This window comes from Engystomops pustulosus, chromosome 2, assembly GCF_040894005.1.
Source record: "Engystomops pustulosus chromosome 2, aEngPut4.maternal, whole genome shotgun sequence".
NCBI lineage: Eukaryota > Metazoa > Chordata > Amphibia > Anura > Leptodactylidae > Engystomops > Engystomops pustulosus.
The window spans coordinates 1,598,450-1,670,538 of record NC_092412.1 but is presented as its reverse complement, the minus strand read 5'-3'; the positions used below and the strand labels follow the sequence as shown (position 1 = coordinate 1,670,538).

The 72,089-nt window shown below is 44.6% G+C and overlaps 2 protein-coding genes across 2 annotated transcripts in view; both read left to right on the top strand.

Annotated features, from left to right (window-relative positions):
* Window positions 1-9,560, top strand: part of LOC140116346 (vomeronasal type-2 receptor 1-like) — an 18,096-nt gene extending 8,536 nt beyond the window's left edge. Inside the window, exons 2-4 of the mRNA XM_072132873.1 lie at window positions 4,801-5,092; window positions 8,310-9,092; window positions 9,546-9,560. Coding sequence (XP_071988974.1) covers window positions 4,835-5,092; window positions 8,310-9,092; window positions 9,546-9,560 — 1,056 coding nt within the window. The 5' untranslated portion in view covers window positions 4,801-4,834. The remainder of the gene's footprint in view (window positions 1-4,800; window positions 5,093-8,309; window positions 9,093-9,545) is intronic.
* Window positions 9,561-15,488: 5,928 nt separating this feature from the next.
* Window positions 15,489-44,389, top strand: LOC140116345 (vomeronasal type-2 receptor 26-like). The gene is made up of 4 exons (XM_072132872.1): window positions 15,489-15,662; window positions 19,031-19,288; window positions 42,669-42,789; window positions 43,491-44,389. Exons 1-4 carry the CDS (start codon window positions 15,489-15,491, stop codon window positions 44,387-44,389), a joined length of 1,452 nt encoding a protein of 483 aa, XP_071988973.1.
* The last annotated feature ends 27,700 nt before the right edge of the window (window positions 44,390-72,089 follow it).

The window sequence follows — 72,089 nt, the reverse complement described above, 5'->3', positions numbered from 1 at the left end:
CAGTATATCTCATAGTACAGATAATGCAGCAGCTGCTCCCTGCAGTCCTATGTAACAGGTAGACTCTGACCTGTCCCCTACAGTATATCTCATAGTACAGATAATACAGCAGCAGCTCCCTGCAGTCCTATGTAACAGGTAGACTCTGACCTGTCCCCTACAGTATATCTCATAGTACAGATAATACAGCAGCTGCTCCCTGCAGTCCTATGTAACAGGTAGACTCTGACCTCTCCTCTACAATATATCTCATAGTACAGATAATACAGCAGTTGCTCCCTGCAGTCCTATGTAACAGGTAGACTCTGACCTGTCCACTACAGTATATCTCATAGTACAGATAATGCAGCAGCTGCTCCCTGCAGTCCTATGTAACAGGTAGACTCTGACCTGTCCTCTACAGTATATCTCATAGTACAGATAATGCAGCAGCTCCCTGCAGTCCTATGTAACAGGTAGTCTCTTTCCTTTCTTTAGATGGAGAATGATATCCGAATATTAACATGGAACATTAGAGGTTCCAGTAAGAGACTTAAAAGATGTCAAGTCTTTGATGTTATCAGTAAACATCTGCCAGCCATTATTTGCTTATTGGAAACCCATTTGATTGCGGGTCATACCCACCGTTTCAAAAAAAGATGGATAGGAACAGAATTCCACTCATTTGGTAACATTTTTTCAAAAGGGGTATCGGTATTGATACATAGGGATGTAGATTTTGAAGTACTTAAAGTTCGCATAGACAGCTCAGGCAGGTATATTTTTTTCTATGGTCAACTTAAAGGGTTAAAAGTTATATTGGCTTTTGTATATCTCCCTCCCCCAGCTTCCTTTGATGTCTTTAATATACTAATAAAATTTGTAGAGGAACATGGTAATTGCCTTTAATGATTATGGGAGATTTTAACATGGTAATGGAGGAGAAGAGAGACAGATTTAAACTGGCGCAAGGCAAAGCCGGAACAACGGAGTAAACTATCATATTTATGTGAGGATCTCGGTTGGTTGGATGTTTGGCGAAGATTGTATGGAGGCCGCAGAGTATTTTCATGTATCAGCAAATCTTATAACACTCTTTCCCGCATTGATTTCTGTTTAACAAATTCCTCCTTTTTCAGTTTAAGTCGCAAGATGGTGTATGAAAGGATCATCTCAGATCACGCCCCAGTAATGATTATCCTAAAATCAGAGGAAAAGAGCTGTAGGCGGTTTAAGTTAAACCCGTATTGGATCACAATATTACATCCAAGGCTGTCATTAGAAGAGGAGACCCAATGGTTTTGGGACTTAAATTCCGCCTCATCGAATCTAGCAGCAGCGTGGGATATGTTTAAAATGTTTGTGAAAGAGTTATATTCAAAGAGAATCAAACATTCAAGGGCCAGAAAGAACAGCAATTAAAAGTAGATTTCACTAGGGCAGAGAATGCCCTTTCTGACCACCCATCAGAAGAAAACAGGAAGAGGGAAGAATTACATAAATTCATGGTTGAGAAAGCACAACACAGGGCTTTTTTTCAAGCACAGGACTCCTTTGTTGAAGGAGGTAAACCAGGGAAATATCTGGCAAATAAGATCCAAAACCATAATGGTAAAAACCTTATAAGTGCTTTGAGGAAAGCGGACGGGGGAGTCACAAGAGATCCAAGTGAGATTCTGCAGGTACTAAGAAGTTTCTATACTGGATTATACAATTCTGAGCTGGTTGTTAGCCAAGATGCGATCGACAAGTACCTTAATGAAATTCAGATCCCTAAAGCTAGTATACATCATAGAGAGATTTTATGTGCACCTATCACGGTAGAGGAATTTAAGGATACATCACCGGGCCCGGACGGGCTGCCTTTTAGTTTTTATAAGAAATATGGTAGTTTCCTCCTTCCCAAATTACTGGGGGTATTCCAGGAAGCCTTTACTCGTGGAGGGGTTACCAATACGATGGCAGAGGCTGGCATTACACTTATACTTAAAAAGGATAAGGACCCTCTGGACGCAGCTTCGTACCGCCCTATTTCCCTTTTAAATACTGATCTTAAAATCTTAGCCAAAGTATTGGCTCAAAGATTACAGAAAGTTATTCCAGACTTGATTCACAGAGACCAGAACAGAAGGACGGGGGACTGTATCCAGAGATTCTATGCAGCGGTAGAGCTGGGTGAGGGGGGACTCCGCTCCATCCTGTCTTTAGATGCGATTAAAGCATTTGACAGGGTGGAGTGGAGTTTCCTATGGGAGACAATGAGAAAATTCGATCTGGGAGAAGTTTTTATCAGTATGGTTAAATGTATGTACAATGCGCCGATAGCCAAAATCCGAGTTGGAGACAGGGAGTCAGGAACTTTGAGGTTAACCCGAGGCACAAGACAGGGATGTCCTCTGTCCCCTCTTCTGTTCGCCCTGTATATGGAACCGATGGCAATTAAAATAAGAAATACCGAATCAATACAGGGGGGAGGATGCGGAGGGTGCAGAGATAAGATCTGCCTCTACGCGGACGATGTGGTGCTTTTCTTACGTAACTCCCTTAATTCCATACCGAATACAATCCAACTTGTGGAGGAATTTGGGAGTTTATCTGGCCTTAAGGTAAATTGGGGCAAATCCAATCTATTGCCCTTGGATAGGGAAGTTAAGGAGTGGGCGACCGAAAGAGGAGATGTGAGGTGTGTAGAGAATTTCAGATACTTGGGTATAGAGGTGTCTACTAAACCTAAAGAATTTCACAAACTTAACTTAGAACCCGCAATTAGAAACCTTAAAAATAAAATTCAATGTTGGAATGGTCTATTCCTCTCCAGAGCGGACAGGATAGGTCTGATTAAGATGGTCATTCTTCCCCAAATTCTTTATTTTCTGTCAACGGCTCCTATTTGGATAGATATGTCCTTCTTTAGACTGGTAGAATCATTACTTAACAAACTAATCTGGGGAAGGAAAAAAGTTAGAATCAAGATGGAATACCTATACAAGCCTATCGGAGAAGGAGGATTAGGACTACCGTTTTTTCAGGGATACTACATAGCTGCACAAGTGGGTCGACTGATAAATTGGAAGGATAATGACTTGTATATTAAATTGATACAGTTAGCAGGAGGGAAAGTAGAGAATATACTGGAGTTACTGGAGAGTTCTTGGTTGGGAAGGATAACACCTGGAAAGGGGATCCTCGGGAACACATTAGGGAAAGTCTGGAAATATTTTAAGAAAATGTTACAATTACAAGGATATTTGCAGGAGACCCCATTATGGGATAATAGTAATCTAGCTGAACTGATGAAGATACCGGACATACCCTTCTGGCAGAAATTAGGGATTAAATATGTCTCCCAAGTAATGGTAGAAGACCAAATGATGTCCTTCTCCACATTACAGGACAGATATGGGTTAAAGGGAGGGGATTGGATTCGCTACCGACAATTAGCACATGCAATAAAATATAATACACGCTCCATTAAATGGAACTTAGTCACGCATATATGTTTGGATTTTATTAGAAACTCAGTAAATCCGAAGAAGGGTGTTTCTATGATATATAAATGTGTAAGAAATAGTTTCACTAATAGCATTAAACATAAATCACGAAGTAAATGGGAAAGTGTAATAGGAGTGTAATTGTAATTGTAATTGGGACGCAATCTTCGAGAAAATGTCAGTAACTCTTTCTATTGACCTTAGACCTTCCGTAGGAACTGCTATTTTCGGTCTTATAGAACAAGAAACGATAAAGCAGGAATTTGGGAAATGAATTATTAAGCTAATGAATGTCGCTCTGGTTTGTATAGTTCGTAAATGGGGATCTAAGGAGTACCCCAAGGTAGATTTTTGGCAGAATCTCTCCTTACAGATTAAGAATTACGAATGTATGTGGCTTAAAAATAAAATGCTGGGACCAAAAAGAATTAAAATATGGAATGCTTGGCACTTTTCTAACTGAAGTATTTTTTTTTTTGTTTTTTTTGGGAGGGGGGGGGGGGGGTTTATCCAGCCAGCGGGCCCAAAGGGGGGATGGCTCTTAATGCTTAAGCTATAGGCCCTCCGTCACTACTATAGAGTGATAAGAGATATTGATGGTATAAGGTCCAATGAGAGGGTTCCTAAAAGGAATAAAAAGGGAAAAAGGAAAAGGGCAAAGGGAGGGGAGAGGAAGGAAAGAGGAAAATAAAAACAATAATTTGATTGATGTACAAATGCTATGGATTATTGTATAATGAAATTCTTTTTTGTATAATGTGCATAAGTTTTGAAAATTAAAAAAAAAACATATTTTATCGCACTCACAAATATCAGCGGAACCTTAATCACCACCATAAAAAAATCTGCAGATGGGAAGAACATTCTGGATAGAAATAATCCACAAATCTTGAGGGATTCTGAGCAACCAATCCACAAGGGTCCGGATAAAACAAATGAAAATACTTTTTAGAAACTGTTTCACATGACGTATGAATCGCCTCAAAGACTTTATTCATAGTTTGTTGTCTCTCGAAGAGGATGGGAGTTGAAAGTGTTGGGGGCAGTGGTGGTTGGACGGGGTGAGTTACTATTATGGAAGTGAATACATTTCTCTGTGTGGGACAAGGAGATGTTTTTTCAGATAGTAATGGAGAAAAGGAGAACTTCAGACATTTTTTACATCCTTCTTGGTTAAACTAGGACATCTGTCTTTTCTCAACCATCGCTACAGATCTCACACTAATATCCAGGATAATCCCTCTGTGTGATCTTCTAGTCTAATATTCTATATTCTGATATAATCCAGCATAATCTAGAATAATCTCACCAGATCTAATCTTCTTTGCAGATCTTCTCCTCGGCTCTACAGACATTACCTGGCTATGCTGTTTGCTATAGAAGAGATCAATGGAAGACAAGATTTATTACCCAACATCACTCTGGGCTACGAGATTTATAACACGAAGGGGCTGAAGCGAGAAACGGTTAAAAGTTCCATGTCCCTGATGACCGGAGGAGAAGTCCTGGTGCCAAACTATGTCTGTCGTAAGGGGGGAGATCTGGTGGCAATTATTGGGGATCTGGAATCTTCTTCAACCCATAAAATCTCCCAGCTGATCGGCCTGTATCACTATCCGCAGGTATCACAACCCAAGTCCCATGGTAGAGGTCAAAACCTGTAAAAAGAATCCATAAGTATCATTAAAGCCATAGAAATCAATTAGCGAAAGGTGGGAGGCGAACTAGTAGCTGTTATGGTGGTGGAGCTTTGAACACATCAACAGGATGAAACCATGTCACACATCACCTAGAGACAGGAAGCCATGTCACACATCACCTAGAGACAGGAAGTCATGTCACACATCACCTAGAAACAGGAAGCCATGTCACACATCACCAAGAGACAGGAAGTCATGTCACGCACCACCTAGAGACAGCAAGTCATGTCACACATCACCTGGAGACAGCAAGTCATGTCACACATCACCTGGAGACAGGAAGTCATGTCACACATCACCTAGAGAAAGGAAGTCATGTCACACATCACCAAGAGACAGGAAGTCATGTCACACATCACCTAAAGACAGGGAGTCATGTCACACATCACCTAGAGACAGGAAGTCATGTCACATATCACCTAGAGACAGGAAGTCATGTCACACATCACCAAGAGACAGGAAGTCATGTCACATATCACCTAGAGACAGGAAGTCATGTCACATATCACCTAGACAAAGGAAGTCGTGTCACACATCACTTAGAGACAGGAAGTCATGTCACATATCACCTAGAGACAGGAAGTCATGTCACATATCACCTAGAGACAGGAAGTCATGTCACATATCACCTAGACAAAGGAAGTCGTGTCACACATCACTTAGAGACAGGGAGTCATGTCACATATCACCTAGAGACAGGAAGTCATGTCACATATCACCTAGAGACAGGAAGTCATGTCACACATCACCTAGAGACAGGAAGTCATGTCACATATCACCTAGAGACAGGAAGTCATGTCACACATCACCAAGAGACAGGAAGTCATGTCACATATCACCTAGAGACAGGAAGTCATGTCACATATCACCTAGACAAAGGAAGTCGTGTCACACATCACTTAGAGACAGGAAGTCATGTCTCATATCACCTAGACAAAGGAAGTCATGTCACATATCACCTAGACAAAGGAAGTCATGTCACACATCACCTGGAGACAGGAAGTTATATCACACATCACCTAGAGACAGGAAGTCATGTCATACATCACATAGAGACAGGACATTATGTCACACATCACCTAGAGACATGAAGTTATATCACACATTACCTAAAGACAGGAAGTCATGTCAAGCACCACCTAGAGACAGGGAGTCATGTCACACATCAGCAAGAGACAGGAAGTCATATCACATATCACCTAGACAAAGGAAGTCATGTAACACATCACATAGAGACAGGAAGTCGTGTCACACATCACCTAGAGACAGGAAGTCATGTCACATATCACCTAGACAAAGGAAGTCATGTCACACATCACCTAGAGACAGGAAGTCATGTCACATATCACCTAGAGACAGGAAGTCATGTCATACATCAGCTAGAGACAGGAAGTCGTGTCACACATCAGCTAGAGACAGGAAGTTGTGTCAAACATCACCTAGAGACAGGAATTCATGTCACACATCACCTAGAGACAGGAAGTCATGTCACACATCACCTAGAGACAGGAAGTCATGTCACACATCACCTAGAGACAAAGCCATGTCACACATCACCCAGAGACAGGAAGTCATGTCACATATCATCTAGAGACAGGAAGTCATGACTCACATCACATAGATACAGGATGTCATGTCACACATCACTTAGAGACAGGAAGTCATGACTCACATCACCTAGAGACAGGAAGTCATATCACACATCACCTGGAGACAGGAAATCATGTCACACATCACCTAGACACAGGAAGTCATGTCACACATCACCTAGAGACAGGAAGTCATGTCACACATCACCTGGAGACAGGAAGTCATGTCACACATCACCTAGACACAGGAAGTCATGTCACACATCACCTAGACACAGGAAGTCATGTCACACATCACCTAGACAATAGCACCAGCAGAGGCATGGACCCACACACTAGCCAACATTAAAGCATGAGGCTTCAGGTGCATTAGAGAACTGAAACTTGGCTGCACATGGTCACATCCCCCCTTCCCCTCTTAATTTCCCAAACAGACTAACGCTTCTGACCTTCCAGACAGGAAGATAGTAACAAAATATATAAATATCACACAACCTTCGGCCATCACACACAACAGTGTCCCAAGCAGAGCCCCCCACATCCTCACACCCAACAGTGTCACCAGCAGAGACCCCCCCACACCATCACACATAACAGTGTCCCCAGCAGAGCCCCCCACATCCTCACACCCAACAGTGTCATCAGCAGAGCCCCCCACACCATCACACCCAACAGTGTCACCAGCACAGACCCCCATACCATCACACCCACCAGTATCACCAGCACAGCCCCCACACCATTACACCCAACAGTGCCACTAGCAAAGCCCTCCACACCATCACACTCACCAGTGTCACCAGCAAAGCCCCCCTTACCATCATACCCACCAGTATCACCAGCACAGCCCCCACACCATTACACCCAACAGTGCCACTAGCAAAGCCCTCCACACCATCACACTCACCAGTGTCACCAGCAAAGCCCCCCTCACCATCATACCCACCAGTATCACCAGCACAGCCCCCACACCATTACACCCAACAGTGCCACTAGCGAAGCCCTCCACACCATCACACTCACCAGTGTCACCAGCAAAGCCCCCCTCACCATCACACCCAACAGTGTCACCATCATGTCTCACACTACCTAGATAGAGGAAATCATGTCACACATCACCTTGTGATTCTTGTTACATCGACTGCAGAAATAGGCTGATAGAGACAGTTGCTTTCTTCACCAAACTTCTGTACTAATTGATACCAATACCACCAGTACCAGAACCTGACCTTGAGCACCATCAGTTCGTAGTGTGCTTTTCAAGATTGACAAACAATAGCACAAGCACAGGCCTGGACCCACACTCTAGCCAACATTAGAGCGTGAGGCTTCAGGTGCATTAGAGCACTGAAACTTGGCTGCACATGGTCCCATCCCCCCTTCCCCTCTTAATTTCCCAAACAGTCTAACGCTTCCGACCTTCCACACAGGAAGATAGTAACAAAATATATAAATATCACACAACCTTCAGCCCCAAAGCTATTCTCCCATTAACATCACAACATTCCACCACTGGCTCGCATATAATAACATTGTGATTTTCTACTCTTCAGATCAGCTACGGGGCCATGGATCCCATCTTTACAGACCGTGTACAATTTCCACATGTTTACCGGACGGTTCCCAATCAGAACTATCAGCATCGGGCCGTGGTCCAATTATTGAGACAATTTGGATGGAATTGGGTGGGAATCTTGAGTGCAGATGATGACAGCAGCGAGAGGGGAAGCCGAGACCTGAAGAATCTCATCCTGAGCAGCGGAGGTTGTGTGGAGTTTATGTACACGATGTCTGAAAATAAGCAAAGAGAAAGTGTGGCAGAAAAAATTCAGTCGTCATCGGCAAAAGTTGTGATTGTCAACAGTGATATGGCATTGATGATCAGTCTTGTATGTACGTTACGTAGAATGAAATCTGGTAAAGTCTGGATCTTTCTGTCAGGTCTGACCTATTTTCAATTATCTGATGTAGCATACACCCCAGAGGTGCTAAACGGGTCGCTGACCTTCCTCCTCCATAAGGGGGACATCCCAGGCCTGAGGGAGTTTATATACAACGTGACCCCCTATGGTCACCAAGAGGACTATCTATTAAAAGAGGTTTGGATCGATTTGTTTGGTTGTTATCCCATGTTGGCCAATATCAATGGGACAATTCCGGCCCTCAATCCTTGTCCCGGTGATGAGACGTTGGAGTCCGTATCACTTCATCTCTTTGATGTGGTCAATTTCAGAATTGTGCACAGCATTTACACCGCCGTCTACATTGTGGCCAATTCTCTTCATGAGATGCTGATGGACAAATCCCATGAAATTAGCATGGATTCTTCCATCCTGGTGAGACCTCTTCAGGTGTGGAAGGTTTTCTATTACTTTTTATGTCCAATTCTTCCCATGACAGGGATATAAAAGCCATAATGGTTACAAAACTACTCTAAAACCAAAAAGCTTTGTGCTTACTAGGAACAGTCCAAGGGAGTCCATAACTATGTTCAAGGGAGTCCAAAAAGCATCAAGGCATTGGGGCAGATTTATCAAGTGTCTGAAAGTCAGAATATTTCCAATTGCCCATGGCAACCAATCACAGCTCCCCTTTAAAATATTCATGAGCACTGGTGAAATGAAAGCTGAGCTGTGATTGGTTGCCATGGGCAACTGGAAATATTCTGACTTTCAGACTGCTTGATAAATCTGCCCCATTATGTCCAAAAAGTAACTATGAATTAACACGTGGAATTATATACTTACCAAAATAGTGTGAAACATCTGAAAATATGTCTTATATTCTAGGTCCTTCTGCTGTGATCACGGCTCTTCCCACCCTTGGCTTCTCTTGATGAGATACAAGAGGTAGTCACCTGAAATGGTCTCCAACAGTGTTGAAGTAGTTCACAGAGATTAATAAGACTTGTTGGCCCTTTTGCCTTCACCCTGTGGTCCAGCTCACCCCAAACCATCTGGATAGGGTTCATGTCTGGTAACTGTGGAGGGCAGGTCATCTGGTGTAGCCCCCCATCACTTTCCTTCTTGTCACATATCCCTTACACAGCCTGCAGGTGTTTGGGGTCATTGATTCTGTGGTAACCCTGCTGGTCCAGTATAACCCCAACAGTGTCACCAGGAAAGCCCCCTCACACCATCAAACCCAACAGTGTCCCCAGCAGAGCCCCCCACATCCTCACACCCAACAGTGTCACCAGCAGAGACCCCCCCACACATTCACACAACAGTGTTCCCAGCAGAGACCCCCCACACACCATCAAACCTAACAATGTCACCAGCAGAGCCCCCCACACCATCACACCCAACAGTGTTGCCAGCACAGCCCCCCACACCATCACACCCACCAGTATCACCAGCACAGCCCCCACACCATTACACCCAACAGTGCCACTAGCGAAGCCCTCCACACCATCACACCCAACAGTGTCACCAACCCAGGCCCCCACACCATCACACCTAACAGTGTCACCATCAAAGTCCCCCACACCATCACACTCACCAGTGTCACCAGCAAAGCCCCCCACACCATCACACCCAACAGTGTCTCCATCAGAGCCCCCCCACACTATCACACCAAACAGTGTAACCAGAACAGCCCCCCCCCACATCACACACTCAACAGTGTCACCAGCAAAGCCCCACACACCATCACACCCAACAGTATCACCAGCAAAGCCCCCACACACACCATCACACACAACAGTATCACCAGTAAAGCCCCACACACCATCCCACTCAATTGTGTCACCAACAAAGCCCTCCAAAAAAAACACCCAACAGTGTCACCAGCTAAGCCTCCCACACCATCACACCCAACAGTGTAACCAGCAAAGCCCCCCCACACCATCACACCCAACAGTGTCACCAGCAAAGCCCCCCACACCATCACACCCAACATTGTCACAAACAAAGTGCTCCGCACCATCACACCCGGCAGTGTCACCAGCAAAAGTCCCCACAATATCACACCCGACAGTGTCACCAGCAAAAGTCCCCACAATATCACACCCGACAGTGTCACCAGCAAAAGTCCCCACAATATCACACCCGACAGTGTCACCAGCAAAAGTCCCCACAATATCACACCCAACAGTGTCACCAGCAAAGCACCCCCAGCACACCATGACACCCAACAGTGACACCAGCAGAGCCCCCCACACCATCACACCCAACAGTGTCACCAACAAAGCCCCCAAAACCATTACACCCAAAAGTGTCACCACAGAGCTCACCCATACAAACACACCCAACAGTGTCACCAGCAAAACCCCCCATACCATCACACCCAACAGTGTCACCATCAAAGCCCCCCACACCATCACACCCAACAGTGTCACCAGCAAAGCCCCCCCCCACACTATCACACCCAACAGTGTCACCAGCACAGCCCCTCCTCCACACCATCACACCCAACAGTGTCACCAGCTAAGCCCCCCCACACCATCACACCCAACAGTGTCACCAGAAAAGCCCCCCCACACCATCCCACTCAATTGTGTCACCAACAAAGTCCTCTAAAAAATAACACCCAACAGTGCCACCAGCTAAGCCCCCCACATCATCACACCCAACAGTGTCACCAGCAAAGCCCCCCCACACCATCACACCCAACAGTGTCACCAGCAAAGCCCCCCACACCATCACACCCAACAGTGTCACCAGCAATGCCCCCCCACACCATCACACCCAACAGTGTCACCAGCAAAGCCCCCCACATCATCACACCCAACAGTGTCACCAGCACAACCCCCACACCATCACACCCAGCAGTGTCACCAGCAAACCCCCCACATCATTACACCCAACAGTGTCACCAGCAAACCCCCACATCATCACACCCAACAGTGTCACCAGCACAACCCCCACACCATCACACCCAGCAGTGTCACCAGCAAACCCCCCACATCATCACACCCAACATTGTCACCTACAAAGTCCTCCGCACCATCACACCCAACAGTGTCACCAGCAAAAGTCCCCACAATATCACACCCAACAGTGTCACCAGCAAAGCACCCCCAGCAGACCATGACACCCAATAGTGTCACTAGCAGAGCCCCCCACACCATCACACCCAACAGTGTCACAACAAAGCCCCCAAAACCATCACACCCAAAAGTGTCACCACAGAGCCCACCCATACGATCACACCCAACAGTGTCATCAGCAAAGCCCCCCCATACCATCACACCCAACAGTGTCACCAGCAAAGCCCCCCACACCATCACACCCAACAGTGTCATCAGCATAGCTCCCACATCATCACACCCAACAGTGTCACCAGCAAAGCCCCCTATACCATCACACCTAACAGTGTCACCAGCAAAGCCCCCCACACCATCACACCCAACAGTGTCACCAGCACAGCATCCCACACCATCACACCCAACAGTGTCACCAGCACAGCCCCCACACCATCACACCCAACAGTGTCACTAGCACAGCCCCCCACACTATCACACCCAACAGTGTCACCTGCAGAGCCCCCCACATCATCACACTCACCAGTGTCACCAGCAAAGCCCCCCTCACACCATCACACCCAACAGTGTCACCAGCACAGTCCCCCATATTATCACACCCAACAGTGTCACCTGCAGAGCCCCCCACATCATCACACTCACCAGTGTCACCAGCAAAGCCCCCCTCACACCATCACACCCAACGGTGTCACCAGCAAAGCACCCCTCACACCATCACACCCAACAGTATCACCAGCACAGCCCCCCCCCCCACACCATCACACCCAACAGTATCACCAGCACAGCCCCCCCCCCCACACCATCACACCCAACAGTATCACCAGCACAGCCCCCTACACCATTACCTCCTCCAGGCTTCACGGTATGACCAGGCATGTAGAGTCCATTCCTTCACTTTCTCTGTGTCGCACAAAAACTCGGTAGTTGGAACCAACAATCTCACATTTGGACTCATCAGACCAAAGCCCAGATTTCCCCTGGTGTAATGTCCATTCCTTGTGACTCTGGTTCTTGGTGCTGGTCCTTAGCAGCGGTTTCCTAGCAGTCCCCATGTCACCATGAAGCTGCTGCACAAAGTCTCCTCTTACCAGAGATGTGTCTGCTGCTGGACCTCTGTGCGTCAGTGACCTGATCTCTAATCTGAGCTGCAATTTCTGAGGCTAGTGACTCGGATTGACTTATCCTCCGCAGCAGAGGTGACTCTTCTCCTCCGCAGCAGAGATGACTTGTATCCTCCACAGCAGAGGTGACTCTTATCCTCCGCAGCAGAGCTGACTCTTATCCTCCGCAGCAGAGGTGACTTGTATCCTCTTCAGCAGAGGTGACCCTTATCTTCCACAGCAGAGGTGACTTGTATCCTCCACAGCAGAGGTGACTCGTATCCTTCGCAGCAGAGATGACTCTTATCCTCCGCAGTAGAGGTGACTCTTATTCTCCGCAGCAGAGGTGACTCTTATCCTCCGCAGCAGAGGTGACTCTTCTCCTCCGCAGCAGAGATGACTTGTATCCCTCACAGCAGAGGTGACTCGTATCCTTCGCAGCAGAGATGACTCTTATCCTCCGCAGTAGAGGTGACTCTTATTCTCCGCAGCAGAGGTGACTCTTATCCTCCGCAGCAGAGCTGACTCTTATCCTCCGCAGCAGAGGTGACTTGTATCCTCTTCAGCAGAGGTGACCCTTATCTTCCACAGCAGAGGTGACTTGTATCCTCCACAGCAGAGGTGACTCGTATCCTTCGCAGCAGAGATGACTCTTATCCTCCGCAGTAGAGGTGACTCTTATTCTCTGCAGCAGAGGTGACTCTTATCCTCCGCAGCAGAGGTGACTCTTATCCTCCGCAGCAGAGGTGACTTGTATCCTCTTCAGCAGAGGTAACCCTTATCTTCCACAGCAGAGATGACTCTTATCCTCCGCAGTAGAGGTGACTCTTATCCTCCGCAGCAGAGGTGACTCTTATCCTCCGCAGCAGAGGTGACTCTTATCCTCCGCAGCAGAGGTGACTCTTATCCTCCGCAGCAGAGGTGACTCTTATCCTCCGCAGCAGAGGTGACTCTTATCCTCCGCAGCAGAAGTGACTCTTGGTCTGTCTTTCCTGGGTTGGTACTTTCAAAGTTTTCCCAATTTTTTGGACTGACTGACCTTAATTTCTTACAGCAATGGGGGCCGCTTGTTTTTCTTTCCTTAGATGCTTTTTTCTAGCCATCATAAAAATTCTACCAGTCTATTCTATAGAGCCGTGTATCCACCTGACTTCTGCACAACACAACCGCTGTTCCCAACCCCGAGGCAAGAAAATCCCACTTAGGGGGCGGAGCCTGACCGCGCTGCAAGCTGGAAGCTTTAACGAGCTCCTGCTAAGCTATCTTGCTTCACAGCTATTTTGCTGACTCCGCAGCAGAGGTAGAATCCACGGCCGACCAAACTGATGCAATCGGGGGGCATGGCTGTCAGACAACACGACGGATTTTGACAAACCGCGGAATTTAAAATACGAAGTGTGTCGCAAAATCAAGCACTCACATGCACCGAGAAGAAGATTGTGGACCTCGGCGCAGAAGTGACACCTGCAGGAAATTGGACGCATGAGCTTGCTGAATCGCCGGAAGACCTGAATCCTTGATGGAGAACGCGCCGCTGGATTGCGACAGGACCGGGTAAGTAAAGGAGCCCCAGTCTGCCCATGCAAGCAGACAGCATGAATATTGCATTATTACAAATAGAAGACCAGGAAAACAGGAGCCGGAGGAAAAATGTACGTATCAAGGGGCTGCTGGAGACCACAGCACACGAGAAGCTACCGGAGGCAGCCATTAGGATATTTACCAACCTGCTCTCTGAGGACAGAGCTCAGAAGATTATTATAGCATGGATACGCAGATCTCTCAGACAGCCACCGAAACCTGATGAACCACCCAGGGATGTCATCTGCGGCCTTCTGAGTTACAGAGACACAGATGAAATTTTAAGAGCTGCAAGAGAAGCCAAAGCAATAGAGATGGAAGACTCTAAAATAGCTTTATTTCAAGATTTAGCCCCCTCCACTTTATATAAGAGGAGACTGCTACGCCCGTGGCCTATGTTTTGTCAGCCAAGGCAAAAGATGTGTCATCAAAACTCCAGCGGATCTCCAGAGAGCTTGGGACATTTGAGATGTTCAACCCATGGACATTTCATCCTGGCTCCCTGTATCAGAGCAACATATGGACCTACCTCCCTTACCAGTTATCGAGAAGTGGTCGATGGTGATGAAAAGCCTCGAACCAGAACGGGCAAATGAAGAGAAGAAGAACACAGCTTCTCCGAACTATTTAGTGCCTTACTCATCCAGACCCTGGAGCTGTTAACCACAAAAGGCTTGGAGGAACATATATAACACGCATGGATCCATAGACTCTTAACGCTTGTCACCTTTATTTCTTTGCTTTACCTCCTACTTTTTATCTTCTAATATCTCTGATATTATTAATGTTGTTTAACCACGCTACAGCTACCAGTCACCCACAATCACAAAGCCACCAACTACTCTAGTACAGCAGTAATGGGCTATAGAAATTTACTGTTACACCGCAGAAACCACCGTTCTTTTCCACACACTACCCCCTACTTCATGTTTGATGCTCTGTTAGAGGGAATCTTCCTGTCCCTTTCCAAAAAAAAAATTAAGTTTCCAAACCACGTCCCCCCTGAGGTAACTTGAGCCTCCATCCTCGAAGCCTATCCAGGCTCTGTCCCTCCTACCCTATTCATCATGGTAATGGAGACCCTACTCCAAGCCATCAGGCTACATCCACACATGAAAGGCGTGACAATAGGGAAGCAGACGCACCTCAATGCTGCATTTGCAGACGTTCTGCTACTGATCCTATCAGACCCCAAGATAATACAACTATTTGCTAATTTCGGCCTACTCTCCAATTTTAAAGTGAATCTAAGTCAGAGGCTCTTAATATATCATGCCCACAACAAACAATTGATAATCTCAAAAAGAAATACCCTTTCATTTGGCAACCAACTCAATTGAAATATTTAGGAATTTTCTTAACTAAGAAAAATACTTGGTTATAGAAACCGCTTCATTAAATTCCTTAGCTCTTCCATACTTTTCTTGGATGGGCAGGTAAAACCTTTTAATGCCCAAATTGTTATATTTGCTACAAACTTTACCAATCAGACTCCCGAGATCCTATTTCTTAAGACTCACATCTTTGTTTATCTCTTTTTTTATGGAAGGGGAAAAAAGGCAAGGGTGCCATACGATAGGCTGAAGCTTAGAAAACTTTTCGGTGGATTTGGGCTACCAGATGCTTGCACTTACTATAGGGCAATCCATCTTAAACACTGGGTTTTGCTCCAAAATAATCACATGACAGACCCACATCTTTGCCTGGAGAGGGAATTATTGAGCTTAAGCCAGAAAGCTCAATTGTGGAACATAAAAACCCTGGGTGATTGGGAGAACCCCATTACTAGAGAGACTATCCAAACACTTAAAACTTTAGCGCAAAACATACACCCCGCCCCTTATGCCCTCTAGCCTTCTCCCACTCCTACTAAGGCCAGACAAAGGGGAACACGGGTCAAGCACATGGCAAACCCTAGAGCACCTCCCAATAAGAAAATTCCACAAGAAAAAAATCACAAGACATCAGGGAAGAAGTTCTCAGACACATACTGTACATACACTAAACTTTTTACAAGAGGAAGAATTGAAAAGGATCTTATAAAAAAGTTCCCGCTCATACATGATCCCACATGGCTTGAAAAATGGTTACTACAAAAAACTCTACCGAGAGGATTGGTTTCCGTTTTTTACATCTATATTATTAACCAGGGACACATAGCTGCCCCAGCCTATATTAGGGAGTGGGAGAAAGATCTTACTATTAGTCTTAGCCCTGCACAAATAAAAATGATTCATATTCGATCACACGGATTCTCACGATGTATCAAAATTCAGGAGAACTCTCACAAACTCATGACACATTGGTACAACACACCCTCAGCCTTAGTACAAAACGCTCGCTAAAATCAGATAATTGCAATACAGGAAGAACCCTTGGACATCTCTGCTGGAGGTGCCCCAAACTACACCGCTTTTGGCAAGATGTAGGACAAATCATCACAACCATAACAGGGAAACATAACAAACTAAATCCGGAATCCGTGTTACTGTGGCTTCCCAATAATTCTTGGAACCCAAACAGCAGGGATCTCACATCCCACTTAGTTAAAGCAGCCAAATTAACCATACCACCCAATTGGCTACAAAAAGACCCCCCTTCCATTGGAGAATGGCTAGATCGATTAGATAACATATGCCGCTTAGAGGAGTTAGCCAGTTGGGAATTGAGATCCCACGACAAATGGGATAAACTTTGGCTCCCATGGAAGATTTACAGAAACTCCAATCCGCCAACAGGGAATCCATAATAAACATACCCTCCCACTGAAAACAGGACTGGACACCCAACCTCAATACTGTACCCTGACAAAGGGGAATATCTAAAACCTGGCTGTTAGACAGACAGATAACCTGATAGTTCAATATATCAAGACATGGGGGCACATTTACTTACCTGGTCCAGTTGCGATCCTGCTGGGCGTTGTCCGACGAGGATTTGGGTCCGGCACAATTCACTAACATCATGCGTCCGAGTTCCTGCATATGTCGCTGCTGAGCCAAGGTCCACCGGAGTTCACCTTCCTCTTCCCGGTGCATGTGAGTGCTTATTCTTGCGACACATTTCCTTTGTTACTACGACAAGAAATATGGGTCCTGCAAAGCAAAATATACGTAGGTTGATTTCTAGACACAAAAAAACATCGAAAGAAAAGCGTGTCAAAACAACCGATATATAAGCAAAATATCAAACTTTACTTTACACATTCCAAATATTTTGACAAACACTGACCAATTTAAAAACACTTAAAAGGTGTAACAAGTACACAGACACAAGAGACTCCATGGGATGAGTATTGTAAGAACATCCCAAAGAAACCGCCCTGACTGCAAATAATAACGATGTGTTAGTAAATTAAACACAGTAGAAGCCCCAAAGGGAATCAGCTACATAAAGTGCATGCGATCACAATGGCCCGGTAATCTCTCCTACCCAACTATATCCATTAGGTATAGAACGCTGCATGTAGCTTATGTGCAAGTGAAGTCATAGCAGTTTACCGGACCAGAACACCAGAGGCAGCCAGGGGGGCGTGATGCCCCACGCGTTCCGTCACCGAAGGTGACTTCATCAGGGGAGAGCAGTCAGTGTGACGACTTATATGGCAGCAGTGGGAGTACCCTCACCTGTGAGATGCTCAGTCCACATCCGGTTGCTGAGCCGGAAGTGTCAGGTGTCGCAATAAGATTTGTGCGCACGCAACAAAAGCAGCGCCAGAGAGTAAATTTTATGCACACGCTTATAAGCACTGTATAATGAAGCGCCCAATTCACATTTAGGCGCACGTTCCAGAAGTCAGGGCGGTTTCTTTGGGATGATCTTACAATACTCATCCCATTGAGTCTCTTGTGTCTGTGTACTTGTTACACCTTTTAAATGTTTTTAAAGGGCACCTACCACCACCACGATTGTACCTATAAAGGTAGAACGGGTGGTAGGTGGATGAATGGGACGTAAGGATAGCCCTTTTTGGGCTAATCCTTACGTCCCGGCTATCCTTTTGTAATATGCTTTTTTATATGCTAATTTTTTTAAGCGGCTACTGGGGCGTGGAGTAGCCGGACATGAGGCTACTAGTCGCGGCTACTCCATGCCCCAGTAGCCTCGTTCCTCCGCCTACCAGGTAATCATCGGCCATCATGCGAATACCCGGCGTTCTGCACATGCGCAGAACGCATGCCTACGGGTGCGCGGCCGTAGCTCCGAGGCCGGCGCTACTGCTACTGCGGTGTTCCAGGATACAATGAACCAGACAATTATGTGATATTGCGGTGTAATTATAACTTGTCCAAGCTAAAAATATGATAAAACACTGAATAAACAGGAAACAGTAAAGAAGAACTGCGTACACATTCGAAAAGAATTTTAAGTATATATTCTGTGGTCTCTTATGTCTCAGGAGTCTTGTCCTGGGAACGAGGCAGTTCAGGGACTGCATGTGAAGATGTTCCCATGAAGAGTCCCCACTTACATAAGAGTATTGGGGGGCTCCTTTAAAGGGCATCGCTACTCTTGAAGGCATCTGGTGCTTTAATGATTCTTGCCTTACTATCTCATAGCACTGTATGTTTCTACGATTTACTCTTGTGTTTGGTGTCTTTACTATCAGCCCAATAGATATCTGAAGAGGCTTCATTTTACTTCTGGCTCCGGGGATAACATTTATTTTAATGAGGACGGAGAGGTCACCAAACTTCTTGAGCTTCAGAACTGGTTAATTAAGTCTAGTTACTCTACAGAGGATACTTACAATGCTTTACAAGATGTCCAGGCTATTGATGTGGGAACCTACAACCTCTCAGCTCCTGAGGACCAGCGGCTGGTCATCAATGACAGTCAGATCTCCTGGCACCAGAGCTTTACCGGGGTGAGTTACCTTGTCGGATGTCATCGCCTTTCCTCTAGTGTTCAGCTCTCATGAAGGAGAGACCACTACTTGTATTTCCCTGCAGTCTAATTTTTCTGCAGGCCTGGTGGTCTTGAGGTTTGATATGTCAGACTGACTAATTCTTTATCATTACTCTGGTTATTAATGAGCTATAATACTTAAAAAGTGATGAGAGGGCCAAAAATGCACAGGAACATGCCGAGCTTTGTGAGGTCAGATCCCAGGAACCAAAGCCTAACGTCAGCCACACAGTTGGAAAACTAAGAAAAAACTGGTTGATTGGCCTCTTAACAACTATGTCATGTCAATTTTGAGCATGGCTGCGATTGGGTAAGTGGGGCATGTGACCCTGCTGTATAAGAGGGCTGGTCACATGTCCCAGCTTCATTTTAGAGAGGATACAAAAAGGAAATGGTGTCTGCTACCCAGACACTGAGGGGAAGAGTTGAATAATTTCAGAAATGCCCTTTGAGGGGAGATAGGAAGAGAAGGCTGTGAGGGAAAGATAGAAATAAATGCCTTTTTCAGGGCAGTGTCAGGATGTGTGATAGTGAGATAACCTTACTCCATCAGTGTGAAGAGTTAGAGCATCTCTCTTACTGCATTAGTATATAGCTAAATTGTAGTGTCCATAGTGGCAGAACTACTGCCACAGCAGATGTAGCGGCTGCTATAGGGCATGCACAGGGAAGGGCCCAGCTGTTCTGGTAGCTGACTACTCTCTATGTGTCCTATGTTGTCAGGTAAAGGGTAAGAGCGACAGAACATTGCGTTTTAAAACATAGTGTAGAAAAGTACATAGTAGAAAAGTCAGAGATCACTGTGCTTAATAGGTAGTTTATAAAAGTATTGTCAGAGATCACTGTGCTTTAATACGTAGTTTATAAAAGTATTGTCAGAGATCACTGTGCTTTAATAAGTAGTTTATAAAAGTATTGTCAGAGATCACTGTGCTTTAATAGGTAGTTTATAAAAGTATTGCCAGAGATCACTGTACTTTAATATGTAGTTTATAAAAGTATTGTCAGAGATCACTGTGCTTTAATAAGTAGTTTATAAAAGTATTGCCAGAGATCACTGTACTTTAATATGTAGTTTATAAAAGTATTGTCAGAGATCACTGTGCTTTAATAAGTAGTTTATAAAAGTATTGTCAGAAATCACTGTGCTTTAATATGTAGTTTATAAAAGTATTGTCAGAAATCACTGTGCTTTAATATGTAGTTTATAAAAGTATTGTCAGAAATCACTGTGCGTTAATAAGTAGTTTATAAAAGTATTGTCAGAAATCACTGTGCTTTAATAAGTAGTTTATAAAAGTATTGTCAGAAATCACTGTGCTTTAATATGTAGTTTATAAAAGTATTGTCAGAAATCACTGTGCTTTAATATGTAGTTTATAAAAGTATTGTCAGAAATCACTGTGCGTTAATAAGTAGTTTATAAAAGTATTGTCAGAAATCACTGTGCTTTAATAAGTAGTTTATAAAAGTATTGTCAGAAATCACTGTGCTTTAATATGTAGTTTATAAAAGTATTGTCAGAAATCACTGTGCGTTAATAAGTAGTTTATAAAAGTATTGTCAGAGATCACTGTGCTTTAATATGTAGTTTATAAAAGTATTGTCAGAGATCACTGTGCTTTAATAGGTAGTTTATAAAAGTATTGTCAGAGATTACTGTGCTTTAATAGGTAGTTTATAAAAGTATTGTTAGAGATCACTGTGCTTTAATAGGTAGTTTATAAAAGTATTGTCAGAGATTACTGTGCTTTAATAGGTAGTTTATAAAAGTATTGTCAGAGATCACTGTGCTTTAATAAGTAGTTTATAATAGTATTGTCAGAGATCATTGTGCTTTAATATGTAGTTTATAAAAGTATTGTCAGAGATCACTGTGCTTTAATATGTAGTTTATAAAAGTATTGTCAGAGATCACTTTGCTTTAATAGGTAGTTTATAAAAGTATTGTCAGAGATCACTGTGCTTTAATAAGTAGTTTATAATAGTATTGTCAGAAATCACTGTGCTTTAATAAGTAGTTTATAAAAGTATTGTCAGAGATTACTGTGCTTTAATAGGTAGTTTATAAAAGTATTGTAAGAGATCATTGTGCTTTAATAGGTAGTTTATAAAAGTATTGTCAGAAATCACTGTGCTTTAATAAGTAGTTTATAAAAGTATTGTCAGAGATCACTGTGCTTTAATAATTAGTTTATAATAGTATTGTCAGAGATCATTGTGCTTTAATAAGTAGTTTATAAAAGTATTGTCAGAGATCATTGTGCTTTAATAAGTAGTTTATAATAGTATTGTCAGAGATCATTGTGCTTTAATAAGTAGTTTATAAAAGTATTGTCAGAGATCACTGTGCTTTAATAGGTAGTTTATAAAAGTATTGTTAGAGATCACTGTGCTTTAATAGGTAGTTTATAAAAGTATTGTCAGAGATCACTGTGCTTTAATAGGTAGTTTATAAAAGTATTGCCAGAGATCACTGTACTTTAATATGTAGTTTATAAAAGTATTGTCAGAGATCACTGTGCTTTAATAAGTAGTTTATAAAAGTATTGCCAGAGATCACTGTACTTTAATATGTAGTTTATAAAAGTATTGTCAGAGATCACTGTGCTTTAATAAGTAGTTTATAAAAGTATTGTCAGAAATCACTGTGCTTTAATATGTAGTTTACAAAAGTATTGTCAGAAATCACTGTGCTTTAATATGTAGTTTATAAAAGTATTGTCAGAGATCACTGTGCTTTAATAAGTAGTTTATAAAAGTATTGTCAGAAATCACTGTGCTTTAATAAGTAGTTTATAAAAGTATTGTCAGAAATCACTGTGCTTTAATATGTAGTTTATAAAAGTATTGTCAGAAATCACTGTGCGTTAATAAGTAGTTTATAAAAGTATTGTCAGAGATCACTGTGCTTTAATATGTAGTTTATAAAAGTATTGTCAGAGATCACTTTGCTTTAATAGGTAGTTTATAAAAGTATTGTCAGAGATTACTGTGCTTTAATAGGTAGTTTATAAAAGTATTGTTAGAGATCACTGTGCTTTAATAGGTAGTTTATAAAAGTATTGTCAGAGATCACTGTGCTTTAATAGGTAGTTTATAAAAGTATTGTCAGAGATTACTGTGCTTTAATAGGTAGTTTATAAAAGTATTGTCAGAGATCACTGTGCTTTAATAGGTAGTTTATAAAAGTATTGTTAGAGATCACTGTGCTTTAATAGGTAGTTTATAAAAGTATTGTCAGAGATCACTGTGCTTTAATAGGTAGTTTATAAAAGTATTGTCAGAGATTACTGTGCTTTAATAGGTAGTTTATAAGAGTATTGTCAGAGATCACTGTGCTTTAATAGGTAGTTTATAAAAGTATTGTTAGAGATCACTGTGCTTTAATAGGTAGTTTATAAAAGTATTGTCAGAGATCACTGTGCTTTAATAGGTAGTTTATAAAAGTATTGCCAGAGATCACTGTACTTTAATATGTAGTTTATAAAAGTATTGTCAGAGATCACTGTGCTTTAATAAGTAGTTTATAAAAGTATTGCCAGAGATCACTGTACTTTAATATGTAGTTTATAAAAGTATTGTCAGAGATCACTGTGCTTTAATAAGTAGTTTATAAAAGTATTGTCAGAAATCACTGTGCTTTAATATGTAGTTTACAAAAGTATTGTCAGAAATCACTGTGCTTTAATATGTAGTTTATAAAAGTATTGTCAGAGATCACTGTGCTTTAATATGTAGTTTATAAAAGTATTGTCAGAAATCACTGTGCTTTAATATGTAGTTTATAAAAGTATTGTCAGAAATCACTGTGCTTTAATAAGTAGTTTATAAAAGTATTGTCAGAAATCACTGTGCTTTAATAAGTAGTTTATAAAAGTATTGTCAGAAATCACTGTGCTTTAATATGTAGTTTATAAAAGAATTGTAAGAAATCACTGTGCTTTAATAAGTAGTTTATAAAAGTATTGCCAGAGATCACTGTACTTTAATATGTAGTTTATAAAAGTATTGTCAGAGATCACTGTGCTTTAATAAGTAGTTTATAAAAGTATTGTCAGAAATCACTGTGCTTTAATATGTAGTTTATAAAAGTATTGTCAGAGATCACTGTGCTTTAATAAGTAGTTTATAAAAGTATTGTCAGAAATCACTGTGCTTTAATATGTAGTTTATAAAAGTATTGTCAGAAATCACTGTGCGTTAATAAGTAGTTTATAAAAGTATTGTCAGAGATCACTGTGCTTTAATATGTAGTTTATAAAAGTATTGTCAGAGATCACTTTGCTTTAATAGGTAGTTTATAAAAGTATTGTCAGAGATCACTGTGCTTTAATAGGTAGTTTATAAAAGTATTGCCAGAGATCACTGTACTTTAATATGTAGTTTATAAAAGTATTGTCAGAGATCACTGTGCTTTAATAAGTAGTTTATAAAAGTATTGCCAGAGATCACTGTACTTTAATATGTAGTTTATAAAAGTATTGTCAGAGATCACTGTGCTTTAATAAGTAGTTTATAAAAGTATTGTCAGAAATCACTGTGCTTTAATATGTAGTTTACAAAAGTATTGTCAGAAATCACTGTGCTTTAATATGTAGTTTATAAAAGTATTGTCAGAGATCACTGTGCTTTAATATGTAGTTTATAAAAGTATTGTCAGAAATCACTGTGCTTTAATATGTAGTTTATAAAAGTATTGTCAGAAATCACTGTGCTTTAATAAGTAGTTTATAAAAGTATTGTCAGAAATCACTGTGCTTTAATAAGTAGTTTATAAAAGTATTGTCAGAAATCACTGTGCGTTAATAAGTAGTTTATAAAAGTATTGTCAGAGATCACTGTGCTTTAATATGTAGTTTATAAAAGTATTGTCAGAGATCACTTTGCTTTAATAGGTAGTTTATAAAAGTATTGTCAGAGATTACTGTGCTTTAATAGGTAGTTTATAAAAGTATTGTTAGAGATCACTGTGCTTTAATAGGTAGTTTATAAAAGTATTGTCAGAGATCACTTTGCTTTAATAGGTAGTTTATAAAAGTATTGTCAGAGATTACTGTGCTTTAATAGGTAGTTTATAAAAGTATTGTTAGAGATCACTGTGCTTTAATAGGTAGTTTATAAAAGTATTGTCAGAGATCACTGTGCTTTAATAGGTAGTTTATAAAAGTATTGTCAGAGATTACTGTGCTTTAATAGGTAGTTTATAAAAGTATTGTCAGAGATCACTGTGCTTTAATAAGTAGTTTATAATAGTATTGTCAGAAATCACTGTGCTTTAATAGGTAGTTTATAAAAGTATTGTCAGAGATTACTGTGCTTTAATATGTAGTTTACAAAAGTATTGTCAGATATCATTGTGCTTTAATAAGTAGTTTATAATAGTATTGTCAGAGATCATTGTGCTTTAATATGTAGTTTATAAAAGTATTGTCAGAGATCACTTTGCTTTAATAAGTAGTTTATAAAAGTATTGTCAGAGATCACTGTGCTTTAATAAGTAGTTTATAAAAGTATTGTCAGAGATCATTGTGCTTTAATAAGTAGTTTATAATAGTATTGTCAGAGATCATTGTGCTTTAATAAGTAGTTTATAAAAGTATTGTCAGAGATCACTGTGCTTTAATAGGTAGTTTATAAAAGTATTGTTAGAGATCACTGTGCTTTAATAGGTAGTTTATAAAAGTTTTGTCAGAGATCACTGTGCTTTAATAGGTAGTTTATAAAAGTATTGCCAGAGATCACTGTACTTTAATATGTAGTTTATAAAAGTATTGTCAGAGATCACTGTGCTTTAATAAGTAGTTTATAAAAGTATTGCCAGAGATCACTGTACTTTAATATGTAGTTTATAAAAGTATTGTCAGAGATCACTGTGCTTTAATAAGTAGTTTATAAAAGTATTGTCAGAAATCACTGTGCTTTAATATGTAGTTTACAAAAGTATTGTCAGAAATCACTGTGCTTTAATATGTAGTTTATAAAAGTATTGTCAGAGATCACTGTGCTTTAATAAGTAGTTTATAAAAGTATTGTCAGAAATCACTGTGCTTTAATAAGTAGTTTATAAAAGTATTGTCAGAAATCACTGTGCTTTAATATGTAGTTAATAAAAGTATTGTCAGAGATCACTGTGCGTTAATAAGTAGTTTATAAAAGTATTGTCAGAGATCACTGTGCTTTAATATGTAGTTTATAAAAGTATTGTCAGAGATCACTTTGCTTTAATAGGTAGTTTATAAAAGTATTGTTAGAGATCACTGTGCTTTAATAGGTAGTTTATAAAAGTATTGTCAGAGATCACTGTGCTTTAATAGGTAGTTTATAAAAGTATTGTCAGAGATTACTGTGCTTTAATAGGTAGTTTATAATAGTATTGTCAGAGATCATTGTGCTTTAATAAGTAGTTTATAAAGGTATTGTCAGAAATCACTGTGCTTTAATAAGTAGTTTATAAAAGTATTGTCAGAAATCACTGTGCTTTAATATGTAGTTTATAAAAGTATTGTCAGAAATCACTGTGCGTTAATAAGTAGTTTATAAAAGTATTGTCAGAGATCACTGTGCTTTAATATGTAGTTTATAAAAGTATTGTCAGAGATCACTTTGCTTTAATAGGTAGTTTATAAAAGTATTGTCAGAGGTTACTGTGCTTTAATAGGTAGTTTATAAAAGTATTGTCAGAGATCACTGTGCTTTAATAAGTAGTTTATAATAGTATTGTCAGAAATCACTGTGCTTTAATAGGTAGTTTATAAAAGTATTGTCAGAGATTACTGTGCTTTAATATGTAGTTTACAAAAGTGTTGTCAGAGATCATTGTGCTTTAATAAGTAGTTTATAATAGTATTGTCAGAGATCATTGTGCTTTAATATGTAGTTTATAAAAGTATTGTCAGAGATCACTTTGCTTTAATAGGTAGTTTATAAAAGTATTGTCAGAGATCACTGTGCTTTAATAAGTAGTTTATAATAGTATTGTCAGAAATCACTGTGCTTTAATAAGTAGTTTATAAAAGTATTGTCAGAGATTACTGTGCTTTAATAGGTAGTTTATAAAAGTATTGTAAGAGATCATTGTGCTTTAATAGGTAGTTTATAAAAGTATTGTCAGAAATCACTGTGCTTTAATAAGTAGTTTATAAAAGTATTGTCAGAGATCACTGTGCTTTAATAAGTAGTTTATAAAAGTATTGTCAGAGATCATTGTGCTTTAATAAGTAGTTTATAATAGTATTGTCAGAGATCATTGTGCTTTAATAAGTAGTTTATAAAAGTATTGTCAGAGATCACTGTGCTTTAATAGGTAGTTTATAAAAGTATTGTTAGAGATCACTGTGCTTTAATAGGTAGTTTATAAAAGTTTTGTCAGAGATCACTGTGCTTTAATAGGTAGTTTATAAAAGTATTGCCAGAGATCACTGTACTTTAATATGTAGTTTATAAAAGTATTGTCAGAGATCACTGTGCTTTAATAAGTAGTTTATAAAAGTATTGCCAGAGATCACTGTACTTTAATATGTAGTTTATAAAAGTATTGTCAGAGATCACTGTGCTTTAATAAGTAGTTTATAAAAGTATTGTCAGAAATCACTGTGCTTTAATATGTAGTTTACAAAAGTATTGTCAGAAATCACTGTGCTTTAATATGTAGTTTATAAAAGTATTGTCAGAGATCACTGTGCTTTAATAAGTAGTTTATAAAAGTATTGTCAGAAATCACTGTGCTTTAATAAGTAGTTTATAAAAGTATTGTCAGAAATCACTGTGCTTTAATATGTAGTTTATAAAAGTATTGTCAGAGATCACTGTGCGTTAATAAGTAGTTTATAAAAGTATTGTCAGAGATCACTGTGCTTTAATATGTAGTTTATAAAAGTATTGTCAGAGATCACTTTGCTTTAATAGGTAGTTTATAAAAGTATTGTCAGAGATTACTGTGCTTTAATAGGTAGTTTATAAAAGTATTGTTAGAGATCACTGTGCTTTAATAGGTAGTTTATAAAAGTATTGTCAGAGATCACTGTGCTTTAATAGGTAGTTTATAAAAGTATTGTCAGAGATCACTGTGCTTTAATAGGTAGTTTATAATAGTATTGTCAGAGATCATTGTGCTTTAATAAGTAGTTTATAAAGGTATTGTCAGAAATCACTGTGCTTTAATAAGTAGTTTATAAAAGTATTGTCAGAAATCACTGTGCTTTAATATGTAGTTTATAAAAGTATTGTCAGAAATCACTGTGCGTTAATAAGTAGTTTATAAAAGTATTGTCAGAGATCACTGTGCTTTAATATGTAGTTTATAAAAGTATTGTCAGAGATCACTTTGCTTTAATAGGTAGTTTATAAAAGTATTGTCAGAGGTTACTGTGCTTTAATAGGTAGTTTATAAAAGTATTGTTAGAGATCACTGTGCTTTAATAGGTAGTTTATAAAAGTATTGTCAGAGATCACTGTGCTTTAATAGGTAGTTTATAAAAGTATTGTCAGAGATTACTGTGCTTTAATAGGTAGTTTATAAAAGTATTGTCAGAGATCACTGTGCTTTAATAAGTAGTTTATAATAGTATTGTCAGAAATCACTGTGCTTTAATAGGTAGTTTATAAAAGTATTGTCAGAGATTACTGTGCTTTAATATGTAGTTTATAAAAGTATTGTCAGAGATCACTGTGCTTTAATATGTAGTTTATAAAAGTATTGTCAGAGATCACTTTGCTTTAATAGGTAGTTTATAAAAGTATTGTCAGAGATTACTGTGCTTTAATATGTAGTTTATAAAAGTATTGTCAGAGATCACTGTGCTTTAATAAGTAGTTTATAATAGTATTGTCAGAGATCATTGTGCTTTAATATGTAGTTTATAAAAGTATTGTCAGAGATCACTGTGCTTTAATATGTAGTTTATAAAAGTATTGTCAGAGATCACTTTGCTTTAATAGGTAGTTTATAAAAGTATTGTAAGAGATCACTGTGCTTTAATAAGTAGTTTATAATAGTATTGTCAGAAATCACTGTGCTTTAATAAGTAGTTTATAAAAGTATTGTCAGAGATTACTGTGCTTTAATAGGTAGTTTATAAAACTATTGTAAGAGATCATTGTGCTTTAATATGTAGTTTATAAAAGTATTGTCAGAAATCACTGTGCTTTAATAAGTAGTTTATAATAGTATTGTCAGAGATCATTGTGCTTTAATATGTAGTTTATAAAAGTATTGTCAGAAATCACTGTGCTTTAATACGTAGTTTCTAACAGCATTGCCAGAGATCACTTTGCTTTTATACCTACCCCAGAAAAGTGTGGTTAGTGAGACTACCACACACTTATACATCAGTCAGTGCAGTTAGTTCATCATATGGATCAATTTTTGGTAGAAGATGTCTCCTTCTCCTGCATTTTCCCAGCTACTCTTAAATGATGGCTGTGAGCTCCAATGAGAGTCACCCAAAACTGTTCCCTGGCCGGACAGTGCTGCGTCAGGGGGTATTGGCCTTTGGTCTGTATCTACTTATGGTCCTTGTCCTCTGCTATTCTTCTGGGTAAAGTTAAATACTTGTTTTTAAACATATATGTTAGCACTGCCTGGGACTACGGGAGGTGTAGGAAGGTGTGGACAGATCAGAATTATCATTGTAGCTTCTTCTCCAGGCAAAATTTTTTTCCTGTTCTGGGGAACAGGAAGAATTGGTCCTCCTTCTATCTACTGTATTGGTGTCCTCAGAACACTGATACGATTGAAAGTTACAACAGAGCAGGGAGCAATGAGTTAGGGAATAAATGGACATGATGGCACTTTGTGATGAACAGGTGGGTATGGGTTGTAGTTTGGGCACTTGGTCTCTAAAAGGTTCACCATCACCGCTATAGAGGACCTTGTCCTGAGCTGTTTTGGCATGGGAGGACATGATGACATCCACCTATGCTGGAACTCGGTCGTTGACAGACCAGATCGGTGCAAGATGGCATGACGTAAGCAAGCGTCTGTGTCGCTCGCTAACCTTCTTGTGACTAACTCAGCACTCCCTGCTCCTTTCTCATTAATCTATCGTGAGCATGCACAGCTGAAACGACTAACATATCAAATGATTTATCTTTGCTTCTTACTAACCAGTGGCTGAACTTTGTGTACTGTGCTCCAAGGAAAGGATTTTGTATCTCGAGAGTCACTAATGATTTGCGAGCACTTACAACTAACCCATACCACTATAATCAATGGCTTCTTTTGCTTCTTTTGAGTCAGTGTTCTGCCTGCATCACTGCTGAGCTATATATATTGTGACTGCAGAGCATTAACTTAACACGAACTCACAGAACTAACATATTTAATACGGCCAGAGCTTCACTGTCTTCTGATAATATACCGCTGATGCGGGTTGTATAAATGTACATACTGAAGTAGGGCAGCACAGTCTACAGCCTCGCAGGTGGTTTGAACCCGGTCAATTTTGATTTGTCTGATTGTTGGGAAAACCCTGCGACAAATGCGACAAATATTGGGCATTACATCCTATCTCTGCCTGGGCCTTGTGGAACAAGAAAACTGAAATTGACGAAAAAGACAGTGCCCCTTTGTGCTCCATGCTAACCACGTATTTGCTTCTCTAGGTTCAATAATTGTGTGTATTAGCATAACGGCCCTTGGCCTGGTCTGTAAAAATATCCACTAAATAATCTTTGGCTTTGTAAATCTGCCAACTCTATTGCTTCCGCTGACAGAGGTCGCAGTAGTGGCACAGGTAAAAATCAGGCCAAGACACGCTTTATAGCCTCTTCTAGGTGACTGAGAGAGGCGCTAGTTAAATCTTCCATTACAATTTCTATTGTTACTGTACTGCTTTACTAGGTATTGGGTTTTTTTTTTTTTTTTCCCAATTATTTTTTTTTTTTTTATATTTTTTTTATTAAGTTTTAAAATGCATTTACAAACAACATATTTTACATTTCATAATATACAATTTTCAAAGCGATACTAGCAGATAGAAAATAATACAATATTTTACCCGCATGTGATTCTTTTCCTTTTTTCTTCCTCCCCTTTCTTTCCCTACCCATCCCCACCTAGCTGTCTCCCTAGATTTCACCTTAATAACTTATAAATTCCATTAAACAAAGAAACAAACAAAACACCGAAGGAAAAAAAAAAAAAAAAAAAAAACTTATATAAAAATAAGGTTAAATGGTTTGGCTTCTTCAGTATTCCTTACAATGTCTCAATCAATAGACTATGTTACCCCCAATAACTTCTTTTCCTCTATTGTAAAGTATGCATCTATCCATTTCTGCCAGTTTTTTAAAAAGGCCTGTTTGGAGTTAGCATTTGTTCTACAATTTTCACAACCCTCAGCTAGGATTGTCTTGTTTGTAATACGTTTCCACAGAGCAAGGGGGGGGGGGGGGTTCCGAGCATGTCCACCTTTTAACAATACAAAATCTGGCAAGAAACAATAGGTTTCTAGGTACGTATTTCCCGAGTGCCCTATCAGCATCCCTATGCCAGATGCCTAGAATACAAATGGAAAAATGGAATGGGATTTGAATATCAAAGCACCTTCCAATTTCTTTAATAATTTCTTCCCAGTAACCTTGTATTGATGAGCATGACCAGAACATATGGACATCATCGGCGTTCTCCCTCCCACACCGTTTACACCGGACCAATTCTCCTGAAAATAATGAGATTTTCTTTGGGGTATAATATATCCTATGCAGGATTGACAATTGTGTCAGTCTATGTGCAGGGATTTTTAATATTTTTTTTATGTCGCCCAAAGTGTCTACCCAGACCTGGTCTTCTACGATTCCAATTTCCTCCACCCATTTCTCTGTTGGAGAACCTGTGGTGCCTTTGTATAACTATAATAGTATATATTTTCTGGGTCTTAATCTTCCTTTTATTAAAGGTCCACATTAATCTTATAATAGGGGGTAACCCATCCCATTCCATGACCGTCTTATTAAGAGAGGACCACCAATGGGCCAGTTGCGCGTGTGCAAAATAACATGAAGGGGGGATCTCATATTCCTCTTTTATGGCTAAAAAAGGCCTTATTTTACCATTTCTAATAAGCTGGTGAACGTGAATTACTCCCTTCTCTATCCATGGACGATCTATAATGTCAGGTGTACCTAAATTTACATTTTTCCATATGGGAGTGAAGGGTAGTATACCGTCAAGATCCCATAAAGATTTAATCTCACGCCAAACTTGCACCATCAAAAATAATGTGGGATAATTTTTCCTCGTAGGCTGTCTATCCCAACTACCGGACTCTAGGGCTTCCATTATGTTAAGTTTAAATGTATAATCCCCTGACCCAATCGTACTACCAGGAGGGTCTGCCAGGGGAGAACAATCCCAGGTCAAGATATGTTTAATTTGTATTGTTAAAAAATAAGCTTTTATATCCGGGAGGGTGAAGCCCCCCTTTTCATAGGGCAGCATCATAACTTCCAGTTTCAGACGTGGTTGCCTACCTCTCCATACTAGCTCCCTAAAAAGGCTTTCTATAATCCGAAAGATTTTTACTGGGATCCAAATAGGAGCCGCAGCCAATACATAAAGGAGTTTGGGGAGAAGTTGCATCTTAATAAGGGCAATTCTGCCCAACTGGTTAATGGGCAGTTTTTTTCCACGTCTTGATCTTACTTCTGATATATCCTATCACTGGTATTATATTAAGCTCCACATATCTAGATATGTCTATTGAACATTTAATCCCAAGGTATTCCACCCAACCGTTTGCTTCAATAATCCTGAGTCCCCGAGGTATGCACTTCTTCAGGGGATCCACTGGTAGACATGCCGATTTTTGCCAATTAATGGCCAACCCAGAGGCCTTCCCAAATATGTCAAATGTTGAAAAGACCCTCGGGATAGCCTCATGGGCGCCGAGAAATAAAAGGATGTCATCCGCATAAAGAGAAATCTTTTCCTGAGCCACCCTTTGATTAAAGCCCTTGATATTTAAAGATTGGCGAATTTGACATGCCAGGGGTTCCAAGGCTATGGCAAACAATAAAGGGGAAAGGGGGCAGCCTTGCCTAGAGCCTCGACCTAGTTTCAATACCCTAGAGACTTCCCCGTTCACCAAAATCCTGGCTGAGGGGCCCGAATACAAGGTTTTTATCAGATTTATAAACTTATCCCCAAACCCCATAGTCTCCAGAGTTGCCCATAAATAGTCCCATTCTATCGTGTCGAAAGCTTTGGAGGCGTCCAACATTAAGATGGTACGCTCCCCCGGGTTGGCCGGGATCAGCTGAAGGTTGAGAAAGAGTCTCCTGAGATTGTCCATAGTGGAGCAGCCCGGCATAAATCCTCGCTGGTCCACATGGACCACACTCCTGATACATCTCTTCAATCTTTCGGCCAGTAATTTGGCGAACAGCTTATTATCCGTATTGATCAGGGAGATTGGCCGGTATGACTCGAGCTTATTACTATCTTTCCCTGTTTTTGGAATTAGGGTTATGAGGGCTTCCCTCATTGAGGGTGGGAGCTCCCTCTTAGTGATCGCATGATTCCAAACTTCCAAGAGGCGTTTTATTAATTCATCTTTATATAGCTCGTAAAGTTCAAACGGAATCCCGTCCAATCCGGGGGAGCTTCCCCGCGCCGTACATGAGAGGGTCTTCAATATTTCCTCATGGGTTATCGGGGCCTCCAAAAATGCTCTTTCCTCCACTGATAAACACGGTAAAGAAATCTGCGAAAGGTATTTCCCTAACTGTTCTCCCGTCATTGTGCTCTTAGACTCAAAAAGTTCCTCATAATATTCTACAAAGGCCTTCTGGATATCCTCCGGCCGATGCAGAATACCACCACCTGGCCCCTCAATAGATTTAATTATCACCCTTTTTTTATCTTCTTTAATTAAATTTGCTAGCATTCTCCCGGGGAGGTTAGCTTCTATATATCTTTTTCTAGCATAAACACCCATTTTCTTATTTGCTTGAACCTGGATTAGATCAAAATGTAGATTTTGTGCATCTTCCCAGTTAACTCTATTTTGTTCCGAGGGATCTGTGACATATTTTTCCTCAAGTGATTGTATTTTATTTTCCAACTCCTGTAAATCTTTCTGTGTAGCCTTCTTATACCTGTGAATTAGTGCCTTAAATATACCTCTAATAAAGGACTTGGCCGTGTCCCAAACCAAATCCAGTGGGGAAATCCCCTGATTAAACAAAAAAAATTCATTAATTTGGTTTACCACCCAGTCATTTTTCCCTAGTGTGTCTATCCAAGATGGGGTGATTTTAAACCACCTCGTATTTATCTGTTCTCCTAAACTAAAATTACATATTAGGGGTGTATGATCAGAAACCCCTCTGATCCCATAAGTGCACGACGTGCAAAGATTCAAAGTGCTGGCATTGGTGAGTGCCATATCTAAACGTGAAAAGACGTTATGAGTTTTAGAAAAATATGAAAAACCCCTTTTTTCTTTATTTAATTCCCGCCATGCCTCATACCAACCAAATGACTCCACCAAATTTTTAAAAGTGTGAGATTTGTGATAAGAACGCTTTGCCAGACCCAACTGGGCTACATCCACCTCTAAGTCAAAAATTGTGTTGAAGTCCCCTATTAACAACGTATATGTTCCCCCCGTCTTTGTGCAAAAGGTGAAAAATTCTACAATTATGCCTGGAGTAAATGGGGGTGGGACATATACACTACCAATAACCCATGATTTACCCTCTATAATACAGTGCACAAAGATGTATTTCCCCTCTGAATCCACCTTTACTTGTATCTCCTGATACTCCAAGTCCCGCCGAAACATTAGTGTTACCCCTCTCGAGTATGAGGAGAAGTAGGAGTGATACATCCAACCAATCCATTTTTTCGGAATTTTGACCGCTGATTCAGCGGTCAGATGGGTTTCCTGTAATGCAATAACATCCGGTCGGTGTTTATTAATCAGATCAAAAACCGCGACTTGTTTGTTCCTGGGGCCCAGCCCCCTAATATTCCACGATAGTACTTTCATTCAGTGTTCTCAAATCGTCTGAACTGACCACCCCAACCGGGAGCTGACCACCAATAAACGAAAAAAAAAAAAAAAAGAAAAAGAAAACATACCAGTTCTTATACGGAAAATCTACAGATAAGGCTTCCCCACCCTCCCGACCCCACCCTCCACCTCTCCCAACCTCTAGATGGCAAAGAGACCGTCCCACAACCATAAACCCTGAGCCGGCCCTAACCTCTAAACCTAGCATCATCCCTCCCTCCCCCCCGTGCCCACACCCCAATGACTCCACTAGGTACCTCTAGCTTATTATTCGTCAATTAATAACACATTATCTTCTTATAAACCATTCCAACGCATCATCTGGATCCTCAAAAAATACACTTTTTTCTTTCCACATAACACGTAATTTGGTCGGGAACAACATGGAATACTGAATTCCAGCTTGACGTAGTTTTTGCTTTACCTCAAAAAAATCTTTACGCCTGTTTCTTGTCTCTTTGGCAAAGTCTGGGAATAAACGAATATTTTGCCCATTATACTCTATTTTCCCTTTTTCCCGGGCATTACGCATGATGCGTCTCTATCTCTAGAAGAAAATAGTTTTATCAAAATGGGTCTAGAGGGGCCCCCCGGAATAGGATTACGACTAGGAATTCTATGAGCTCTCTCAACGAAAGATGGAAAAGAGGCAATTTCGGGGCCTAACGTTTTTTTTAACCATTCTTGCATGAAAGAGACAACATCTCCACCCTCAGATTTTTCCGGGAAACCCACACACCGTATATTTGCACGTCTGGACCGATTTTCTAAATCCACAATTTTTTTATTTTGGTTCGTCAATTCGATTTTTAAGTGTTTAACTTCTGCCTCTACTTTTGTGAGTTTATCCTCCATGTGAGAAATTCGGCCTTCCGCCGCCTCCAACCGCTGCCCCATTTTGGAGATATCAGTCCGAAGTTGGGATACTTCCTTATTCACCTGTGTAACCTCTGCTGATAGCACCTTAATGTCTCCCCTACAATTCAAAATTGCTTCATAAATCTGATTTAAAGATGGAGTATCTGTGTGATATTTCCCCTGCGCTTTTACTTGTGGGCTACTTAAAGGGCTGTGGTCGTTAATATCTTTCCCTGGCATAGTCTCGACCAAACTAGCAGCGGAGATGTTGTTCACAGAGGTATCTGGAGTTATCTCTCCTGTTGATTCCTCAGAATGGACGGATAGACCAACCAGTGGCCCATCCTCCTTCTCTTCATTCGCGTTCTCACTACCCCCCAGGGAAAGCCTGTTCTGCAATGGGACTTTCGGGGAAAGAGCGAATTTATTCAATTTAGATTTGGCGTTTTCCCTAGCTTTTTCCACAGCCTTTCTTTGATCTTTTGGAGTAGTAGCCGTGGTGCCCGACCCCCCTTTTACCACTCTCTTATTATTTGGCATGTTTCCTCTGATAGACAATCAGGCTGATTTTTGGAAAGCACGACAACCCACACACAGCAGTTTGTGGGTTGCAAACAATAAAGACGTTCTAAGTAAAGGTAGCTCAATATCAGCAGCTAGCACAGATGGCAAAAGATAAATATTGTTAAGTCAGCCGCCAAATATACACCATTTGCAATACAAGGGTTTACACACGTATATTATGTTAAGAAGTAAATAACAATAATAACAGTACCTGGACATCTAGTTCAGGGCCAGGTAACTTAAGAATCAGTCACATTAGTAAACAGTGAGGCAGTTTTGAGGGGGGGTTGTGAAGATTGCTTAACACAAAACAAAACAGTTAGCAGCTACCAGATACAAAAACCAGATAGCGACCGCTGTGATACCTTGTAGCAAATATAAAGGCAAAAAGCAGGAGAGAATTGGACGAACATTAGACAACTTCACAGGTGCTTTCTTGCAGAGCCGACATAATCAATCAAACAGGGAGATCAGTCACATTAATAATTATTAGGGCAGTTTTAAAGCGATGACACGTGTTTGTTAGAGGGTTAGAAAGATCACATAACACAAAGCGAGGCAGTTATTGGCATCCAGATGTAAAAGACCAGTGGCAGTAACAGTAGCACCTCGTAACAAATGTGAGGGGAGGAAGCAGGGAAGGTTTCAGCAAACATGATCGTTTCCCAGCTGTTTCCATATGGAACTGGCGTAGTCATGCAGACAAGAAGATCAGTCACGTTAGTAAACAATGAAGCAAGTTTAAGGAGACAACACGTGTATGTTAGAGGGTTAGAAAGGTCGCATAGCACAGAGCGAGGCAGTTAGTATCTTCCAAATGTAGAAGCCCAAGGCAACAACTGTAACACCTCATAACAAACTGTGCAGGCAAGGAGCAGGAGAAAGTTCAGCAAGCACTTAACTGCATCCAGTTGGGCTACGGCACCGGGAGGTTCCCAGACTTCAGAACAGACTTCGGAATTCGCTCCACCAGGGCTGGCACCTCTTCCTGGTTCCACACCTCCATTCAGGGATATGCAGACCAGCCGACGGCTCCAGCGAGGTAGGATGACGGACAACCTTCGTCCACGAGGCAGCAGGTAGTACGCGGTGCTCCCTAGCTCGGCAACCCACTCTTTGTTCTTGCATCAAACGCTGTAACCACGTGTCTCTCCAAGCATTGCTCACGAGTCACGCACCGACTCTCCAAATGGCCGGCGCGCTGATCCAGCTACGCACGGGTCCCGGGATCCAATATTGGCTAGGGATGATGCATCCCAGCGGGGCCATCAAGGTGCCGCGGCACGGGGGGCGGGGGCGGCAGACCGGACATCCGCTTACATGCTCCCAAGCCTCCTACTAGGTATTGGTTTTAACTGAGGGCAAAGCCGTTGTACCTGATCTATTAATACAATGGGTCCTAAGAATGTACAAAGGAAGTCGGGTGGGGGGATAGATAAGTTATGGAAGGGATCACCAGCCAAGACCAGACAGACCCCTAAGGAACAAGAGGGGCCGGAAGAAGGCTCCAGATATGTGCCCTTGCAGAATGAGGACCCCCCAGGTGAAATTAAAGAAACCCTGGCTGAGATCCTTGCAGCTGTTAAAGAAGCCAAAACAAAAGTGGACGAATCAAAACTAGCAATAGAGAAACTCAATTCTCAGGTCGGTTCCATACAGGGCGACCTACTTCGATTCAGGGATGAGATGAATAGGATATGGGAAAAAACGAAAGGGTTGGAGAATATTTGCAAAGATATGGAGGAGGAAATTAAAGAGATGAGAAAGACTGTAGAGATAACCAAAAAGCAACAGAAAAAGCTGCAGGATAAGCTTACGGATCTTGAGGACAGATCGAGGCGATCCAACATCAGAATAGTGGGCCTCCTGGAAGGGGAATCAGATAAGGAATTAATAAGCAAAATTACAAAATGGTTGTACGAGACCCTCGGACAGGAGGGCTTCTCTAAGTCTTTCGGGATTGAGCGAGCTCATAGGATCCCATTTAAGAGACCCCCTCCAGGCTCCCCTCCAAGGGCCATATTGGTAAAGCTGATAAGTTCCCAAGATCGGGACTTTATTTTGCGACAATGTCGCGATTTTGAAGGCGCCCTTGGAGGCGCCAAAATCGCCTTATACCCGGATTATTCCAGAGAAACCCAACAACAAAGAGCTAGTTTTAAAGGGGTTAAGAAAAGACTCTTGGAAGGAAAGATTAAATATGCGCTTCTTTTTCCAGCCAAACTACGGGTTATATTTCAGGAGAAAACCTGGTTTTTCACCTCTCCAGCAGAGGTAGCGAATTGGCTGGACCAACAGGGACTATAACAAAGATGGGTTGTTGGAGCTGCCTTAGAGAAGGAATAAAGAGCAGGATTTAAGTTAGGATATTGCAGATATGAGATATGGTAGGATTGGTGGAGGGGAGGGTGGCACCAGGTGGTGTAGGAGACCTGTTAAAAAAGAAGAGATGGGTCGATGAAAGGGGAGGGGGGGGGACGCTGGCAGAGGACATTTTCCTAGAAAATGGAAACCAGAATACTTACTATGGAATATTAGAGGGATTAGCGACAGAATAAAACGTTGCCAAATTTTTGACGTAGTCAGCAAACACCTCCCAGCCATTGTTTGCCTTCTCGAAACCCATTTGGTTACAGAAAATGTGTATAGACTCAAAAGAAAGTGGGTTGGGAGGGAATTTCATGCCTTTGGAACCATTTTTTCGAGAGGGGTGTCAGTATTGATTGACCGAGATATTGATTTTGAAATAAAAGAATCTATGGTGGACAAAAATGGTAAATTTATTTTTTTACATGGTATTTTAAAGGGGCTTGAGGTTATTTTGGCATTTGTGTATATTCCTCCTCCAGCATCTCTGGAAGTGATCTATTCCCTTCTGGAATTTATAGAACCCAGGGCACATTGCCCTCTGATGATAATGGGAGATTTCAACTTGGTAATGGATGAGGTAAAGGACAGGTTTAAAATGTCTCAAGGTAATACAGTGGGACAAAATCCGAGTGGGAGATTAGCCAGAGTTTGTGGGGAGTTAGGCTGGATTGATGTTTGGCGGAATCTGTATGGCAACCGGAAAGCCTTTTCATGCTCAAGCCGCTCATACCAGTCGTTATCCCGTATTGATCTAAGTCTGGTCAACCTGGCCTTTTTTAACTTGATCCGCAAAATGGCATACGAAAACATTATAATATCTGATCATGCGCCAGTAATGATCATGTTGAAATCGACAGTACAAAGCCATAGGCGGTTCAAGTTAAATCCTTATTGGATTTGTATCCTTAAGGATCAACTGAATATCAAGGAGGAAATGCAGAAGTTTTGGGTGCAAAATTTGGGTTCGGCAAGCAAGAGCTCTATTTGGGACGCCTTAAAGCTTCATTTAGGAGCTTTATACAGGAGGGAAATTAAGCGGGCAAAGATCCAATATAATCAACAGGAAAGTAGTTTACAGCAAGAGTTGCGTAATGTGGAACGGAGGTATATTGAGTCCCCCTCAGAAGAGTCTAGAACCAGGACTCTTAAATGTACGCAGGATCTCAAAGATTTCATGAGCCAAAAAACACAACACAGAGCCTTTTTTCGGTCCCAGACTCATTTTATAGAAAGTGGGAAACCGGGTAAATATCTAGCAGGGATAATAAAGGACTCCGGCGGTAAGAACATCATCACAGCTATTAGGAGGGAGGACGGCATAGTGACCAACAATCAGGATGAGATAGTGCAGACAGTGAGAAACTTTTACGCTGACTTGTACAGATTAGAGGAAACACTGGTTGCTAGCGAGATGAGAGAATACCGGAGGGGAATACAGTTTCCCAAAGTTCCGGAAACCCAAAAGCAAATGTTAAACGACCCCATTACCTTACAAGAAATCAAGATGGCTCTGGACTCTTTCGGTAGGGACTCTTCACCAGGCACAGACGGGCATCCGTTTGGCTTTTACAAACAATATGGGGAGACTCTTCTCCCTAGATTGTTGGAGGTGTTGGAGGAAGTGGTAGAAGCTGGAGGAGTTACCAGATCGATGGCCGAAGCTGGGATAGTACTGATCCCAAAGAAAGAAAAAGATCCAACTGAAGTGGGTTCATACCGCCCCATTTCGTTGTTAAATACAGATATCAAGATCTTCTCTAAAGTCCTTGCAATCAGGCTACAACGGGTTATTAAATACTGTACATAATTCATAGAGATCAGAATGTGTTTATACCTGGTAGAAGCACCGTAGACTGTATCCAGAGATTATTCTCGGCTATTGATCTGGGAGAGGGCGGGCTCCGCTCCATCCTGTCTTTAGACGCCGTAAAGGCGTTTGACAGGGTGGAGTGGAGCTTCCTGTGGGAGGTTATGAGGGGTTTTGGACTGGGAGACCGGTTTATCGGGCTAGTCAAGTGCATGTACAGGGCGCCCACAGCAAGAATCCCTACTGGTAACAGCGAATCGGAAATGTTCCAACTTACCCGCGGGACGAGACAGGGGTGCCCACTGTCACCCCTGCTCTTTGCAATATATATAGAACCCTTAGCTTTGAAAATTAGAGGGGAAGAAAGTATACTGGGAGGGGGCTGCGGGGGTCCAGACGATAAGATCTGTCTATATGCTGATGATCTAGCGCTTTTTTTACAAGACTCCCCGGAATCAATTCCAATGGCTATCAGGGTCACTGAAGAATTTGGCAAATTTTCAGGATTGCAGATAAATTGGCGGAAGTCCGCCCTGCTGGCCTTAGACCCATTGGTAGACAGCTGGGCGACAGACAGCACTACATTACCGTGTGTTACGTTTTCACTATCTGGGAGTGGAAGTCTCAAGTAACTTGGAAGATTTCTATAACCTGAATCTGGTGCCATTAATTGGAACTCTGAGGAAGAGAGCTGGAGTTTGGAACAAGCTCCCACTCTCTAAAGCAGACAAGATAGGGCTTATTAAAATGGTTATCCTGCCGCAGGTACTATATTATTTGTCAGCATCGCCACTCTGGATCGAAGAGTCCTTTTTTAAAATGATCGAAGCAATTTTGAATGGTTTGATTTGGGGCAGAAAGAGAATTAGGATAAAGATGGATTTTCTTTATAAGCCACTGGGTGAAGGGGGATTGGGGTTACCCTTTTTCCAGGGTTACTATCTAGCAGCGCAGATTAGCCGGCTAATAAAATGGAGGGAAAATCCACTGATGGTTAAATTGGTGACGATGACACAGGGCAAAACAGAAAGTATTTTTGAGCTTCTGGAGGGCTCCCTTTTAGAAGGAGAAATCTTTCAGGAATATCTGCTGGGTAAGACTTTAAAGAGAATCTGGACTGCCACTAAAAGGATATTGGGAATAAATAGTTTTTTAAATGACACCCCTTTGTGGTTTAACGTTAATTTGATGGGAGTAGTGGCTATGGATGATCAAAATTTTTGGTGGATTAACGGAGTGAGGTATATATCACAAATTATGATAGAAGGACAATTTATTTCACTTATTTTGATGCAAAGGTTATATGGGTTAAGATCAGAAGATTGGCTTAGATATTTGCAACTAAAACATGTAATGAAATATAATTTGCACAAGAAAAAATTAAACTGGATTCACATAAATGTATAGATTTTATTAAAACGAAAGGGAATAGTAATACGTCTTTATCTAAATTATATAGGTTTATAAGGGATAGTCACTCTAGGAATAAGATACACAAATCCCAAAATAAATGGGAAGGGCTGATTGGGACAATGAGTATGGGAGAATGGAAAATAATTCACAGAAACACTAGATTGTGCTCACTAAATTGGAATCACAGATTCATTTATTTTAATGTCTTGCACCAGGTGTATCACACTCCAGTGGCATTGCTCAAAATGAAGTTAAAGAAGGAATCCAGGTGTTGGAAATGCCAACTACCGGACGCAGATTTCCTTCACCTGGTATGGCAGCGCCCAATTATAAAGGTCTTCTGGAAAGAAGTTTTTAGAAGGATTGATCACATCCTTAAAATCAATTTACCCCTAGCGATTCACACAGCAATCTTTTACCTATTGGAGGATCCAAGACTGACTAACCTACATGGTAGACTGATTAGTAGGCTGATGAATATGGCAATGATAATTATAGTCCGTAAATGGGGCTCCAAGTCCCCTCCAAATGTAGAGAACTGGTGGAGACTTTCCATGCAGATAAAGGAATATGAATGTAATCGATCCAAGATGTCGCGTACAGAGCATAAATGGAATAGGGTCTGCTTATGTTGGCAATAAAGGGGGGTGGGATGGGAACTTGGCAAAAGTGTGTAGGGACTTTGGTTTGTAGGAAAAGGGAAGTTGCAGAATAATTGATATATATTTTATATATTAGATGCCATAAGGGACTATACTGCAATAACCCTATTAAGCTGTATAAACAATGCACCTTTTGTCAAGGGTTGATATTTTTGTTAGAGGTTAGTATAAATGTAAATTTTGTAGATGAAGGATTTAAAAAGACTAATGTAATTAATGTATACATTTTTAGAGTATATTGTATGGTCTTTTTAAATATGTATGTAAAATATATGCTGGAACTCGGTCAATTCAGGATTAAGCTCTGACAATCGCATCCACACTAGAGATGCATAAACTTGGGTAGGAGCAGGGGAGATGCCCACTGCAAGAATAAGGTAAGTATTACTGTGCAAGGACGCTATGACTGTATGGCAGCATCGACTTCTGTTGGGCACTGTGAATCCTCAATGGTGTCTAGTCTTCTGCTTGTATTTTCCATTCCCTAGTTAGATTGTTGCCAGGATTTGGTTTTGGCACTATCCAATATCCATTCACTTCCACAAGGTACTACTCAATAAATCCCCAAGCAGTGTCCACTATCTGCCCCCAGTGCCATGTAGCTTCCAAAAACAAACCATTTCTTTATCATTTTAATCATTCCAGATCCCTCGATCATCGTGTAGTGAGAGTTGTGAACCCGGATACCGGAAGAGGACTGAGAGCTTCCACATTTGTTGCTACAGTTGTGTCGTATGTTCTGAGGGGGAGATCTCCAACACCTCAGGTGAGGAACTAGATGTGTCTGTGTAGATAGTGGGATCCCAAACTGAAGACTAGTAGATGTTCATCACAATCCCAAAACACAGACACCTGGTAACCATGCACTAAGAGCCGCACTGCTTCACAACTCTCATTCTCAGACCTCAAAGAGATTCTGTGGTCACTCATTGACTTGAAGAAGCAATAAAACACTGAAACAGGAGACATTTGATGAATCCTAGAGGTGTGTTACATCATGAAATCAACCTGGCTCATGCTCGAATGGGGAATGTATCCTCAAAGTATGAATTAACTTTTGAAGAAATGTTTTTATTGCAGAAATTACTAGAACAAGTGATAATAGTAGATGTCATAATGTAGTTCATTAACGAAAGCAGCTTTAATGAACCTTTTTGTGCTTATTCTTTCTCTAGTAGTGAGCAGTGCAGCGAAAGTCCTGTACACAACATAGAGATAAGAAAATATGACTGACGATCACCACTTTCCACACCAAGAGCATTAATCACATGATAATTCATTCATGCTGTTATCCTTTTGGATTCCTTGTCTAGTTATGTCTCCTCCTATCCTTATGGGGTTATTTTTGACTACCCATTTCATTGTCCCGCTATCCAAATATGACATTTCCATTGCTCTGCTATATACTATAATGTAATGTGATTTTCTTCAATAGGTTTCCAGTAACTTTACTCTTGTATATTGTAGACGCAGATGAATGTGTGAAATGTCCTGAAGATCACTACTCCAATGAGATGAGAACTTCCTGCCTCCTGAAGGCCACTGAATTTCTCTCCTATGATGATGGACTGGGAATGTGTTTGGCTCTTCTCTCCATTATCCTTTGTATGATGACTTGTGCTGTGCTGGGGATCTTCTGGAAATATCACCAGACTCCGGTAGTGAAGGCCAATAACCAGAAGATCAGCTATGTCCTCCTGGTGTCTCTACTCTTCTCCTTCCTCTGCTCCTTATTATTCATTGGACGTCCCATGGCAGTTACCTGTTTGCTGAGACAATCCGTCTTTGGGATCTTTTTCACAGTGTCTGTATCTTGTGTTCTGGCTAAATCCTTCTTGGTTGTGTTGGCCTTCAAGGCCACCAAGCCTGGGAGCAAGTTAAAAGATTGGGTGGGGTCTGGTGTGTCCATCAGTGTAGTTGTCCTCTGCTCGGTGGGACAACTCATCATATCCATGGTCTGGCTGATCTCCTCTCCACCATTTCCAGACTATGACCTGCAATCGGACAGTAAGAAGATGATACTACGCTGTAATGAAGGTTCTGCGGTGGCTTTCTACATTCTGATTGGTTACATGGGATTATTGTCCTTATTCGGTTTCATTGTGGCTTTCCTGGTGAGGAAGTTACCGGCCAGCTACAATGAGGCCCAGCTCATCACATTCAGCATGCTGCTGGTCTGCAGTGTGTGGATCTCCTTCATCCCGGCATATCTCAGCACCAAGGGCAAATACATGGTGGCGGTGGAGGTATTTGCCATCCTGACCTCTAGTGCAGGGCTGCTGGGCTGTATCTTCCTCCCCAAGTGTTACATCATCCTGGTCACTCCGGAGATGAACACCAGGCAGAGGCTCATCGGGAAACAATGAGGACCTCATAGACTGTAGGGACCATGGAGACACATGATCCTATAAATGCTGTTATTATACTGACAATATGATAATTATATGTGTGATGGACCCCAACTCTCCAGTTCCATCACTGGTTACACTTACACTAAGGAGCCTCCCAATTTACTACATAAATCCTGCATAATTATCCAAAATGCTGTATTTACAGTAAATCTACTCCCTTGCACCCACACAACAGCCACCACCCACCATATTACTGAAGTGCGAAGGGTTTAGACAACTCCCTCGCACAAGCAATGCATGCTGGGAAATCACACAAAACAAGTCACCACTACATATGTTATTCTGTTATAAACTGCTGACATAAATCTCTTTAAAATAAGAAGAAGTACAATCCACGCACACAAGATACAAACGTGTCACATATAAAGAGGCTTAAACAATGATATAAAACAAAGTAAAAAGAAAACCAAATCCGCTGTACAAAACAGTACGACGTTGTAAGAGAAACCGAAGCGGATAAAAGTCCAATGTCCAAGGGCAAAATTACAAAAATACAAATGTCCCTCCACATCAACGTCCCCCGTTTATATTAAGTCTTATGGAATAAAACAGTCAATAAGAAAAAACACAGCACCTCTTCATTTCCAAACACATATACCCGAGTGGAGGCAAACAACCCTTATTTGCGCATCATTCCCCTTGGTGTAACGTTCTTTCAACTTAAAGTGCCCGTGGATCCTGCGGCTCCCACTGGAATGCGATGTGAGTGTCCGGTCTTCTGACTCGGAAATCCAACTCCTCCAATGTTGGTTCCGCTCTGGTCCAAAAAGGGAAAACTTCAAATCCATTCGCCGGTAAGGGAAGAGAAAACACACAACAGTGCAATTGGGTTTTTCATAAGAAACTTCTTCTTTTATTATATGTACTCACAAAACTCTCCAGATAAAAAAGGACATTTAAAAAAGAGTGGTTGCACGTTCAGCATTACCAGCCCGACTCCGAGTTTTGCCAGGTGGCTTCATCCGGAACTTCATTGGGCTGGTAATGCTGGACGTGCAACCACTCTTTTTTAAATGTTCTTTTTTATCTGGAGAGTTTTGTGAGTACATATAATAAAAGAAGAAGTTTCTTATGAAAAACCCAATTGCACTGTTGTGTGTTTTCTCTTCCCTTACCGGCGAATGGATTTGAAGTTCTCCCTATTTGGACCATAGCGTAAGGATAAGGACAGCACTGCACCCTGTGATGTCAGCAGGTCAGCTGACCCTGAGGATAAGGACAGAGCTGAACCCTGTGATGTCAGCAGGTCAGCTGACCCTGAGGATAAGGACAGAGCTGCACCCTGTGATGTCAGCAGGTCAGCTGACCCTGAGGATAAGGACAGCGCTGCACCCTGTGATGTCAGCAGGTCAGCTGACCCTGAGGATAATGACAGCGCTGCACCCTGTGATGTCAGCAGGTCAGCTGACCCTGAGGATAAGGACAGCGCTTCACCCTATGATGTCAGCAGGTCAGCTGACCCTGAGGATAAGGACAGCGCTGCACCCTGAGAAGTCAGCAGGTCAGCTGACCCTGAGGATAAGGACAGCGCTGCACCCTGTGATGTCAGCAGGTCAGCTGACCCTGAGGAGAAGGACAGCGCTGCACCCTGTGATGTCAGCAGGTCAGCTGACCCTGAGGATAAGGACAGCGCTGCACCCTATGATGTCAGCAGGTCAGCTGACCCTGAGGATAATGACAGCACTGCACCATGTGATGTCAGCAGGTCAGCTGACCCTGAGGATAATGACAGCGCTGCACCCTGTGATGTCAGCAGGTCAGCTGACCCTGAGGATAATGACAGCGCTGCACTCTGTGATGTCAGCAGGTCAGCTGACCCTGAGCATAATGACAGCGCTGCACCCTGCGATGTCAGCAGGTCAGCTGACCCTGAGGATAATGACAGCGCTGCACCCTGTCATGTCAGCAGGTCAGCTGACCCTGAGGATAATGACAGAGCTGCACCCTGTGATGTCAGCAGGTCAGCTGACCCTGAGGATAATGACAGCGCTGCACCCTGTGATGTCAGCAGGTCAGCTGACCCTGAGGATAATGACAGCGCTGCACCCTGTGATGTCAGCAGGTCATCTGACCCTGAGGATAATGACAGAGCTGCACCCTGTGATGTCAGCAGGTCAGCTGACCCTGAGGATAATGACAGCGCTGCACCCTGTGATGTCAGCAGGTCAGCTGACCCTGAGGATAATGACAGAGCTGCACCCTGTGATGTCAGCAGGTCAGCTGACCCTGAGGATAATGACAGCGCTGCACCCTGTGATGTCAGCAGGTCAGCTGACCCTGAGGATAATGACAGCGCTGCACCCTGTGATGTCAGCAGGTCAGCTGACCCTGAGGATAATGACAGCGCTGCACCCTGTGATGTCAGCAGGTCATCTGACCCTGAGGATAATGACAGCGCTGCACCCTGTGATGTCAGCAGGTCATCTGACCCTGAGGATAATGACAGCGCTGCACCCTGTGATGTCAGCAGGTCATCTGACCCTGAGGATAATGACAGCGCTGCACCCTGTGATGTCAGCAGGTCAGCTGACCCTGAGGATAATGACAGCGCTGCACCCTGTGATGTCAGCAGGTCAGCTGACCCTGAGCATAATGACAGCGCTGCACCCTGTGATGTCAGCAGGTCAGCTGACCCTGAGGATAAGGACAGCGCTGCACCCTGCGATGTCAGCAGGTCAGCTGACCCTGAGGATAATGACAGCGCTGCACCCTGTGATGTCAGCAGGTCAGCTGACCCTGAGGAGAAGGACAGCGCTGCACCCTGTGATGTCAGCAGGTCAGCTGACCCTGAGGATAAGGACAGCGCTGCACCCTATGATGTCAGCAGGTCAGCTGACCCTGAGGATAATGGCAGCACTGCACCATGTGATATCAGCAGGTCAGCTGACCCTGAGGATAATGACAGCGCTGCACCCTGTGATGTCAGCAGGTCAGCTGACCCTGAGGATAATGACAGCGCTGCACTCTGTGATGTCAGCAGGTCAGCTGACCCTGAGGATAATGACAGCGCTGCACCCTGCGATGTCAGCAGGTCAGCTGACCCTGAGGATAATGACAGAGCTGCACCCTGTGATGTCAGCAGGTCAGCTGACCCTGAGGATAATGACAGCGCTGCACCCTGTGATGTCAGCAGGTCAGCTGACCCTGAGGATAATGACAGCGCTGCACCCTGTGATGTCAGCAGGTCAGCTGACCCTGAGGATAATGACAGCGCTGCACCCTGTGATGTCAGCAGGTCATCTGACCCTGAGGATAATGACAGCGCTGCACCCTGTGATGTCAGCAGGTCATCTGACCCTGAGGATAATGACAGCGCTGCACCCTGTGATGTCAGCAGGTCATCTGACCCTGAGGATAATGACAGCGCTGCACCCTGTGATGTCAGCAGGTCATCTGACCCTGAGGATAATGACAGCGCTGCACCCTGTGATGTCAGCAGGTCAGCTGACCCTGAGCATAATGACAGCGCTGCACCCTGTGATGTCAGCAGGTCAGCTGACCCTGAGGATAAGGACAGCGCTGCACCCTGTGATGTCAGCAGGTCAGCTGACCCAGAGGATAAGGACAGCGCTGCACCCTGTGATGTCAGCAGGTCAGCTGGCCCTGAGGATAAGGACGGCGCTGCACCCTGTGAGGTCAGCAGGTCAGCTGACCCTGAGGATAATGACAGCGCTGCACCCTGTGATGTCAGCAGGTCAGCTGACCCTGAGGATAAGGACAGCGCTGCACCCTGTGATGTCAGCAGGTCAGCTGACCCTGAGGATAAGGACGGCGCTGCACCCTGTGAGGTCAGCAGGTCAGCTGACCCGGAGGATAATGACAGCGCTGCACCCTGTCATGTCAGCAGGTCAGCTGACCCTGAGGATAATGACAGAGCTGCACCCTGTGATGTCAGCAGGTCAGCTGACCCTGAGGATAATGACAGCGCTGCACCCTGTGATGTCAGCAGGTCAGCTGACCCTGAGGATAATGACAGCGCTGCACCCTGTGATGTCAGCAGGTCATCTGACCCTGAGGATAATGACAGCACTGCACCCTGTGATGTCAGCAGGTCAGCTGACCCTGAGGATAATGACAGCGCTGCACCCTGTGATGTCAGCAGGTCAGCTGACCCTGAGCATAATGACAGCGCTGCACCCTGTGATGTCAGCAGGTCAGCTGACCCTGAGGATAAGGACAGCGCTGCACCCTGCGATGTCCGCAGGTCAGCTGACCCTGAGGATAATGACAGCGCTGCACCCTGTGATGTCAGCAGGTCAGCTGACCCTGAGGATAAGGACAGCGCTGCACCCTATGATGTCAGCAGGTCAGCTGACCCTGAGGATAAGGACAGCGCTGCACCCTGAGAAGTCAGCAGGTCAGCTGACCCTGAGGAGAAGGACAGCGCTGCACCCTGTGATGTCAGCAGGTCAGCTGACCCTGAGGATAAGGACAGCGCTGCACCCTGAGAAGTCAGCAGGTCAGCTGACCCTGAGGATAAGGACAGCGCTGCACCCTGTGATGTCAGCAGGTCAGCTGACCCTGAGCATAATGACAGCGCTGCACCCTGTGATGTCAGCAGGTCAGCTGACACTGAGGATAAGGACAGCGCTGCACCCTGCGATGTCTGCAGGTCAGCTGACCCTGAGGATAAGGACAGCCCTGCACCCTGTGATGTCAGCAGGTCAGCTGACCCAGAGCATAATGACAGCGCTGCACCCTGTGATGTCAGCAGGTCAGCTGACCCTGAGGATAATGACAGCACTGCACCCTGTGATGTCAGCAGGTCAGCTGACCCTGAAGATAAGGACAGCGCTGCACCCTGTGATGTCAGCAGGTCAGCTGACCCTGAGGATAATGACAGCACTGCACCCTGTGATGTCAGCAGGTCAGCTGACCCTGAAGATAAGGACAGCGCTGCACCCTGTGATGTCAGCAGGTCAGCTGACCCTGAGGATAAGGACAGCGCTGCACCCTGTGATGTCAGCAGGTCAGCTGACCCTGAGGATAAGGACAGCGCTGCACCCTGTGATGTCAGCAGGTCAGCTGACCCTGAGGATAAGGACGGCGCTGCACCCTGTGAGGTCAGCAGGTCAGCTGACCCTGAGGATAATGACAGCGCTGCACCCTGTGATGTCAGCAGGTCAGCTGACCCTGAGGATAAGGACAGCGCTGCACCCTGTGATGTCAGCAGGTCAGCTGACCCTGAGGATAAGGACGGCGCTGCACCCTGTGAGGTCAGCAGGTCAACTGACCCTGAGGATAATGACAGCGCTGCACCCTGTGATGTCAGCAGGTCAGCTGACCCTGAGGATAAGGACAGCGCTGCACCCTGTGAGGTCAGCAGGTCAGCTGACCCTGAGGATAAGGACAGCGCTGCACCCTGTAATGTCAGCAGGTCAGCTGACCCTGAGGATAATGACAGCGCTGCACCCTGTGATGTCAGCAGGTCAGCTGACCCTGAAGATAAGGACAGCGCTGCACCCTGTGATGTCAGCAGGTCAGCTGACCCTGAGGATAAGGACAGCGCTGCACCCTGTGAGGTCAGCAGGTCAGCTGACCCTGAGGATAAGGACAGCGCTGCACCCTGTAATGTCAGCAGGTCAGCTGACCCTGAGGATAATGACAGCGCTGCACCCTGTGATATCAGCAGGTCAGCTGACCCTGAGGATAAGGACAGCGCTGCACCCTGTGAGGTCAGCAGGTCAGCTGACCCTGAGGATAAGGACAGCGCTGCACCCTGTAATGTCAGCAGGTCAGCTGACCCTGAGGATAATGACAGCGCTGCACCCTGTGATGTCAGCAGGTCATCTGACCCTGTGCACCACATTTTGAATTAATTTTAAGAAAGTGATATTAAAAGTTACGTTTTACAATGTTCCGGATTTGGGCTCCATTAAGCGTCACGGGCGCTTTACAGTATTAGGAGTAGAACCATTAGCTTTAGTCTCTAGGTCTCTTTTCTGTTGGTCTTAGTAGCAGCTGACAGACATTGAGCTGCCTCCGGTCTTGGGTTCTGTACAGAATATTACACCTTGAATACAGAACTTTACATATAACCAGACTGCCCCTCATTTACCATGTGATGAGGATACAGGAGGGTGATGGACGTCCCAGACCGGCTGCCACCATGAGAAGGAGCCGCAGGGGGTCACATTTGTAGAGGTGGATTGTGATATAATTCAGTGCAGAACGTTCTCTCTATCAGTAATAATTGTGATGTCACCTCTACTACCATCATGTATCAGGGTGTAGGTGACATTACATAGACCCGGGGGATGGGATTGTAGAACATCTGTACAGAGAAGGATATCGAGTCTCCATATTATTAACGCCTGAGGAGAAAAACATAAAGTCTCACCGTATGGAGGAGGCGGACGCCGGGGGCCTCATTACACAATGGAGGCAGATTATGGCGCCACGAGGACAATGGACACAATGTAACACAATGATGAAGGTAATTGTGGGCCTGTACATGGAGATTCCCCAGAATATCAGCGAGAGGAGGGAGATTACAGGTCCTGGGCTCTCCAAAAGGAGAGAGGACAAACTGCACTTACTTGTTGCATCCTGTATGATGTGTAAGATGTCAGCGCCATCAGGTGCAGGGTGAGGAGTAGGCGAGGACCACGGACACCATCCTGCACCTGACCCCAGGGGCGCAGCATCTACAAAAGACCTTAGATGATATTGCAGCATCCCCCACCGGGGCCTTTTTCTTGGGGGCTGGAGGCAGCCGGGGCCCAGAATACCGGAGTGGCTGGCGGTTGTGGCCTAGTACACGCTAGTGTCACGGTGCTTGGTATGGGGACCGGAGGGCTGTCCTATAGCCTGGCAGCTCTCCAGCATGTGGTGTGTGCAAGAAATATGGAGGAAGAGGCTGAGGTACTGGTTCTCCCTGGGGCAACCCTTTTAGTGTCTGTATTATGAGTCCCTTGATGATAGATGAGGGCACCCTTGGTGGTGACAGCCATAGCAGGGACCAGACGGAGGCAACGTTGTGCAAAAATAACTTACAGTTCTTATTCGAACCAACAGGAGGCAACGCGCAGAAAGTTTCTGTACAAAGGACAGATAACTTAGAAGGATCCGGAGTACTGGAAGTGGTCATGGAGGCTGAACCTCAGGAGTTGGGTCACCAGCCTGGATGCAGGGGCAGGCTGGGATGTAGCTGTGTCCAATGCTGGAAGCTGCAGCTTTAGTCCTGGATTGGTTGAGTGTCAGTTCTGATGGTGGACTGACACGGTATCTCTCACTGTGTGTGCTCAGGTAGATGATCCAGATGCTTCTCAATCAGGAGCTGGATCCTAAGAGAGCTTGTCTCTTCCTGTCCAGGGGTTTTGTTATTCCCTGGTCCGGTGATCTCACTGTCCAATCACACTCCAGTTACAAAGGTTTAACATCATTGGATAATAACAATATTAAATAGAATTAACCCTTGCCTGTTTAGGCAGTATCTACCACTGCATAGTTACCTCTATCAGACTATATGACCTTGAAGTGAGTACAGGCTCACCTACTGGGGACACGCAGACAAAGGGGCTTATTCCCAACTACTCCTCTGCCTATACAATATCACAACTTAGGTCCTTGAAGTTGGGTCTGAAGGACCTGTAATGATGTCAGGATCATATAATCATTGACCTCATCACAGGTCCTTTAACCACCAGTATATTGCATCTACACAGATATAGCACTAAAGGACCTCTGGTGGCATCAAGTGCATCAGACTATGGTGGTAGAAGCAGTTTACCAGGACAGAAAAAGGATGGGGTGTAATGCTGCAGAATAGTGCAAAATAGTGCCGAACGGAGGAGATAGGGTGCTGAATGGAAAAGATGGGGTGCAAAATAGAGAAAGGAGATGCTGAATGGACAAGATGGGGGTGCAGAATGGAGGAGATAGGGTGCTGAATGGAAAAGATGGGGTGCAAAATAGAGAAAGGAGATGCTGAATGGACAAGATGGGGGTGCAGAATGGAGGAGATAGGGTGCTGAATGGAAAAGATGGGGTGCAAAATAGAGAAAGGAGATGCTGAATGGACAAGATGGGGGTGCAGAATGGAGGAGATAGGGTGCTGAATGGAAAAGATGGGGTGCAGAATAGAGAAAGGGGAGTCTGGAGTGCTGAATGGAGGAGATAGGGTGCTGAATGGAGGAGATAGGGTGCTGAATGGAAAAGATGGGGTGCAGAATAGAGAAAGGGGAGTCTGGAGTGCTGAATGGAGGAGATAGGGTGCTGAATGGAGGAGATAGGGTGCTGAATGGAAAAGATGGGGTGCAAAATAGAGAAAGGAGATGCTGAATGGACAAGATGGGGGTGCAGAATGGAGGAGATAGGGTGCTGAATGGAAAAGATGGGGTGCAGAATAGAGAAAGGAGAGTCTGGAGTGCTGAATGGAGGAGATAGGGTGCTGAATGGAGGAGATAGGGTGCTGAATGGAGGAGATAGGGTGCTGAATGGAGGAGATAGGGTGCTGAATGGAAAAGATGGGGTGCAGAATAGAGAAAGGAGAGTCTGGAGTGCTGAATGGAGGAGATAGGGTGCTGAATGGAGGAGATAGGGTGCTGAATGGAAAAGATGGGGTGCAGAATAGAGAAAGGAGATGCTGAATGGACAAGATGGGGGTGCAGAATGGAGGAGAGAGGGTGCTGAATGAAAAAGATTGGGGGTGCAGAATAGAGAAAGGGGAGTGTGAGGTGCTGAATGGAGGAGATAGGGTGCTGAATAAGAAGGATGGGGGTGCAGAATAGAGAAAGGGGAGTGTGAGGTGCAGAATGGAGGAGATAGGGTGCTGAATAAGAAGGATGGGGGTGCAGAATAGAGAAAGGGTCTCTCGGGTGCAGAATGGATGAGATAGGGTAGTGGATGGACAAGAGGGGGGGGTGCAGGATGGAAAAGGAGGGGTAGATTAGAGAAAACAGGGTACAGAATGGATTATGAAGAAGGAAAGCAGGTGCAGACACGAGAACGATGGTGTGTCAGGAGGAGGATGACAGGTCAATATCAGAATATTCAGCTCCTGCCCCCATATAGAGAATCCCTGCTCTAAGCTCCTCCTTCCATATGGACAAGCTCCACCCACAGCACTTTCTTGTGGACCAGTGGTTCAGATACAGTTATTGCTGAACCCTGGGGAGGTACTGGACTGCAGCTACTGGATTAAGAATTATGTCCATTAACCCATTACTCACATAGACGTCTAGACCTATCAATCATGATGTGTCGGCCAGAGAGAAGCTGAAGGAAAGAAGCGCAGCAGCATCTTCTCCATGTGCTCAGCTGCTGTTATTCTAGGTTTGTGTGAGTGAGGCCCGATGCACACAGAACAATGTGCTGGGTCAGAGGTTCTGCCTCACTATAGCCAGGAGCGGGTGGGGAGAGGCTGTCAGAGATAGGCACACTTAGGATAGGCACACATGTATGGAACCATGGTGAATCCCTGACTAGACCTGGGGAGAAAGGAGCAATGAAGTGAATGCAATGTAACGCAATGGTGGCATGACAAGGGGTTAAATGGGAGCTATCTATGGGGTTAGGTGAAGGTCAGAAATGGGAGGGGGAGATGTTACAGTAAGTAGTGAGCAGTCACGTACAGGGGAGGGTTTGGGAATATTGGTAAATATACGGACACGAGGTCACTGGAATCTGGGGAGAAAAGAACAATTTTCCCGCCCGCCCGCCCCTTTATAATAAGGGATGCAGATGGGGGCCCAAAACTAATGTCGTAGTGGCGGATTTAGGAGGGGTTCTCGGGGGCAAAAAGGAGGTGTTGAGACGGGGGAGCTGGCACCACGGGGGGTGTCCAGTCCCCCGAATAGTTGGAGAGTTAACAGAGAAATGGTGAATTCCTGGGAACAAGGATCTCAGGAGGTGGGGGGAAGTCTCCATTTTGGGTCCCTGGTCAGGAGCATATACGGCTGGGGGCAAGTGAGACAACTGCTTTGATGGTAATTTTGATGCCCTCCAGAACCCCTTTCTAGTTGTGTTTAATGTAAATTGTAATGTTATACAATGTTATTGATTAATGATGCTGTTTGTTATAATAAATGCGGCCGCTGTGGCCTTTACACCCAACGTCTGTGTACGCCTGTTACTGAGTAGAGGGATTTTGGAGGGTTGGGTTTCACAGTGGTAATTTTAAGTCCCAAAGTCATGGGTTTTCCCTCTCCCATAGTTTGTGAAAGGGCATCAGCTGGTGTTCGTTGCCCTGGTCCTCAACCAATTGGGTCCCTCAGACCAAGTCAGTGCTCTAGGAGGGTTTCATGACTGGATATAAGTTCCAGACCACTCTGGAAAGAGTTTAAATAGGGCTACAATGACCTCCTGGTATGGACTAATCAATTTTTCCACAAAATTCAGACTTGGCATAGTTTTTCCTGATGGCACTACCTCTGGACGGATGCATCAAGAAGTCTATTCCTCTTAATTAGAGATGAGCGAACATACTCGTCCAAGCTTGATGCTGGTTGGAGCATTAGCGTACTGGAAACTGCTCGTTGCTTGGACGAATACTTCGCCCGCTCGAGAAAATGGCATCTCCCGCCGTCGTGATTTTTGGCGGCCAGAAACAGAGCCAATCACAAGCCAGGAGACTCTGCACTCCACCCAGCATGACGTGGTAACCTTACACGTCGATAGCAGTGGTTGGCTGGCCAGATCAGGTGACCCTGGGATAGACTAGCCCCTGCCCGCGCTGCTCGGATCATTCTGTGTCTGGATGCCGCTAGGGAGAGAGCTGCTGCTGGTCAGGGAAAGCGTTAGGGTGTTCTATTAGAATAGTGTTAGGCAGGAGTGATTCTACAAGAACCCAACAGCCCTTCTTAGGGCTACAATAACGTTATACATTTTTTTTTTATTTGCTTGTGGCTGGGCTTGCTGGCATTAGTAGTGCAGCTAGTACCATATTGTGAGGAATTAGCAGGGGGACTTGCTACCGTTGTGTTTAGCTCTTAGTGACACATATATCCACCTCAAACACCAAAGTGGGACAATTTATTAGGGGTTTGAGTAGAATTAGGCAGAGTCTGCCATTTACTTTTTTTTACGTTTATTTCTTTTTATAACTCAAAGTCATCAGGCACAGCACAAAATCCAGTTGTGTGCTGTCAGTGTAGGTTAGAAACTAGCCATAGCAATAGGATAGCATCGTTTTGTTTAAAAAAAAAAAATAAAAAAAATAAACACAAAAAAAAACAAATTTAACCCCTTCCCGACATTTGACGTACTATTACTGCATGACGTACTATTACATCCTGAACGGAGCCGGCGCCAGAAGCTGCGGGTGTCGGCTATATATTATAGCCGACACCTGCCTCTAACACCCGCGATCGGAGATTTCTCTGATCGTGGGTGTTAACCCCTAACACGCCGCGGTCGCGCTGACCGCGGCGTGTCAGGGGCATTTAGCTGGAATCGGACCCCCCTGCGGCGCTTACCGGGGGGGGGGGTCCGTTGCTCTGATCGCACCCCCGGGACTGCCGGTGCCCGGGGCTGCACGATCCTCCTTCCGGGAGCCGGGTCCGTGCCTTCTGGCAGGACCCGGCTGTGACACACTGAGCATGCGCAGCATCTGTATTACACTGTATTAGGTGAAGAATAGCTTGAACAAGTGAACAGTGGATCACTTGTTCAAGTTAACCTGTAAAAGTAAAGAAAAAAAGTAAAAAACAATAATTCAACACACTTTTGAATAAAAAGAATTTATTAAATAAAGTTAAAGTCCCCCTAAACAGAAACATTCCCTATACACATCTAATAAAGTGAAAAAAACTGAAAATCACCAAAATACCCCACATATTTGGTATCGCCGCATCCGTAACAATTTGTACAATAAGTCAGAAACATTATTGGACCCATAAGGTGAACACCGTAAAAACTAAACGCAAAAAACTCGCCAAAAATGTAAATTTTCATAAAATCCCTTCACAAAAATGTTCCAAAAAGTGATCAAAAAAAAGTTATGTGCACCAAAATGGTACCACTGAAAAGAACAACTCAACACGTAAAAAATAAGCTTTGACCTAGCACTGTCAACCAAAAAGTATTAAAGTTATATCTCCGAAAAGATGGCGATGCAAAAACAAATGAGATTTTCTATATATTCGTTTTTTTCCTGTAAAATATATAAAAAACTATATAAATGAGGTATCATCGTAATCGTAGTGATCTAGAGAATGAAAATAATATAGTATTTTTAGTGTACGGTGTACGACCCCCTAAATATACAAAAAAAAGTACCCAAAATTGACAATTTTCTTTTCCTCCATACATTAAAGAGTTAATGAAATCTCATCAAAAAGCTACAGGCCCACTAAAATGAAGTATTTGTAAAGTGCATCTCATGTCGCAAAAAATAAGCCCTTATATGTCCAAATTGCCAAAAAAAATAAAGATTGTATAGCCATTATAAAGTGACAATGCATAATCTGCTCTGAATGGCGCAGCTCCCCTCCATGCCCTGGCGTGTGCCCATAGAGCAGGTTACCACCACATATGGGGTATTGTTAAAAACGGGAGGGATTGGGTATCAAATTTTGTGGAGCGTTTTGGTATTTTATCCACTGAGAATTTGTACATTTTATGAAAAACACATTAATTTAGTAAAAAAAAAAAAAAAATTCAAAATTGCATCCGATTTTGTTTTAACCCCTGTAAACTAATTAAAGGGTTAACAAACTTCATAAAAGTTGTTTTACGTACGTTGAGGGGTGTAGTTTCTATAATGGGGTAATTTATGGGGTTTTACTTTTATGTAGGCCTCTCAAAGTGACTTCAAACCTGAGAGGGACCCTCATGGCAGGATTTTGCTTTTTTTATGAAAATGTAAAAAAATTGCACCTAACGTTCAAAGCCCCATAACAGCTTACAAAAATGATGGTATGTATAAAAAACCATGGAGATATAAAGTAGACATTTGGTGAATGTTAGTTATTACATTTTCTGGTGTTTTGACTCATGTGTGGAAAAAGTAGAACATTTTGAATTTAAAAAACTGAGAATTTTTCAAAATTTTCACCAAATATCTGATTTTCTCATAAATAAATGCAAAACATACCACCAAAATGTTGTAACTAACATGAAGTACAATGTGTCACGAGAAAACAATTTCAAAATCACTTGGATATGTTAAAGCGTTCCAAAGTTATAACCACTTATAGTGACATAGGGCAGATTTGAAAAAATGGGCCGTGTCAGGAAGGTGAAAAGTGGCTTCAGCGTTAAGGGGTTAAAGTTTACACTTTAATTTGGAAAATGTTTAACCCGAGGGCTAGGGGTAGAGGACGAGGGCGTGGACGTGGGCGTCCAACTACTGCAGGGGTCAGACGCCGTGGTCCTGGGCGGGGTGAGACACCACCTGCTGATGAGGGAGCAGGGGAACGCCGCAGAGCTACACTCCCTAGGTTCATCATGTCTAAGTTACTGGGACTCGTGGTAGAGCACTGTTGAGGCCAGAACAGTGCGAAGAGGTGATGTCGTGGATTGCGGACAATGCTTCTAGCCATTTGTCCACCAGTCAGTCTTCCACGCAGTCCACCCATGTCACCGAAATCAGCACTCCTCCAGCTCCTCCACCTCAGCCTCCTTCCCCCCAGTCTGCCCCCTCAGAGCAAAATTTGGCATTTGAACCGGCATAGTCTGAGGAACTGTTTTCTGGACCCATCCCACAGTCACAAACCACTTTTCCGGTTGCTGCTGAGCTATTTTCCGATGCCCAGGTTTTCCACCGGTCGCAGTCTGTGGGTGATGAGGACATTATTGACGTAGTGGAAGAAGTGTGTAAAGAGGTGTCGGACGATGAGGACACACGGTTGTCAGACAGTGGTGAAGTTGTTGTCAGGGCAGGAAGTCCGAGGGGGGAGCAGACTGAGGGATCGGAGGATGATGAGGTGACAGACCCAAGCTGGGTTGATAGGCCGGGTGAACACAGTGCTTCTGAGACGGAGGCGAGTCCTATAGCAGAACAGGTTGGAAGAGGCAGTGGTAGGGCCAGACGGAGAGGCAGGGCCAGAGGTGGTGCATCAGCGCCAAATGTTGCCCGTAGTCAAGCTCCCGTGGCGAGGGCTAGATTTTCAGAAGTCTGGAGGTTCTTTAAAGAAACACCGGATGACCGACGGACTGTGGTGTGCAACCTGTGCCAAACCAGGATCAGCAGGGTTTCCACCACTACTAGCTTAACTACCACCAGTATGCGCAGGGATCTGAATGCTAAACACCCCACTCAATGGCACCAAGCCCGTTCACCTCCGGCCGGGCACACTACTGCTCCTTCCCCTGTGTCATCTGCTAGTCAGCCCCCTGCCCAGGACCTCGTCCCAAACACCTCCCGTGCGAAAACCCCATCTTCGCCTCCACGATCCTCCACAGCATCCACTAGCGTTCAGCTCTCCATACCCCAGACGCTGGAGCGCAAAAGGAAGTATCGTGCAACCCACCCACATGCCCAAGCCCTCAACGTCCACATCTCCAAACTGCTTAGCCTGGAGATGCTGCCCTATAGGCTGGTAGAGACCGAGGCCTTTCGAAACCTCATGGCGGCGGCCGCCCCTTGGTATTCGGTCCCCAGCCGCCACTACTTTTCCCGATGTGCCGTCCCAGCCCTGCACCAGCACGTGTCAGAGAACATCATCCGTGCCCTGACCAACGCCGTTTCTGACAAGGTCCACCTGACCATGGACACATGGACGAGTGCTGCTGGGCAGGGCCACTATATATCGCTGACGGCACATTGGGTTAACTTGGTGGAGGCTGGGACCGAGTCTGACCCTGGGGCTGGTCATATACTGCCAACGCCGAGGATTGCGGGACCTACCTCGGTCCAGGTCTCAAAGGCCTACTATGCCTCCTCCTCCTCCCACCCCTCCTCCACCTCCTCCTCCGAATTACCATCCGTGGACATGGCGCCATCAGTCGGTAGCTCTAGGCACAGCAGCAGTGCCATCGCTAAGCGACAGCAGGCGGTGCTCAAACTACTGAGCCTAGGCGATAAAAGGCACACCGCCCAAGAGCTATTACAGGGCATCACGGCGCAGACTGATCTGTGGCTGGCACCGCTGAACCTGAAGCCAGGCATGGTTGTGTGTGACAACGGCCGTAACCTGGTGGCGGCTCTGCAACTCGGCAGACTGACACATGTGCCATGCCTGGCCCATGTGTTAAATCTCATAGTTCAGCGTTTCCTCAAAACATACCCCAATCTGTCTGATTTGCTCACGAAGGTGCGCCGCATCTGTGCGCATTTCAGCACAGATGCTGTCACTCTCAGGGCAGCGCAGCGCCACCTCCAACTGCCCGCTCACCGACTGTTGTGCGACGTGCCCACGAGGTGGAATTCAACATTAACCATGTTATCCAGAGTTTACCAGCAGCGCCGAGCGATTGTAGACTGCCAGATGTCAACTTCCAGCAGAACTGGTAGTCAGGTCAGTCAGTTTCCTCAAGTCTACAATGAGGAGTGGACGTGGATGTCTGATATCTGTCAGGTGCTGAGTAACTTTGAGGAGTCAACACAGATGGTCAGTGGCGATGCCGCCATCATCAGCCTCACCATCCCGCTGCTTGGCCTGTTGAAAAACTCTCTGGTCAGCATGAAGTCGGAAGCTTTGCGCTTGTCACAAGAGATGGGGGAAGAAGATTCCCTTGTTGATAGCCAAAGCACCCTTAGGTCTGTTTCTCAGCGCATATAGGAGGAGGTGGAGGAGGATGAGGAGGAAGAGGAGGAGAATGTTGGCGAGACAGAAGAGGGGACCATTGTTCAGTCCTTCACTGTTCAGCGTGTATGGGCAGAAGAAGAGGAGTTGGAGGAGTTGGAAATGGGCAGTCAGGCCAGTGAGGGGAGTGAATTCTTGCGCGTTTGGACTCTGGCGCATATGGCAGATTTCATGCTAGGCTGCCTATCATGTGACCCTCGCGTTCAAAGAATTTATTCCAGCAACGATTACTGGGTATTCACTCTCCTGGACCCACGGTACAAGCAAAATCTTTCCACTCTCATCCCTGGAGAGGAAAGGAGTGTGAGAATGCATGAATACCTGCAGGCCCTGGTGCACAAGCTGAAACAGTATTTCCCTTCTGACAGCGCTAGCGGCAGAGGGCGTACTTCTGCGGGACAAGTAACGAGGGAGAGTAGGCGAGCAGGCAGCTTGTCCAGCACTGGCAGGGGTACGTTTTACAAGGCCTTTGCCAGTTTTATGTCACCCCAGCAAGACACTGTCACCTGTCCCCAGTCTCGGCAGAGTAGGGCTGATCTTTACAGAAAGATGGTGAGGGAGTACGTAGCTGACCATACCATCGTCCTAAATGATCACACAGCTCCCTACAACTACTGGGTTTCAAAGCTGGACATGTGGCACGAACTGGCGCTGTACGTCTTGGAGGTTCTTGCCTGCCCTGCCGCTAGCGTGTTGTCTGAGCGGGTGGCATCATCACCGATAAGCGTACACGCCTGTCGACTGACAGCGCTGACAGGCTGACGCTTATCAAGATGAGTAAAGCCTGGATTTCTCCGGATTTTCATTCTCCACCAGGTGAAAGAAGCTCAACCTGAATAATTTATGCACTCCTCCTCCTCATTGTCCTCCTTCTCCTCCTCTTTATACACTAAAGCAGAGGAAACTGGCTATTTTTTGCCAGGGCCAACTGGCTCTAGCTATAGTACTCTCTGTATTTAATTTTTCTTGAGGACCACCTACCTGCTCCTCTGGTTTGAAAACTTTTTTGGACTGCCACATACAGGCACTATCCAAATTAAATTGTCTCCATAGCAGCCTCCACACGTCGTCTTTTTAGCTGCCTCCACGCGTTGTCTCCATTGCTACCTCCACACGTCATCGCCATAGCTGCCTCCAAAAGTCGTCCATATAGCTGCCTCCATACATGGTCCCCTTATCAAACGAGCTGTGTCAGGCAGAATTTTGTGTTGTTTTCATGGCTTCCACATCAAACTTGTTAACTTTGTCGCCACCCTGCTGTGTAATCCACAAAATATACTGGCAAACTTTTATCATTTACCGATATTATTTCAGCGCTTCTTGCGCATCTGTTTACATTCCCCTCACCCGCCATAACCCAAACTTATAAGAACACTACTACACTTGATCTTATACAAAAGGTTCTTAGAGGTGCTGTTTGGGGAGGAGCCGAGAGACAGGGGCTTGGATTGGCGAAAGCTTGTCTGGCAGCGGAGCGTCAGCTCCATCCCAAGATCCAACTAACATAGTTTTAACTGCAGCACCTTTAATCTACTACTACTTTACTGCCTCCATACATCGTCCCCTTATCAAACGAGCTGTGTCAGGCAGAATTTTCAGGTGTTTCACCAGATACATAGTGGAACTCGGCCCATCTGTCGCCGCCATGCTGGAGACCTGAAGTTGCAATCATAGCAGCGCAATATGGATGCCCCATACTGTCGCTCTTAATCATGGAACCATTTCCGTAAAAACAATTAAAAATAGAACCGCTATGCTATTCCATTATTCCTAGGTGAAATATTCAAACGACCCGGCCTGCTTTGAAAATTATAATATTTTCAAAGTACACGCTTCTGGCCCCCAGGCCCATTTTGGGTGGGGAGGAGCCGAGAGACAGGGGCTTGGCAGTGGACCGCCAGCTCCATCCCAAGATTAGGCAGCCTCAGAGGCATCCATGCATGCTGCCCCATGAATGCCCCATACTGTCGCTCTTAATCATGGAAGTTGTCTCCATGGCTGCCTCCACATGTCGTCCCCTTATCAAAAGAGCTGTGTCAGGCTCATTTTTTGGGTGTTTCACCAGATACGTTATGGAACTTGGTCACTATGTCGCCACCATGCTGTGCTATCGACTAAATATACCGTCAACCTTTTGTTCACATAGGAAATCATTTCACCTCCTTTGGTGAAGCCTGAGTCCATTTAAGGTATGTTGCCATGACATTCTCTAGCCTGCCACTGCTGCCGCTGCCTCTCCATGCTGTCCCCTATAGTGTCAGGGTCAATTATTGCATGTTTTAGATGCTATCTAGCCTCATTCGGTCACATTGTCATGACCATGCTGTTGCCCATAATTTTGGCATAATGGTACGATTAAGCAGCCTCAGAGGCATCCATGCATGCTGCCCCTGCTGTTTGCTGTCCATTTCCGTGGTGTTTCCATCATTTTCTGAGGTTCCCAGGTGTTTGGCAAAGCTTCCCTGTGCAGAGCCTTGGTCCCCTTGAAAAATGCTCGAGTCTCCCATTGACTTCAATGGGGCTCGTTATTCGAGACGAGCACTCGAGCATCGGGAAAAGTTTGTCTCGAATAACGAGTACCCGAGCATTTTAGTGCTCGCTCATATCTACTCTTGATGTATCCACCATGACATGGGACTTTATCATATATCAACGCACAAGAAATTTATTCTATGGGTTCGTCAATGGCTCTACAATGTTTTATGCTCACTCCAGTTTTAGGAGAGGTCCAGCTTTCCTTCATGTGTAGATATAGAGTGACCAGCACAGGGGATAAGGGGCGGATGAAGACTGTCATGGGCCCTACATCATGTACTAGAATCAGCTTCTCGGGAAATGCAGGATGTGGCTTCAGGTCCTCCGGAGGATCTTCAAAACTCTATAAATGGCTTGTCACAGGTTCTCCCGCGATCCATGTCGCAGATCGCGGGTACACCCATGCTCCGCTGTGTAACTGTCCCCGTCCCCATCCGGACTTACCTCTCCTGGCTCCTGGCTGTGCTTCGGGTCCAGGCACTTGATAATCCGGCTCAGCTTTTATAATCTGGCACCTCCCTTCCCTCCTGTCCAGATCTTCAGCATTCTAATGGAACTTCCCAGGTTTCCACACCTCGCTTCCTACCGCGGTTCCTGTTGAAGTGATTGCCCATCAGCGTTTCCAGACGTTCCTGTTCCTCCAGCGTTTCCAGATGCCTCTGTGTTCCTCCAGCGTTTCCAGGAGCGTCCATGTCTCCTGTCTCCAGCGTTCCCATACGCTCCTGGTGGCTCCCTTGTTCCAGTGTTCCCAGACGCCTCCAAGCCACCAACTCTCCTCCAAGGACCTCTCCATTTCTGCCCGCCTGGGTCCTGTGCCAGCTGCTGCCTGCTTGCCTGCCGTGAGTTCCACCTCATCCTTCCAAGCCGCACTCCTGCTGTTATCCCAGGCTCAGACTGTGTCCTACATCCCTGTCATCCCTGGCTGCCACCGCGGGTCATATACCATCTCCCGCGGTGGTCCAGAGAGTCCACTGGTCCACAGACTTCTCCCTCTGGACTCTTCTCATAGAGACTTTCCTCCTGGGTACTCCCAGGTACCTTCCAGTTGTCTGTGTGACCGTTACAGCAAGATCCGGCCATGGACTCTGCCAGGATCAGGGACTCTGCCAAAGATTCTAATCAGTTGCTGGCTTATCTTTCCGGAGTAGTTGCCCAGCAGTCCCGGCAGCTCATTTTTCGGGAAAAACAGTTAAGCAGAGTTGCTTCCATGCTTTATCAACTGCTTGACTCCCAGCAACTTAGAGGTCGACTTCCACGTCCGTCTCGCTTGGCTCCGGCTTTCCAGGAGTCGCTCCAGTCTCCGGCTTTCCCAGAAGCCTCTGCAGAGTCTCCGGCTTTCCCAGAAGCCTCTACAGAGTCTCCGGCTTGCCGAGAGGCCTCTACAGAGTCTCCGGCTTTCCCAGAAGCCACTCCAGCCTCCAGCTTTCCAGAGCCACTCCAGCCACTGGCTTTCCCAGAAACCTCTCCAGAGTCTTCGGCTTTCCCAGAAGCCTCTATAGAGTCTCCGGCTTTCCCAGAAGTCTCTCCAGAGTCTACGGCTTTCCCAGAAGCCACTCCAGCCTGCGGTTTTCCAGAGCCGCTCCAGTCCCTGGCTTTTCCAGAAGCCATTCCAGAGCCTCCGGCTTTCCCAGAAACCACTCCAGAGCCTCCAGCTTTTTCAGAAGCCAATCCAGAGTCTCCGGCTTTCCAAGAGCTGCTCCAGCCTCCACAGCTTTCCAAAGCTGTTCCAGCCTTCCGAGAGTCACTTCAGCCTCCGCAGCTTCCTAAAGCTGTTCAAGCTTTCCAAGAGCCGCTCCTGCCTCTGTAGCTTCCAAGTGCTGCTCCGACTTCCCAAGAGCTTGCTGTACTGCCTGCAGAGGAGTCTATGCAGGTTAGCAGAGTATGTCTCTCGGCCAAAGGACACGCAAGATGTCTCGAGGATATTCTCTGCTTGTTCCCTGCCAGATCCAAGCACCTTGTCGGGGTTTGTTCTGTTTCTGCTTTCCTCCTCAGGTGTCCCGTCACTAAGATGAATTGGAGGAGGCAAAAGAAGAAGTTGAAGAAGAAAGAGAAGAAGGGCCCTAAGTGGGGGGTACTGTCACAGGTACACCCGTGCTCTGCTGTGTGCCTGTCCCCGTCCCCCTGCCCGGACTTACCTCTCCTGGCTGTGCTTCAGGTCCAGAAGTGTAGGCCGCAAGTATCCTGCATTCCAGGCCGCGTGCTCTCTCCGGGTCCTCCTGATTGGCGCTTGATAATCCAGCTCAGTCTTTATAATCTGGCACCTCCCTTTCTTCCTGGTCAGATCTTTAGCATTCTAATGGAACTTCCCAGGTTTCCACACCTCGCTATCCACAGCGGTTCCTGTTGAAGTGATTGCCCATCAGCATTTCCAGACGTTCCTGTTCCTCCAGCATTTCCAGACACCTCCGTGTACCTCCAGCTTTTCCAAAGACCTCCGTGTCTCCCATCTCCAGCGTTCCCATACGCTTCTGGTGGCTCCCGTGTTCCAAAGTTCCCAGACCCCTCCAATCCAACAACTCTCCTCCAAGGGTCCTGTGCCAGTGAGTTCCAGCTCATCCTTCCAAGCCGCACTCCTGCTGTCCTCTCAGGCTCAGACTGTGTCCTACATCCCTGTCATGCCTGGCTGCCACTGCAGGTTTTATACCATCTCCCGCAGTGGTCCAGAGGGTCCACTGGTCCACAGACTCCTCCCTCCAGACTCTTCCCATAGAGACTTTCCTCCCGGGTACTCCCAGGTACCTTCCAGTTGTCTGTGTGACCGTTACATGGCCCTTGTGTACATGTGTTTTGAGGGCAGAAATAGCTGTACAAGTATTTTATTGATGAAGGGTTCTCCGTATAAAATTTGGTGGGTGGTTTGGGTGTCCATGGTTCTGCTTGAAGGCTTGAGCCTCGGACTACTACCTTAACACCTATCTTATTGCAGATTCCCTGATAATCTATTGTTTTCACAGCTCTCTGGGGGTTTTCTGTCCACATATACAATGCTGGGGATAAAGAAGGTCCTGTTTACCCAGAATATCCGAGAGCCCCAGGACACGAGGGCAGTTTATAGATCCTGTATTACATCCTGAGGCTTATATAAAGTGGAGAACTTTACTGCTCGCTCTCATCCTGCAGGTGGGGGTCACCGGTGTCCCTCTCCCTGTACAGCGGAGCCTCAGTGTCTGGATGCTGCACCCTAAGCCCTGGACCATTGTTCTGCTTCTGATCCTGTGTCTGGGTGCCAGCTCCACCGGTGTCCACCTCCTCATCTCATGGACAGTCCTCTACTGCCGAGCTCCACTACTCCAGACCTTGACTTTCCTTCTAATGCTTCTCCCTCTGACTGACCTCACCACCGACACCAGATGTAACCTGAGAACCCGCTACAGAACTGACCGATATCAGCGGACGGGGGACATCACCCTGGGGGGCATCCTGCAGCTGGAGCCCACACGCTACATGGATCTGAAGGACTTTACAAAGGAACCTGGAGAAACACTTTATTACCAGTAAGGGTTAACTCCATCCCATGTACAGAGATAAATGTGTAGCATTAAACATATGAAGTGGAAGGTTTATTTGCAGTCCTATGTAACAGGTAGTCTCCGACCTGTCCCCTTACAGTATATCTCAGAGTACAGACAATGCAGCAGCTGCTCCCTGCAGTCCTATGTAACAGGTAGACTCTGAGCTTTCCCCCTACAGTATATCTCATAGTACAGATAATACGCAGCTGCTCCCTGCAGTCCTATGTAACAGGTAGACTCTGACCTGTCCCCTACAGTATATCTCATAGTACAGATAATGCAGCAGCTGCTCCCTGCAGTCCTATGTAACAGGTAGACTCTGACCTGTCACCTTCAGTATATCTCATAGTACAGATAATGCAGCAGCTGCTCCCTGCAGTCCTATGTAACAGGTAGTCTCTGACCTGTCCCCTACAGTATATCTCATAGTACAGATAATGCAGCAGCTGCTCCCTGCAGTCCTATGTAACAGGTAGACTCTGACCTGTCCCCTACAGTATATCTCGTAGTACAGATAATACAGCAGCTCCCTGCAGTCCTATATAACAGGTAGTCTCTGACCTGTCCCCTACAGTATATCTCATAGTACAGATAATGCAGCAGCTGCTCCCTGCAGTCCTATGTAACAGGTAGACTCTGACCTGTCCCCTACAGTATATCTCATAGTGCAGATAATACAGCAGCTGCTCCCTGCAGTCCTATGTAACAGGTAGACTCTGACCTGTCCCCTACAGTATATCTCATAGTACAGATAATACAGCAGCTGCTCCCTGCAGTCCTATGTAACAGGTAGTCTCTGACCTGTCCCCTACAGTATATCTCATAGTACAGATAATGCAGCAGCTGCTCCCTGCAGTCTTATGTAACAGGAAGACTCTGACCTGTCCCCTTAAAGTATATCTCATAGTACAGATAATGCAGTAGCTGCTCCCTGCAGTCTTATGTAACAGGAAGACTCTGACCTGTCCCCTTAAAGTATATCTCATAGTACAGATAATACAGCAGCTGCTCCCTGCAGTCCTATGTAACAGGTAGACTCTGACCTGTCCCCTACAGTATATCTCATAGTACAGATAATGTAGCAGCTCCCTGCCGTCCTATGTAACAGGTAGACTCTGACCTGTCCCCTACAGTATATCTCATAGTACAGATAATGCAGCAGCTGCTCCCTGCAGTCCTATGTAACAGGTAGACTCTGACCTGTTCCCCTACAGTATATCTCATAGTATAGAAAATGCAGCAGCTGCTCCCTGCAGTCCTATGTAACTGGTAGACTCTGAATGCTGCTGCATTTTCTGTACTTTGAGTTGACATACATACCTCCCAACTTTTGTGGAGGAGAAAGAGGGACAAAAAGGCACCAATGTATATTTATGTATATAATTGGGGGGCATATTCCACTCCCCCTAGACAACGAGCATGCCCTCCTAGACAACGAGCATGTCCTCCCCTAGACAACGAGCATGCCCCCCCCAGACAACGAGCATGTCCTCCCCTAGACAACGAGCATGTCCCCCCCTAGACAACGAGCATGTCCCCCCCAGACAACGGGCATGTCCGCCCCCAGACAACGAGCATGTCCCCCCCTAGACAACGAGCATGTCCCCCCCAGACAACGAGCATGCCCCCCCTAGACAACAAGCATGCCCCCCCTAGACAACGAGCATGTCCCCTAGACAACGAGCATGCCCCCCCCTAGACAACGAGCATGTACCCCCACCTAGACAACGAGAATGTACCCCCACCTAGACAACGACCATGTCCCCCCCTAGACAACGAGCATGTCCCCCCCCCCTAGACAACGAGCATGTCCCCCACCTAGACAACGAGCCTGTCCCCCCCTGTGGCTGCGTGCCCTTTTTTGTGTGTTTGTGTTATTTTTGTCTTCCAGGACCGTGCCTGCTGTGGACTGCTTCCGATTCGAAGGATTACATCGATGACCGACAGTTCTAACAAATAAAATGGTCAACGAGGGTGTGTCTGCGTTTTTTGTTCAATAAAATTTTCTGAAAACGGTGTGATTATTTATTTTTTTGCGACACTCTTCATAGTTTGCCGTAGTAGTGGTGCCGGCTAGGTGACGGTGCTCATTACTAAGGGCTGGCTTTAGTGTTTGCCTTAATTTTTTTGGCAAATTCACACTAACGCCCATACCATTACCCCGGTACCCACCGCCACCAGGGGTGCCGGGAAGAGCCGGGTACAAACCAGTACCTGACCGTCTATAGATGGTCAGGTAGTGGGGCGGCTGCAGGCTGTTATTGTTGCGCTGGAATAGCCCCCTAACAGTGGCCTATCCCAGCTCAGTAATGGCAGGCTGCTGCTGCTTTTTTGTATCAGGCTGATTTGAAAAATAGGGGCACCCCATGCCGTTTTTTCTTCAAATTTTTGACAAAAATATGCGTGGGGTCCCCCCTTTAAAGGGGGCTCCCAGGCTGTTTCCCCCATTTTTACAAAAAAATGGGGGGGAAAAACGGCATGGGGTGCCCCCTATTGTTCAAATCAGCCAGATACAAAAAAGCAGCAGCAGCCTGCTATTACTGAGCTGGGATAGGCCACTGTTAGGGGGCTATCCCAGCGCAACAATAACAGCCTGCAGCCGCCCCAACACCTGACCATCTATAGACGGTCAGGTACTGGTTTGTACCCGGCTCTTCCCGGCACCCCTGGTGGCGGTGGGTACCGGGGTAATGGTATGGGCGTTAGTGTAAATTTGCCAAAAAAATTAAGGCAAACACTAAGGCCAGCCCTTAGTAATGAGCACCGTCACCTAGCCGGCACCACTACTACGGCAAACTATGAAGAGTGTCGCAAAAAAATAAATAATCACACCGTTTTCAGAAAATTTTATTGAACAAAAGACGCAGACACACCCTCGTTGACCATTTTATTTGTTAGAAATGTCGGTCATAGACGTAATCCTTCGAATCCGAAGCAGTCCACAGCAGGCACGGTCCTGGAAGACAAAAATAACACAAACACACAAAAAAGGGCACGCAGCCACAGGGGGGGACAGGCTCGTTGTCTAGGGGTCAGGGGTAGACATGCTCGTTGTCTAGGGGGGGGAATGCTCGTTGTCTGGGGGGGGGGACATGCTCGTTGTCTAGGGGGGGGGGCATGCTCGTTGTCTTGGGGGGGGACATGCTCGTTGTCTAGGGGTCAGGGGGAGACATGCTCGTTGTCTAGCAGGGGGAAATGCTCGTTGTCTAGGGGGGGAAATCCTCGTTGTCTAGGGGGGGGACATGCTCGTTGTCGCAGTAAAGGGGAGGGGTCCTATGGAGCGCAGTAAAGGGGAGGGGTCCTATGGAGCGCAGTAAAGGGGAGGGGTCCTATGGAGCGCAGTAAAGGGGAGGGGTCCTATGGAGCGCAGTAAAGGGGAGGGGTCCTATGGAGCGCAGTAAAGGGGAGGGGTCCTATGGAGCGCAGTAAAGGGGAGGGGTCCTATGGAGCGCAGTAAAGGGGAGGAGTCCTATTGAGCGCGCAGTGAAAGCCATAAAAAACACATTTGATATTTTCCTTCCCGCTTCCCAGTACAGGGCCTGGAATATTTAATACTGTCACTAGGAAGTATAATTTGTTACGCAGAAACAGGCCGCACACAGCTCTGTATGTGGAAAAATAAAAAAGTTATTGATTTTTGAAAGTGGGGAGTGAAATATGGAAACGCAAAAATTGTTCCGTCAGAGTAATGGAGCAGACGGCCGTGTATGACCATTCTGCTCCATTACCGTCATAGAGCGATGACATGGACCTTATGTGGACCCCAACAGACCCCTTGTTTTCATGATCTATGGGGGTCACATCACTGAAACCCCCACACATCAGCAGGTTAAGCCCTGTCCTATGGATAGGGCCTAACTTGTATTTGTGGGAAAACCCCTTTAACCCCTTAACGCTCTGCGCCGTAGCTCTACGACGCAGAGAGTATAAGGAGTGTATGAAGAGGGCTCACGGGCTGAGTCTTCTTCATACAAGGTGGGGGGTTTTGCATGTTGCAGAAAACCCCCACCGCTAATAACCGCAGTCGGTCATTGTCGCCGGCAAAGTCTTTTTTACGATCGCTGTGCCCCCGAACGTCATCGGGGGCGGCGATCGTTTGCCGTGGTAGCCTCGGGTCTTCTTTTGACACGAGGCTACATGGCTTCTGCAGGTTCGTTACAATGAGCCAGAAGTATTGCAGTATATGGTAGGAGCGATCTGACCATCTAGGGTTAATGTACCGTAGATGGTCTAAGAAATAGTGGAAAAAAAAGAAAAAACAGGTTTTAAAAATAAAAAAAATTTATAAAATATTAAAAATTCTAATCACCTCCCTTTCCCTAGAACGGATATAAAACATAATAAACAGTAAAGATCACAGACATATTAGGTATCGCCGCGTCCCAAAATGCCCGATCTATCAAAATATAAAAACGGTTACGGGCGGCGGTGACCTCCGAGGCGGGAAATGGCGCCCAAATGTCCGAAATGCGACTTTTACACCTTTTTACATCACATAAAAAATGAAATTAAAAATGATCAAAATGTCGCACAGACCTCACAATGGTAGCAATGAAAACGTCGGCTCATTTCGCCAAAAATGACCCCACCCCCAGCTCCATGCACCGAAATATGAAAAAGTTATTAGCGTCAGAAGATGGCAAAAATTTTTTTTTTTTTTTTTTTTGCACACATGCGTTTAATTTTTGAAAATGTATTAAAACACAATAAAACCTATAAATCCGGTATCACCGCGATCGCACCAAACCAAAGAATAAAGCTGAGGTGTTATTTTGAGTGCACAGTCAAAGTCGAAAAAACTGAGCCCACAAGAACGTGACATGTGCGGTTTTTTAAAAAATTTTTTCCACATTTGGAATTTTTTGCAGCTTCGCAGTACACGGCATGTTAAAATAAATAACATTACGGGAAAGTAAAATTTGTTACGCACAAAATAAGCCCTCACACAGCTCTGTACACGGAAAAATGAAAAAGTTATGGATTTTTGAAGTTGGAGAGCGAGAAATGAGAGAAAAACCCTGCGTCCTTAAGGGGTTAAGGGATTAAGTATATGGTACAATAAAAGCAGAATAGAAGGGCACTGGGGGGGTTAGGGATGGGGGCAGGGGGTCTATGGGGGAAAGTGTTTAACCCTTTAGCTGCTGCCTGCAGTCACTGTAGAGTACCTGTTATCACACTGCAGCAGCTGCACACACTCGGCTCTGCTTCATCAGACGAACTTCAGTGAGGAGCAGGAGGAGGTGGGGGCAGGGAGCCATTGATGTAGCAGTGCTGGAGAGTTCCTGCCTGCACGGAGGATGATCCCCTGGGGCTGCTGTGCAGGGGCAGTGCAGAGAACATGACACTCTGCACTGCTCCATCCATCCATCCATCCATGTGCCTGCAAGTGGCAGCCTGAGGACAGGGAGGGCTCTGCCTCCCAGGGGAGGGGATGGGGGAGGTGCCGGCTCTGCAGCAGACAGCCCGGGAGCTGGAGAGGAGGAGGACGCTGTACCCCGCCCCCTGGCTTCTCTGTATCCTGAGCAGGACGGGGGCGGGACTCGGGGGCGGGACTCGGGGGGGGGGCGGGACTCGGGGGCGGGACAAAACGGAAAAATCCGTGAAACCGCAAAAAAACCGGGACTTTCACTTAACGGTCCGTGCAGGCGGGACAAGGGTTAAAAAACGGGACTGTCCCGCCCAAAACGGGACGGTTGGGAGGTATGGACATATACTGTAGGTGGCTGTAACAGCCATAAACACTGTAGCAGTAGCTCTGTGTTGGTCTCTGCTCCTTCTCTCACCTACACTTGTAGCTCCATGCTGTCCCAGCTCAGAGTTTGCAGCTCCTTCTGCCACCTTCCTCTAACCCTAAGCAAAGTCGTCCATCCTGCCCCCACCATAGGATACAGCCAGCCAAACTCATCCCCTCACCCCCGC

Excerpts from the sequence above, each read along its gene's own strand:
- LOC140116345 (XM_072132872.1), top strand. The coding sequence starts at position 15,489 with ATGGTAATGGAGACCCTACTCCAAGCCATCAGGCTACATCCACACATG. Across the intron at positions 15,663-19,030 it reads GCCTACTCTCCAATTTTAAA|CCCAATAGATATCTGAAGAG; the intron begins GTGAATCTAAGT and ends CTTTACTATCAG. Across the intron at positions 42,790-43,490 it reads GGAGATCTCCAACACCTCAG|ACGCAGATGAATGTGTGAAA; the intron begins GTGAGGAACTAG and ends TGTATATTGTAG.